The sequence below is a fragment of the Saccostrea cucullata genome, unplaced genomic scaffold (assembly GCF_032062105.1).
Source record: "Saccostrea cucullata isolate Sc308-1 unplaced genomic scaffold, CSIRO_AGI_Scuc_v1 ctg5580, whole genome shotgun sequence".
Taxonomy (NCBI): domain Eukaryota; kingdom Metazoa; phylum Mollusca; class Bivalvia; order Ostreida; family Ostreidae; genus Saccostrea; species Saccostrea cuccullata.
In genome coordinates, this window is record NW_026939685.1 from 28,333 (window position 1) to 93,629 (window position 65,297).

Consider the following 65,297-nt stretch of genomic DNA (forward strand, 5'->3'; position numbering starts at 1 on the left):
TTAAAAATCTTCTTCTCAAGAATAACAACGCCATAATTGATCATATTATGTAAGCATCCTCAGGTAGTGTAGATTCAAGTTTGTTCAAATCATGACCCCCGGGGGTAGGGCGGGGCCAAAATGGCAAACCAAAGTTTTACATAGAAATATATAGGAAAATTCTTTTAAAATCTTCTTCTCAAGAGTAACAAAGCCATAATTGATCATATTTTTATGGAAGCATCCTCAGGTAGTGTAGATTCAAGTTTGTTCAAATCATGACCCCAGGGGGTAGGGCAGGGCCACAATGGGCGACCAAAGTTTTACATAGAAATATATAGGAAAATTCTTTAAAAATCTTCTTCTCAAGAATAACAAAGCCATAATTGATCATATTTATATGGAAGCATCCTCAGGTAGTGTAGATTCAAGTTTGTTCAAATCTTGACCCCTGGGGTAGTTTTACATAGACATATATAGGAAAATTCTTTAAAAATCATCTTATCAAGAAAAGCAAAGCCATGATTGGTCATGGGACTACTTTTGGATATAAACTATTCAATAATAATCCAATTTCTATTTTTCCAAGCCACAGTGCTTAGGTGAGCGATGTGGCCCATGGGCCTCTTGTTTTTAATGGCAATTTATACACAATGAGGTACCTTCCAGTCATTAACCAATAACCATGCATTGGAAAAAAGACAACAATGTCAAGTTGTCGTTTATTTGATGATGCATCGCCACTCCCTTGATCATTTCAAGACCCAGTTTCAGAACATCATTCCCTTAAAGCCGCTTAATCCGAAACAGGCACATATTATCTTACACAATAAAAAGTACGTCATTACATAGATAATATATAAAAATAAATTATAAGATTGATTTAATAGTTTATTACAACAATCCTTACGTGGAAAACATAGATCAAAACCTTATTGACAAACAAAAGTTCCTGACAGGAAGTTAAGATCTGATGTGAAGTCACCTTTGAAAAAAAAAATTATCGGTTTTATCTAATTATGAAGATAATTCAAACCCGAGTATTTTTTTCCCTTTAGTAGAAGCCTAAGTCATTGAATATAATCCATAGTAATTTTTATATTAATATGCATATTTAAAGAATAAAGGAAAATCAGATATTTTTATTAAAGGAGATTTAGTAACGAAGGCTAAAATATTGTCCGTGTACAGGTATAAGTACTATGTTGTGAAAAAAAAATGCCCGGGTTCGTTCTTCATGAGATATACATGTAAGCGATAAATTTAATTTTTCGAAGGTAATTTCATGCGATATCAACATAGGGTTATTTTTTGTGTGACCTAACAAAAATTATTTTTTTAACTTTTGAATTTGATATCTTTTGAAAGAAAAAGACTTTGGGGATATAACTGGACAAAAAGTGAAACAATTTATGGACAATTATTTTTCAAGAAGAAAAGCGAATATATTTTTTAGCGATTAGAATCGGACCAAGCGGCTTTAAATATATCTTTATATAACCCTCCATTTCTATTTATATCTATTTTGCACATAAACTCCGAAACGCGGGAACCAGAGTTCTTAATTACTCATCTAACAAATAAACTATATACAAGACGATGTCCGTGAACTAAATATAGATTTCACTCGCGTAGTAACTACGTATCGCGCATTTGGGACAACTCCGAATTAAGGTTGGACTTTCAGTAAGGCGTGGCATTCTCGACGTTACATTATAAGCTTCTAAAATTTACACAGCTTCCCTTGATTGTTGAAATATACATAGGATAAAAATTCGACCGAATGTCAAATTAGTGTAGCAAATAGCTAATTAAAAGTTCTCGCACGACACAGAGGCGGGGCTTAAGGAGGATCTCTACACCTGTAAAGTATAACTGATTTTTGTTGCATGCATTTGTTTCTAATAATAGGCCCCATATCCGATAAAATAAGGTTTCAAAGTACTTCAATTTATTTTTTAGAAATATTTGAAATATTTTATTTATTTTGTTAAAATCCCTCCTATCTATATTTTTAAAAGCCCAGTGCTTTAAATTTCTCTTCAAAGTTTAGTGTTATAAAATATTGAAATAATAATCAACAAAGATAAAAATAAAATCAACATAACTTTTATTTAAATTTACAAAAATAGACAACAGAAAAACTAAAACAGCATTTTCTTGAGAATAGCTGGTTGGATCCTCTTCAATACCTGAAAAGATATATAATATCAAAGGATAAAAACAATGAAAAAAAGATATTGAAAAAAATTGAAAAACTGTCAAAAATTTATAAACATCACAAAAATTCATAAGAGTGGACTCAAATATCTTGGTGCTGTTTTTTTCATATAAACTTCAAATAAACTCTACTTGCACAAGTATTAAACAAATGTCACGCAAGGACATTGAAAGAAGTTCGTATTGTACATGTATTGTTTTTCAATGAGTTTAAGCGAAAATCATCGCGTTTCCAGTCAATGACAAAGACATGTATTTAGTGAATTCATGGTATTGAGAAAGGAAGATTTATTTACCGTTTTTATCCAACTTGCATGTGTTATCCAGTGCTATATATAACAAAACAAGTTAAGATGGTAAATGGCCAAAAGCGGTAAAAGAAATTCCTATATCCAAATGCACACTTCGTCTAAAACCTGCACGTTTCCCATACTTGTAAACAGCTGACAATCAATGGTGATCAAACGTTTGGGTCATGCGAAATTTCACCGGGTATAACCATTCATTCGGGTGTATACAATTTGAGAACAGAGTATCCTCTAGTCGATGGTAAGATAATACATATGTCTTATATGCTTATTGGAGAAATAAATTTCTGAGTGTATGGCGTTTTGACACGTAATGATGAATTAGCATTTGGACAAGTCATGTTTTATATCATTTTTTTCTCATCTAAAAATCTTATTCTAATAAATTTGTAAAAATATTATTTAATAATTAAATAAGTAGAAATTGAATAAATTGACAAACAGTTCATTTTTAAAGAAAGGATACGTATTGGGCAATACACTGTATTAATTGATGTGATATAATGTACATTCCATCCACAATATATCATGTTGTGTAATACTCAGTGATTTATCGGTGTTAAGTGAATTTGAATCTGATCATTTGGGATCAAAATGGCGTGCCATGTTGTGACGTTGTAGAGAGCCCCCTTAAGTCGTCTAATCGTTGTCAGCAACAATTTAAAGTTCCTGATGTTATTAATTTCTTAACCAATGAGAATCTATTCGCCATTTGACAGACGCTTAGAATGCACCGAGAATGCCACGCCTTACTGAAAGTCCAAGCTTCCATGAGAACTGTTCTAATTAAAAGTCTACTTTATAAACAGCCATGAAATAGCAAAACCGTGTGTATGCTGGGGTTTCCGGATCTAAGCGACTGGTAATTTTTAATGAAACTGAAAAGCAATCGTTTATTTATTTAATAAAACGTCATCACTGAGTTATTCAATCATAACTTAATTTAAGTGATATAAAGGAAATAAGTTGCGATTACCGATTAGAAAGGGAAATTGCAAATCATTGAAATTAGTCGCCGAACTTAATATTGACGGAAGTTTCTAGAACGTCCTGTAGCATCTAGCCTGAGGTTAAAAGAACTAGAGTGTTCTATAGAACGCATGTGTCGTCTACTTTTAGCTTTTTTAAAGATCTAACTAAATCTAACAGCTGTCAGCTATAAATATGCTACTAAATCTAGCATGGTAGTTCATAAATGCACAAAAACATCCACACATAGTATACACAAGACAAGACAAAGTTTTACTCTCGTAAACTGTACAATACAGTATAGAGAGGTATTACATAAAATATTTACAATAAGTTAAAGCATGCGTGAAAAAAAAATTGAAAAACGACACAAGACTGCGATAGAGTTTGTCAATCAGAGAAAATATGATTCCCAAACCTCAAATGAATATTTTAAAAGATGAAATAATTACAAATAATTATTTATCATTTCAATGTCCTAATATGTGTTTCAAAGTCTTTACACCAATTGTCTAGATAGTGAGGGTCGCAAGTATGATTGGTGGTGGTGCATCTTCGCTAGCCAAGGGTTTCTGGTACGCTACTCTCCTCATAAACCCTTGGCCAAAAGACGGGATTTTTTTTCCGTCACGTGATCTCGAATCTATCAGGTACGCACAGATTGCGTCATCGCCAGAAATAAAGACACGTGTTAAAAAAAATTAAATCCAAGTTTTTTCAAGAATAATTAAGAAGCAATAATTGAGTTATGTTTATTCATTATTTATAGAACAAATCTGAAGCTTCAATATAGATTCTTAATAATATATTTAGAAGATATTGGATGACACCATGGCTATTCATAGAACTGAATGTTATCTTACGGATCGTTGTTTACTTGCGTTTTTCATTTCCGAGATTAAAGAGTGAAGATGTATCCCGAACGCAAATATCGTCATTTACAAAAAACAATTGCTGATTGGTCGACCTGGGTGTACTGAAATCCAATCAGAACTCTGGAAAACAAGCTAATTCAGAGAATTCGTGTCCCCCGCTTAGGGAAAAAGTCGGCTCCCCCTGACTGAATTTGTAAAACTATTAAATGTATACATGTATACTGAAGGAAATAAAATACATGTATGTCAATATGCATATAAAGATTTGATTGCTTATTCTTTATTATGTGTATAGAAGATTTTTTTTATATGGAATATTTATCACACTGTAATGATGATTTTATAACCTCATAAATTTTTCATTTCACATGCTGAATACTATCATTTAGTAAAAAAAAAAGTATTTAAAAAAAAAAAAGAGAAAGGTTCGACCGAGATTCGATCCCGGGCCCTCTCACATTTGAAGCGATAGACATAACCACTCGACCACGGAGTCGCTTTACGCGAAGTGAAGTATATGCAGAACTGAAGTCACATACATGTATATATTCATGTTTTCATGTTCGGTATTCTCAAAATTTTACACAATCCATGGTGTTTGATTTATTTAGCCTTTATTAAACAGTTCTAATAGATGTAATAAGAACATAAAGTCCGCCGAGAACCTGTTTTATACGCAATAACTCTCCTCATGCCCCTGCGCTAAAAATAGCGACATGTAATACTATAAATACTAATAAAACAAACGGGGCGGGGCACTTTGAGAGGGGCGAGAGACGTCCTAGGGAGTTTTGGTATAAAATTACATTGCATAAGCTCAAAATCTTCTTGAAATATCGCCCGGAAATGATAGTGTTACACACAGACAGAATGTATAAATTTACGACCTTGAACTTTGACCTTTTTACCTCAAAATCAATAGGGGTCTTCTCTAAGCCACAGGGAGTTGTTATGTAAAATTTCATTGCGATAGCTCAAATGGTTCTAGAGATATCGTGTGGAAACGAAAGTGTTTTAACAGACAGAATTTGCTTATTTATGACCTTGACCTTTGACCTTTTGACCTCAAAATCAATAGGGGTCTTCTTTAGTCCATAGGGAGTTGCTATGCTAAATTTCATTGCAAAAGCTCAAAGGGTTCTCGAGATATCGTGTGGAAACGAAAGCGTTACAGACAGACAGAAAGACGGACGGACGGACGGACGGACGGACAAACCCAAATTAATATCCCCCACTTTTCAAGCGGGGGACAAAAATCTCGATTTCTATGAACACCGTAGGCCAAGGGTTTATGAGGAGAGTAGCGTATCAGAAACCCTTGGCTAGCGAAGATGGGTGGTGGTGGTGGTGAGCCACTTTCAGAGGGGCCATAGGATGTTGTGGTATAAATTTTCATCGCAAAAGTTAAAACAAGATATCGCTCGAAAACGAAAGAGTTACAGAAGGCCCACATTAATATCCCTTACTTCAGTGTTCTATCCAAGATCATACAAACCGAAAAGGGAAAAACAGTGTTAAAAGAAAAATAGATTTTAAATAATTTGATATCATAGGATAAAGTGTATTACATTATTAATTACAACTAACAAGTTCGTTTGCAGTTAATTTTTGGAACTCACATCTCTTTAAACAGAGTTCATGGCAGACTTTCAGAAAGGCAAATAAACTAAAAATTAAAAATAATTTCAGCCTTTAACTTTTGAAGCAATTAGAGAACTCATATCTAATTATCAAAATAGCTCTTCTTTGTTGTGGAATTGTGGTTTACATTTACAAAAAAGATGATTAAATGTTTTCAAAATGATGACTAGCAATTAATTATCCAATGTGCAATTAACACAGAATTTTAAATTAAAGTGCATTTATTAACCGATTAATTAAAATAAATGATTTACAAGTGTTTTGAAGACACATGTTTACAGGAAAACTATCAAAGATGGAGTTATCAAATTGATATAAATCGGTAAGGTCGCTATTTCACATTCTCTATCAATTTTTATTGATTTTTTTTTAAATATATATTTTTGAGAATTTACATGCACAAATAATTTGTAATAGAGGCTTTATAGGTCACCTGTATCACTCACTACTTTTTTGTCCGTCGTCGTTCGTGTTCTGTTGATATTTGAATAATTTTAACTTTTTCTCTTGGGCCATTTTACAAGTAGCAGCATATACATGTATATTAACGAGTGCAAAGGTACACTTGATCTCCAGGAAGAATACTTAATAATTTATCAGGAAGCCACGACCTGTCGGTGGAGGGCTGTCAATTCAGACCTATCCTCTGATGTCAGCTTCACTGAGCAGAGGGATTTTTCTTCCTGCACATACTTCAGTTTATATATATGGTGTCACTCGAAGGACCATCTCCATTTGATCACTAGGGTTCTATTAACTGTGACGCCAGAGCGACCCTGACATAAATGTAAAATGTATTTAAGCCTTCTATAAAATTGTAAAATTTGTGGACCTCAAGTCAGGTTTTCTGTTGTTGGAATGATCATGCTTTAATCTACTCCTCCCTGACCACATGTATGCGACATTTAGATATATCGACGACGTATTGTCAATTAACAATGGTTAGTTTCACTTTTATGTCGAGGCGGTGCATACCGGACTCTGACACATCGGTTTCATAATATGATATTTCTTTTAAAAAAACGTTAATGGTAATCTAACAACCATGCTTTAAGTATGAAAAGAGTGATGGCTTTAACTTTTTATTTGTCAACTCCTCTTACTCATGCAGCAATATACCTTCTTCACCTGCAGACAGGGTGATCCTTGATTGCTCTGCTCCAAATTTAGCTGATCTTGAATGCTGCTCGTTATCTGCATATACAAATATTTCATTAAGCAAATAAACTTGCATTTTGCACATGAAGGATAAGGAATGGTGCCTTAGAAATGTCAATTTTGTGGAATAAAGGTTAGAGGTTTTGTTTGGGGGCTCTTTTGATTATATTTAAGAACTGGAAGTTCATTCGTTGAAGGACTTTATCTCGTAATTGCAACGATGTGTGCAATGAAAAAAGGTAATACCTATTTTAAAGCTTATGACATCTTCCAGAGAAAAGTGCACAAAGGTCTGTCAATTTTTTCTTTTGTTTTTTTATAATAATAATAATAATAACTGCATGTTGTCATTGTCAATATTTGAAGGAAAAATAGTTGCGATTATTGTAATATTGACAGAAGACCCTCAAGGTTAGTCCTCAGTAATAAGTCGGCTAGAAGTCTATAGAAGAAAGAATATAGTACACATGTATGACAATACTTGGAGAAAGATTAAACCAGAAGTCTCTGTCGAGACTGAAGCTCTACTGGTTCGTACTTATAGCAAAGGAAGAGAAAACTACTTAAGCAGTTGGGAATTGAAACTTTTCAATAGTAATAAATAGAATAATGATCCTTGATTAAGTCTCTTTATGTTCTTCGTGTAGTCCACTTGCATGCCACGTTATATTATAATATAATCAGACTAAAACAGTATTTGGAGTAGCATTTTGAGAGTATGTAACAGAAATTTCTATTTTTAGTAACGCGGCAACATAGAAGTGAAAAACTGATACACAGAATTATGTACTTTAGTGTAGTCTACTTGTGTGCCAAATTATATTGAAATAAGACAAAAACTGTAGGAGGTTTTGCATTTTGAAAGAATTTCACAGAAATTTCTATTTTTAGTAACCACGGCAACACCGTTCATCGAAATCAAAAACCGATACACAGAATTATGTATCTTGGTGTAGTCTACTTGTGTGCCAAGTTATATTGAAATCAGACCAACACTGTAGGAGAAGTAGCATTTTGAAAAATTGTTTACAGACAGACGGACGGACGCATTACTATCGCATAAGCTCTTCTGGTCTCTGACCAGTAGAGCTAAAAATCAACCGTAGAACAACATCAACAAAATGAGAACATAAATGCAAAAAAAAAAAAAAACAAACAAAAAAAAACAAAAACAAAAACAAAAAAAAACACTTGGCAAGATATTTCAAGAGTAGTATCACTGCGCTGTTATGCCATCAAATATAGTCTAGAATATTTATTTCAAATATTTCTGAGAAAGAAGCATACAATAAATGCGAATTCGAAGTGAAAACAGGCATGAAACTGCTGTAGATTTCAGCACCTTTGCTGAACTGCCCCAAAGGAATGCGTGGTGACCTAACTGAGAATTTAAAGGTGTAGAAACTGCTTTAATGTTAGGAACAAGTTGTCGAGTTAAGATAATGAAAACAAAATCTCTAGTCCAGAAACTGTTACTAGAGTCAAATTGTTAGAGCTGATTTTGTGCCTTTACCATCCAGTTAGAAGTTCTTCACTGTAAAATGACCTATGAACATGGGGATTAAACTTATGATGATAACAACAAAGTAATAATTCGTCAAAATTCTGATGATAGCAACTCTGATAAATATTTATTCTAATCAATAAGAGGATTTCTTCACTTTGCAACAAAAGTTTTTATACCTAGAAAATGTTAACTTGACCTCCATTACCGCATACGGAGTTTTAAATATAGATTCGATACGCAAGAGCATGCTCTACGTATGAAAAATTTTAAAACAAGGTAATTTATTGACAAACAAGTTGATGAAACAAGACTATCAGCAGTTTAAAGTCATCATTTCGTAAGTTCTGTGGTCGATACAATGCCCTTGTCAGCAAATACAATTTGTCATTGAGTCAAATGCTCACTGACGTTTTTCATACTAATTGTCAGTCCATTATTTATACACTGAATTTCCTTTATTGGCGGGTGTGACCGGTCGTCGGGGGATGCTCACTCCTCCTTGGCACCTGATCCCACCTTTGATGTTTTGGAGGTTCGTGTTTGCTCTGCTCCTAGTTTGTATTGTTTTATGGACTTTTGATCTGGAGTACTCTTCGTTATCTCCATATGTTTATTTCAACTGGCTTCTGTGTACGAAAGCCCAGAAGGCTCATTCGAGATTCGAGATTCAAAATACGAGATTCGAGATTCAAAATACGAGATTCGAAATTCGAGATTCGAAATTCGAGTTTCGAGATTCAAGATCCAAACTAACCAATCAAAAGGCGATTTGAGATTCAATTATTCCCCTTTATTATTTTTTACTATTAAGAAATCGTTAAGTATTTTATTACCAAGAAGATCATTTGATTAAATTTCAACGCAAGAAAAAGTTTTATATATTATCAAAACGAAATTTAAAGACATATTGGATTTTGGTCTGCAAGATATGCTTAATTAATTTATAATAACTTCTTAAATGTCATAAGAGATTTATATAAAGAATATAAATATATTTCGTGTTAACTAATTTGGATACAGGGTTGTTGACATAATAGTAAACTTAGATTAACTGTACATGCATCCCCCCTTTTTCCAAACATAATTTTTTCACTATTGAAAATGTTCGGTTGCCAAGCCCCCCCCCCCCCCCTCCCTACGTTTTGGTACAGTGGTGCAGTATAGTCAAAGAAGTTTAAGTAGTAGTGTATTAAAAGAAATTAGGTACTAAACGAAGTTCGATCCCCCGCCCCCTTTCACGCCCCGAAATAGGATTTTCGGGTTTTGACAAATTTTTCTGTCAGTTTTTATTTTCAGGTCTGAAATAATATTTTTGTCTGGCTCCCCCCCCCTTCCCCCCACCCCACTTTCAAAATCGATGCTTCGTCTCTGTAATAATTAGTACTACGGGTTTCAAGGTGGATAGTGTTTGTGACACGGTGTTAGAAAGTGGCCAATGACCAAGTTTATGACAGCCCCTTAAATACGGATGGCTGAAACATGCATGCTTAATAAAGATAATGACCCATAGGGAATAATAAATTTAAAAAAATCATTGTTAATCCCCCTATTCCCACCCCAACCTCGAAGAATAGGGGTTATCATAGTAATTGGAAGTTATTTTTGAATGGACATAAGCATAAAGTTACTGTTCTATAGTATATTATATCGGAAAAATATTACGGGAATGGCCAAGTGGGGGGGGGGGGGGGGGCAAATGTGTGGTTATCAACATTCGTTGTCAATCTTGCGATGCATGGATACAATAAATATATATTCGATAATTATTTAAAAGGAAACCGCTCGGGTCTCGCAAGATACATAACCAATCAATACACAAGTTCATACATCTTCAAGATCATCGAGTTCTTGATCTTTATTTTCATGTAGATCTCTGTTAGGTCTAAAGAAACTAAACAATATCTATAAAAGTAACTTAAGCTACCTTTCACAATTGTCATTTGCTAAAATTTTCTGACTTCTTCCAAGATCTCTTGTTGTTAGTTTACATATTTGCCATCATTATTAATCAATTGTTGATATTCTTATTTACGTTATTTCAGGGCACAAAAATATTTTGTAGGTTTCCTAATAGAGGAAATACATAAAAATTTAGTTTTCAATTACTTATCTTGGTGTAAGGCTTTGATAACTTTAATTAATTAAAAATCATAGATACAATACCGACTGGAATTTAATTTATTTTATATCAAATAGTAGATGAGTCTAGCTAAGCTGCAGACCAGTGGTCCTTTTCACAGAAAATCCTACGACTAAGACTAAAATTACACCACTCTATAATTTTTTATTGAATAAAGATATTTTTTTAAAATAACTAATTAAAATGTAATCATGAAATATCAATATAATGTAACAGAAAAATAAGATTTTTGCAACTTAGATATTTGTGTAGAAAGGGGGAAAGTTTTAGTCTTAGTCGTAAGATTATTTGTGAAAAGGGCAGCTGTAGCGTTATTGTTTTATATTTTAGTCTCTGACCATAGTGTTATGGTCAAAGACTCAAATATACTAGTAAAACCATAACGCTCATTTCATTGGGGGGGGGGGGGGAGGGGGCACAGTCATGCATTTGCAGTTTTCAACTACCAAAAATTTCTTGACAACCAAAAACAAAGCAAAAAAAGTCATCAGATGTTTTTATTGAGGGGGCACAAGCATATGGTAGTTATGATTTCTATAGTATTTCACATATCGGCAAAATTATTGGGGGGGGCACAATATAAGGAAATGTACCCTCATTAATAATTTTCTCCCTCATCAATGTTCTTATTTAAAAAAAATGTCGACCTACTTATTCCGCAATTCAACGATAAGACCATGTAATATTCTATATACGTATCTATTGTTTTGTTTAATGAGGAAAAATAAGAATTTATATATATTTTCCAAAATGGAACCCAAAATTCCTTTTTATTTCGTTTTAATACATATATCATTTTTTCTTGCATTATCATTTAAGCAAATGACCCATTTGTTATGAATATATTCAACGATTTCTTGATAGTAAAACATAATAAAGGGGAGTAATCAAAGTTGAACCTGCCTTTTGATTGGTTAATTTGGATCTTGAATCTCGAAACTCGAATTTCGAATCTCGAATTTCGAATCTCGTATTTCGAATCTCGAATGAGCCTTCTGGGCTTTCGTATCTGTGCGATAGTGATGCAATTCCTCAGTTTTGCAAATCAAACTGCACGTGGATTTCTATGTGGAGGTTTTTGTTTAGCATGCGGGAGATATTAAATTAATATCAAAAGGAAGCTGAGTAAGTTTACCACGAACCCGCTTTTCATATGTTAAGAACACAATAGGACATTTTCTCTTGCTTTCGCTTGAAAAAGGAAATTAATTTCCACTCCTTTTACAGTGATTTAAGTACTGTCTTACTTTTGGATGAGAAATTAAACGGTTAGGATATTTCACGTGTTTTACCTGTTATGAAATTCCCACTTTCGCATTTTACATAAGCATTTTACTTTTGACAAGACTTATCCAAATTCATTTATAATTATGGATTTTCTTATTCAAGTTTCGCCAAGTCGGAACTTGCCGAGTGAAAAAAATAATACCTGATATCCACCATATTATATTCTGGTGCCCACCAAATATTTCTCTGGTCGTCTGTTTCTGTTTTGAATAAAAATTAATGATATAAACGTATCTTAGATGTTCGCGATATTATTTATGTTCACCAATATTGAATTTGAATAACCCCAGCTCGTATACTTAAATTTACTTTGAACTGTCTTATTTAAATGTGGAGTCCGTATAAATTCTAGTAAATAGGTTATTATGTTAAAGGGTTCGAATTTTACAGTCATGTACTGGGATATTTGATTAAAATTACAAACAAATGGATGAGTTTTTATTGATAATTATTTTGAAAGTTTAATGGGTGGGATATAAAAATATTTTATCTTCTGTGAGTCTCTAAAATTCGAAAAAATATGGTAGAACTCTTAAAGAGTCTGATTATGTAGATATACATGTATATGTTGTAAATATTAGTTGTCAATTTTGAATATTTTTAATATTCCAACCAACCAAAGTACATTTCAATTATCATATCGATATTGTATTCCGAAACTTAAAAAAAACCTTACAAACATACATACAAAGTGGGTTCCAGTACATGTTCTACATGTACCAAGCCTCTTTCTTTACTCCTTTCTAAAATATTAAAGTCATATATATGGCGTATTTTTTATAAGTTCAGACTGACTAAAATTAAAAAGATCTTTCTATTTGTTTTTGTTACTATATATAAAGATGGGACTTTCTTAAATCAATCGCGTTTCATAGATATCCTTGATTTTAAACAATAACCTAATTATTTATTTCAGACTCGGATAAAATATCAGACACATTTTAAAATCAATTTAACCTATAGGAACGTGGAGGTGACGATTGAAAAGTAAAAGCCATCATGTTTATCATGCTTGGTTGTAAGATACCATTAATGTCTTTTTCTAGTAAAAGATTCAAATATGAAACAGATGTGTCAGAGTCTGTTGTATATTTTATTTCAAGTTCACTGAGATATATCTTGTTGGCATCAGCATGGAAATAACTATTGTTAATTGACAATGCATCGTCGATATATCTAAATGTTGAGTTGAAGGTCACAATAAGTGTTCTCTTCTTTTCTTGTACAAGATTTTGGACAAATTCTGCATCATATGCATACAAAAATAGGTCTGCTAATAACGGGGCGCAGTTGGTACCCAAGGGAATTCCAATAGATTTATTGTTGGAAGGCAGCCAGCCTTCAAACTACCGTCCAATCTCCCTCACTTCAATTTGCTGTAAGATTGCCGAACATATTATACATAGCTCTATCATTACACACCTGGATGACCATAATGTATTATCAGATTCACAGCATGGTTTTCGAAAACGACGTTCCACTGAAACACAACTCATCCTGATCATAAATGACCTTGCTGCTGACCTCAACATGGGAGAGCAAACCGATGCCATCCTTCTGGATTTCTCCAAGGCGTTTGATAAAGTCCCACACAAGTGCCTCCTCCAGAAACTACACCATGCTGGAGTACGAAGTAAACTGTTGAACTGGATTCAAGACTTCCTGTCGGATCGCACACAGGAAGTGGTACTAGACGGCTCCTCCTCCAGTAAGTGTCCTGTCACATCAGGAGTGCCCCAGGGAACAGTCCTTGGCCCCTTACTCTTCCTGGTGTACATCAACGACATGCCAGCCTGTATCCAGTCTCAATCTCGCTTGTTCGCAGACGACTGTCTTGTCTACCGGAGGATTAAGTCCATCGACGACTGTAAAGCCTTACAGGAGGATTTACAGAAACTCCAAGAGTGGGAAAGGAGATGGCTCATGCAGTTCCATCCAGAGAAGTGTGAGGTCATTACCATCTCCAATAAGCGCAATCCAGTCCAATATTGCTACACCATCCAAGGCCACACCCTACAGCTTGTTAACAACGCTAAGTATCTGGGAGTAACCATCAATAGGAAAATGTCTTGGAACACCCACGTGGACAGTGTAACCAAGAAGGCGAATCAGACCTTAGCCTTTCTCAGACGAAACATCAATATGAGTAATAAGGAGACTAAGGAGCAGGCTTACAAGACCTATGTCCGCCCTACTCTAGAGTACGCATCTACAGTCTGGGATCCCCACACTGCTCGTAACATCAGTGCGGTTGAGATGGTACAACGACGTGCTGCTAGATTTGTGACTGGAATATACCATCGTACAAGCAGCGTATCAACGATGCTGAACGCTCTTTCATGGGACACCTTGAAACTCCGTCGAACAAGAGCAAAGGTCATCATGCTCTACAGGATTCATCACTGTCTTGTTGACATCCCACCAGCAGAGTACCTGATATCCACTGGCAGTCGCACCCGAGGCCATACAACAAAGTTCCTCATCCCACATGCCAGATTACAACCTTATCAGTACTCCTTCTTCCCAAGCAGCATCAGGCTTTGGAATACCCTCCCAGCTGCAGTGTCCCAGGTAAACTCGCTTGAAGCCTTCAAGCAGAGCCTGGCAACCATACAGTTCCTGTAAATACCTTGTTTTTAATTGTAAATACAGCGCCCTGTGTGTCACGATTGCGCCTTTTAAACAATAGTGCGAGTATACTAGAATACCGAGGGATGCACTTAAGCAGAAGAAGAAGAAGAAGGCATTATGTAATAAATAATCTGTAAAAGTATCATTTAATTTCATACAGTAGTGTAGAAGAACTTGCAAATAGGAGATGCATACCCTTCAATATTATAAAAACAATTGCAGTGTCCATTTTACGCGTTAGGAAACCCGAAATAATTGGCAGATCTTAAAATAAAACAGGAGATGCACAATGTCACCATGTAACAACGATTCAGTGAGAGTCACATTATATTTCAATCAGTGATAAAAGAGGTGTTGCGAATAAGAGATTGGTACCCCCAAGCATAACACACAGACGGACGTACAGACGGACATCCGGATCACTATATACCCAATGCCAGTGTATAAAATCATATATAAAAAAGATAATATTAAAATGAATAGGTAATACATATCAAAAAATATAATCACATATCCAGAAGTCAGACGGATAACTTTAAAGTTTACGCGTAATAATTATAATCTGTATCATTAAAGGCCAGCAATTGGGTATAAAAGCAACCAATCGTTGAAAATGGTGGAGGATATGAATTTTCTGGTCACATTCAGATTGCAGCACTTATTTTGCAAAAAACAAGATTCAACAATTTTATTATAAGTTCAAAATTGTTATGCTAGTTCCTCTCATCAGTGAGCATTTATTTATCAGATTTGTTTTATATATAAAAATTTATTAGATTATAATTCTGGCTTCAAAAAATTGAAGCAGGGCTGATTTTGTATTTCAAACTAGAGATTGGCAGTTTGTGGGCGTGATTTCTATTTGTTATTGTTTACACCGGATGTTGACTCACTCACTGTCTGTGTAGTGATGGCGCAAAAATGAACCAACTATTTCTGCTTGTATATATATGTTATTCTCTGTTAAAAGTAACAAAATATTTAGATTTACTCACATTTATTAGTAAATCCATTGTATTTCAACATGTTCCATTTAGAATAAATAGTTAGTAAGAAAAATAACTCCAATAATCAAAATACTGTTCACATGGTTCAGTCTGAGTGAGAGAGAAAACTCAGCTGGTTTAGGTAACCATCCCAGTGTTAGTCCTGAAATAACTTATCCCTCTGAGATCCAAAACAAAATAATCACTCCAAGGTGTTCATAACATTATGTCAAAACTGAAAACTCGGTACTATTAGAGATATAATGTCTCCTGAATATTACACATGTTGTTCGCCAGTTTCCTTGCACTCTGGCCTGCTCGATAAGCATTTCAAAGGTACAGAAAGGATCATCTGAATAAATATTTAATTAGTTATAAGCAAGGCATATAACTATTTAATTCATATAAAAACTATAGACTTTAATATTTAAAAAAATAATGATGAGTACAATAAATTATAAATGTTTTATAGTAAGTTATTGTTAATGTTAATATCAATACCCTGTGTGTGCCTCACAGGCAGTCTGAGGCAGAGCACATTGGTAGAAAAGTGCGGGAAAACATCATCAAATCATCACCTTGAACTTCAGAAAATATTTACTCCCACAGGTGGCCTACGTATGGAATGTTGTCAGGATTGGGGAACCAGCCTCTCACACATTTTATAACACAATCTGGCATAATGTCCCTGCGATGCCATACTAAATTTCTGAATCTTGGGTCTTGCTCTAATGCCCTTCTTTTTTTCTCAACATATCTAGGGTGATCCCAGATATCTCTATGATACATCATCGTCCAAAATCTTTTATACTTTTCTTTACGCAAATTTCTGTTTCTTTTATGCTTTGGGTGAGGGTCAGTTTCCCACCACATCTGCCTATTTACTTCATCAGTGATACATGGTCTACAGAAACAATATATGCACTCTGAACTATTCGGATCCTGTTGTATTCTGAATGGTTCATTTACAAACTCATCGATATCATTTGTTTCGTCTTCATTTTCTGGTGAATCAGTCTGAGTCTCAGCATTCACTAAAGAGTTACCATCAGAAATTACAGCTGAATCAAAATCCCAATCAAAGTGATTGAAAACACCTCTTATATTTTCTAACTGATCATCACTCAATTCCATTACAACCTTCCGCTTGCTTGCCATTTTTAGATTTTAGATCTGTCAAAGTTTTCGCGCGTAAATGTCAAGTTACTCTGATTTAATGCCCATTTAGCAACTTTAGCCAGTGCAGATGCCAAACTATAACACGGGAGGGGGACATAGGGGAAAAATAAAATTAACAGCTAATAATTTAATTAGTGTTTTTTTCAATTTTCTTTTGCCATGCATTTTACGCTTTATCCATGCAGAAGGATCAGAAAGTGGAGGAATTAAATGCATAAATATTTTATGTTAAATGTCATTTGAAAATTGCTTGAAGTTGATTGCAATTGGATTTTCTGAAATTCCCCAGTTCTCCCCAGAAACCAAGGGGAGACAGCATGGATAAGCCTTATATTCACCAAAGTTTCAAATATCAGGACTGCATCACTTGGTCTGAAGGGGGATACTAAGTTCTATGAAAGAATTTTTAATCATTAATTATTTATTCTTTTGGTTAGTTGCAAATAAGAGTAAATCTCTGAACTTTTTTTTTATTCGGATTCAGAAATGAACAAATGCTTTGAAAAAGTACAGTTCTGTTGCATAAAATATTGTCCTGCATGCCCTCCTTTTAAAAAATGGAAACTGCCCAGGATTCTTCAAATTAGATTTGACTATCCAGAACTACCTTGTACTTTCTTCCTTCTAAAATCTAACATGGATTCTGATCCCAAAAAACGTCCACCATCATTCAAGTGAACTATTCCAGGCGATGAACAAAGAAAGGCTTCAATATTATCATTACTTACTAGCGTCAGAGAAATATTAGTAAGACAGTTAAATCATCCAGTGAACAACGGAGATATAATTGAAAATGCTCTCAATGCATTCTTGGAAAAGCACAGGGACAAACAGGATGAGACAAACATTGAAAATATGGATTTCAACACCTATCTCCAAGTGCAGGAAAAAGATTCAAACCAAAGAATATTTCTGACGGCTGAAGATTCACTAAAACGTTTGGTTACAGTGGTGGAAAATCATGCAAAAGTTTGTAAGGGGAGATTTGTATTAAAGAAAGTAACCGAAAAAGGACATGTGGCTGCTGTCAGATTTAATTGTGGTACAGACAAAATTCACAGCTTGTTGTGGTAACATCACCTTATTTACCCAACAATGAGTACCTAGTCAACAGAAGAGTGATACAGGGGTTTGCATGCAGTGGTATGTTACCAGTCCACTACATGAGATTCTCCAAGGGAGCCAACATTGGAGTGATTAACCAAAAAAAAACAGAGAACAGTGCTTGAAAAAAATCTACCCGCATATTGAAGAAGAATACAAAGAGAGTATTGACTTAGCACTGTGGGGTGAAGTAGGGTGTGAAGAAGATGACGGCATCACTATTATGACGGATGCTCGCCATGGATGGAGAAAAAATGCTAAAGACTCGAGCATTGTTGCTATTGGGGAAAAAACACATCGCGTCATAAAATGTGAACATGTCACCAAACAAGACGACCATGTCTCTCAGAGACATGAAAAGATTGGTACGGAAAGAATTTATGACTTTCTTGATGAACAAGGTGTAGATGTAAAAGTGCATATTCACGATCGAAATTTGTCCATCAATAAATTGGTGAAAAATAAAGGAAACATTATCAATCAAAATGATTCCTGGCATGGCGTTAAACCCATAAAGGAGAAAATGAAAAAAGTGTCTAGCGGACCAGCGTATTCAAAGGGCAAAACCTGGTCAGAACATCTTCAGGACAAAGTCGAGCCAGTGGCAACACACTGTCATTGGGCATTGCGAAACTGTGATCAAGACCCAGAAAAGTTAAAGAATCTTTTATTGAACACAGTGGAACACTATAAAGGAAATCACAGTGATTGTCATTCATCTTCCAGATGTAAAATGGACAAAAATATGAACCTTCCAGGGTTGTTTTGGTTGACAAAGTTTCTGAAAAACTATTACGCAACATTATTGTGAGCTCAAATTTGTACAAACATCCCGAAGATTATGTTCTAGCAAAAGACACATATTATGTGGAAAGTTTCAATAACACAATGAACATTTTCCAAGACAAAAGGATAGCATTTGGAGACCACACATACAGAGCCAGATCCTATTTAGCTGTTTGTCACTGGAATGAGAATGTAGATAGAGAGTACACCTCTGTGTGGAACCCAAGAAGACCTGATGCTCAAAGAAGTACCAAGGGGAAAAAAGTGTACAAAGCCCCAACATATACATACAGAGATAACATCTGGAAGAGACAAATAGCTGCTCTGTTTTAAATGAGCATGATATTCAGTGTTCAAAACCAAAAAAATAACTGGGCAATGAATTCTATTGTCATACGACACATTCCTCAAATTTGTGTTCTGAATCTCTTAATATAGGATAAAGAAATATTCAGTATTGTCATCATTTTGTGATTTCTACACTGTTTTCGGTATGTTTTTAATATAAATACACCTAAAGAATTCTGATTTTGGCTATTCAGAAGATTACCCATAAGGATTACATAAGAAACTTCACACTCTTGCATCTTGTCCAAATGCCTGGTAAGGTACCTGATTTTTTGTGAGGAAATTTGTTTTAGTACCTATACGTCAGTGCCAAATTCTTCGGGAACAGTATAAATTTTTAAGTATTGTGTTGTTTAACCAAAAAGGTTTAAAAACATTTGAGTTTTAACACTAAATAAAATAGCCTGCTATGATTTACTATTTTCAATTAATTTTTTAACATCATCTATAAATATTGTGAATTTATCCTAATTATTTCGAGTTCTAATTTTGAGTACAAATCAAACAATGAAAGCTGGACTGAAAGTTGACTATTTTTTGTAAGCTTAGTTGAAATTCAGTGTGAGAATATAAGATTTATAAGACAACTTATCTAATATCTTATAACTTGTGTATTTCTTGTTTTATCTATTACATGTATATATAATTGATACAATTATAATTATAACCCTCAACAATACTAATACAATAAATATTTATAGAGTTCTACTTTTATTCAGTTTGTTTTTTAATTCATGTTTATACACACATATCTACAAAAATCGCGATAGTGCATGTGCCTCTACCTACAAATATCGTCTGCTACAGAGCACGTGTTGAAACAAACATCAATTCTGCTGCTGCTCTGATAACAGTGCTAAGCCCTGCCCCTCAAGCCTTATATGCTTAATTGCTGTCGGGGTGTAAATTTTTCTAGGTCACTCTCGGCCTTTAAGGTCTTCCGTCTTCACGGAAGACCTTATAGCGATTCTATTGTTTCTTATTATTATTATTATTTTTCTGACCATCTAATTTTGTGCACGCGATTTCTCGAAGACTACTGGGTGGATTTTCATGAAATTCTCAGAGACAATGTGTTGTGATCTGAAGTTATTTTATCCGAGAGATTTTTTGGAAATTCGCTTCCGGTGCCAAGTTACAGACCTTTTCCTGAGTTTAAAATGACATTTTGTCCGTGGTTAATCTTAAGAACTGTAAAAGATATTAATGTGAAACTTTCAGGGATTATAGATCGTAATATTCACTATCCAGGACGCGACCTTTCGTTCGTCGTCAGTACTTCCTGTTGTTTCCAGATGAAAATTTAAAAAGTCGAATTTTCTAACTTTTTTATTTTTCAATATTTTTGAATTATTTTAATATGTTTAATAGAAACCCTTCTAATTAGGCTTAATGTATAATTTGTTTATAAATTGATAAATTCAAACTCTAGATATTAACATTTGAAAATTCGAAGCGTATCCAAAATGGCGTCTGTCTCTGTCAACTCCGACATTTAGCGCGTAGGGGGGTTATGGAGTCAGCTGAGCGTTTGGTTGAACGAAACTAACATAAGGATAAATGAAATGTGAAAGAGTACTTTGATTGTCACGTCGTAGTTACGTTACAATTCTGTTTTAACTAAAGTTTTAATGTAAGATTTTCTCATATTGTTTTTATCTGGTTCTCAAAGTAGAAAAAGACGAGACTACATGTACAAATGAAATACTATATATACAACCTTTTGTTTTGCATCATGAAACAACAGATTTTGAATCACGATTAATATACATGTAAGCATAAGTTTATCAAGAAACAATATATTCAGTGAGTATGAAACGCGGCCACTGTTTTCCCATGCAAACTAATAGAAAAGAATAAAATAAGTACACCATTTTTTTCAAAAGATCGTTTAATGAAGTTAAGGTCAGACGAGACGTTCCTCAAAATCGGTTTTGTATATCTTCGTAATATATAAAAAATATTGAAAATTTTAATAACATTCTGATGTCTAAACCAGTTTCTAAACGTTTTTAAAAAGTCCAAACTCTTAAAAATTTGAAATTGGAAAATTATTTGTTCTTCCCCAATGGATTATAAAAGAAAAACTACCCCTGGTATCTTGCAGAAATACCTGGTAAGGTACCTCAATTTTTTGTGAGTAAACATGTTTTAAGTAGCAACACTTCAATGACAAACTCTAAGAAAAATTTATCTTTTATTAAGGAACGTCTCGTCTGTCCTTAATGTAAACATTTGTTTTCTAATAGATCTAATTCAAGTTACTGAACATAAAGGGTACCTTAATTCTTGACCGTCGTTGGATGAAGCACGTTTTGCAGTTTCAGTTTTTTAATGAATGTTTAACTCAATGGGAAATTGAAAAATGTTAAAGAATCATAGCCATATTCCACTGCTTTTGTATTACTTGCGTATAAACGATATGTTTTATGTCTCGTACATTGAACGTTTTAAACGACTTTTAAAACTCACAATTTAAGCTATAAGAACGTTCTTATTTTAATCTGACTGAAGCTATCACACCTTTTTAATAGAACTTTCCAAAGAAGGCGCAAAATTATGAATAGTGACCAGCCTTTCACAATTTCAAGACAGATATACTGTTGCAGAAATATATAAAAATAAATTTAGAAGAGTGGTCCAAATATAGTAAAGGTAAGCGCGTTGGAAAGACTTGCTGGTAACCCTGGTTCAATCACCCATCTGTACGAATTTTTCAAATTACTATTTCAGCTCGATTTTACAGGTTTTTTTCAGAATCGGACGGAAGACCTCTCGTTGCTCGCAACGAGATCGTTTCTAGTTATAAATATGATTGCGTAAATGGACCAGACGTCTCTGTCGAGACTGAAGCTCTACTGGTTTGAACTTATAGCAAAGGAAGAGAAAAGTATTTAAGCAGCTGGGATTTGAAACTTTACAACAGCAATAAATAGAATAATGATCGTTGATAAAGTCTCTTTATGTTCTAAGTGTAGTCTACTTGTGTGCCAAGTTATATTGAAATCAGACCAAAACTGTAGGAGGAGTAGATTTTTAAAACAATTTTACAGACATTTCTATTTTAATAACCACGGCAAAACTGTTCATCGAAATCAAAAACCGATACACAGAATTATGTATCTTAGTGTAGTCTACTTGTGTGCCAAGTTATATTGAAATCAGACTAAAACTGTAGGAGGAGTATCATTTTAAACGATTTTCAAAGAAATTTCTATTTTTACTAACAACGGCAACACTGTTCATCGAAATCAAAAACCGATACACAGAATTATGTATCTAAGTGTATTCTACTTGTGTGCCAAGTTATACTGAAATCAGACCAAAACTGTAGGAGGAGTAGCATTTTGAAAGAATTTCACAGAAATTTCTATTTTTAGTAACCACGGCAACACCGTTCATCGAAATCAAAAACCGATACACAGAATTATGTATCCTAGTGTATTCTACTTGTGTGCCAAGTTATACTGAATTCAGACCAAAACTGTAGGAGGAGTAGCATTTTGAAAGAATTTCACAGAAATTTCTATTTTTAGTAACCACGGCAACACCGTTCATCGAAATCAACAACCGATACACAGAATTATGTGCCTTAGTGTATTCTACTTGTGTGCCAAGTTATACTGAAATCAGACCAAAACTGTAGGAGGAGTAGCATTTTGAAAGAATTTCACAGAAATTTCTATTTTTAGTAACCACGGCAACACCGTTCATCGAAATCAACAACCGATACACAGAATCATGTATCTTAGTGTATTCTACTTGTGTGCCAAGTTATACTGAAATCAGACTAAAACTGTAGGAGTAGTAGCATTTTGAAAGAATTTCACAGAAATTTCTATTTTTAGTAACCACGGCAACACCGTTCATCGAAATCAAACACCGATATACAGAATTATGTATCTTAGTGTAGTCTACTTGTGTGCCAAGTTATATTGAAATCAGACCAAAACTGTAGGAGGAGTAGCATTTTGAAAGAATTTCACAGAAATTTCTATTTTTAGTAACCACGGCAACACCGTTCATCGAAATCAAAAACCGATACACAGAATTATGTATCTTAGTGTATTCTACGTGTGTGCCAAGTTATACTGAAATCAGACCAAAACTGTAGAAGGAGAAGCATTTTGAAAGAATTTCATAGAAATTTCTATTTTTAGTAACCACAGAATTGTGTATCTTAGTGTATTCTACTTGTGTGCCAAGTTATACTGAAATCAGACCAAAACTGTAGGAGGAGTAGCATTTTGAAAGAATTTCACAGAAATTTCTATTTTTAGTAACCACGGCAACACCGTTCATCGAAATCAAAAACCGATATACAGAATTATATATCTTAGTGTAATCTACTTGTGTGCCAAGTTATATTGAAATTAGACCAAAACTGTAGGAGGAGTAGCATTTTGAAAAATTGTTTACAGACAGACGGACAGACAGACAGACGGACGCCGGACGCATTACTATCGCATAAGCTCTTCTGGTGTCTGACCAGTAGAGCTAAAAATACGAAGAGAACAAGAGGCCCATGGGCCTTATAGGTCGCCTGAGCATCATGCAACAACTTTCCAATGATTGAATTTGGTTCATGTTTTAACCTAGATGCTATGGCATTCACAAATTTGAAAGAGGCAGCATTGCGCATCATAACCATACACTTGGCAATTACTTACAATTAGTTTGGATACTTAATTCCTATAGGCAGGATACGGGAAAAAAATGAATTTCAACTAATCAGTAATATTCAGCAATAATCAGTAGTGCCCCTACCACACATGGACCCCTGATCCTAGGTCCACACATTGCACAATTTTTAGCTCTACTGGTCAGAGACCAGAAGAGCTTATGCGATAGTAATGCGTCCGTCGTCCGTCCGTCTGTCTGTCTGTCCATCTGTCTGTCTGTCTGTAAACAATTTTTCAAAATGCTACTCCTCCTACAGTTTTGGTCCGATTTCAATATAACTTGGCACACAAGTAGACTACACTAAGATACATAATTTTGTGCATCGGTTTTTGATTTCAATGAATGGTGTTGCCGTGGTTACTAAAAATAGAAATTTCTGTGAAATTCTTTCAAAATGCTACTACTCCTACAGTTTTGGTCTGATTTCAATATAACTTGGCACAAAAGTAGACTACACTAAGATACATAATTCTGTTTATCGGTTTTTGATTTCGATGAACGTTGTTGCCGTGGTTACTAAAAATAGAAATTTCTTTGAAATTCTTTCAAAATGCTACTCCTCCTACAGTTTTGGTCCAATTTCAATATTACTTGGCACACAAGTAGACTACACTAAAATACATAATTCTGTGCATCGGTTTTTGATTTCGATGAACGGTGTTGCCGTGGTTACTAAAAATAGAAATTTCTTTGAAATTCTTTCAAAATGCTACTCCTCCTACAGATTTGGTCCGATTTCAGTATAACTTGGCACACAAGTAGACTACACTAAGATACATAATTCTGTGCATAGGTTTTTATTTTGATGAGTGGCAAGGATCATTTTTTTTAACTTATCGCTGTTTTAAAGTCTCAAGTCCCAACTGCTACTTTTCTCTTCCTTTGCTTTAGGTATAAACCAGTAGAGCTACAGTCTCGACAGAGACTTCTGGTTAATAGGCACCCTTGCTTATAAAAAATGTTTGATTAATACCAAGGAGCAGATTTCAAAAGAATTATTCATTTCAGTATATAAGTAGGGTCCCCCCTTCTATGGTTCCCCTTACCAGTGGCCTTGAAATTCACAATTCTGGAAGAAGGGTACTTGATCATCATAGATTTATAGGTTGTTCATCTGCTTATTACCTATGAGCAAAGAAAAACATTTTTAAGATTAAATGTATTTTCACTTTCTAATCAATAGAGCCCCACCCTAACACCAGAACCCTTGACCCTCGGGCCATAACATTCACAATTTTGGAGGAAGCATTCTTTCTCATCATAAGTATGTACTTAGTTTATTTAATACCCAGGAGCAGAAAAGATTTTCAAAGAAATACTGCATTTTCACTTTATAATTCATAGCGCCCTGCCCTAACACTGGAACGCCTGACCCTGGGGCCGTAAAATTCACAATTTTGAAAGAGGCATTCTTGCTCATCATAACTATTACTTAATTAGTTTATTTAATACCCAGGAGCAGAAAAGAAGATTTTAAAAGAAATAATGCATTTTCACCATGTAATCTATATAGACCCGTCCTAGCACTAGAACCCCTGACCAAGGGGCCTTGAATTTCACAATTTTGGTAGGGGAATCTGTGCTCTTTACAATCATACCAACAGTTAGACTGCTTGAAGTCTAGGAGTAAAAAAATTTTTAGCCGAGCTTATTGCTCAAAGAGCAATTGCCGGCTTATGTTATCCTGTTCAAGGCAGGAAGTCAACCCCATAGTCGCCATTTTAAAGTTACGTGCAAAAATATAGTTCTTACTCTCAACCGCTTTTGAGATAATACAAACGCTAAATAAAGCAACAAAAACATTAGTAGTAATGACTTTGAAAACTTCAGTCCTAAGTCAAAGAACATAGTTCATTAACGTAAGGATTTTTGATAATCAGTGTTATCGTAGTTCTCTACACATACGAGGTAAAGCAGGAGAGGGAACCAGACTGGCCTGTTTGTTTACATTCAGCTGCGGTACCAGATTAATTCTGATTCTGACAAAATCGGACCGTGGTATTAGGATTGAAAAACTAACTGTCAGTGTCTTATCATTTATATTAATAGTTTTAAAATAATTTTTTCATCAGAATATAAACGTGATTCATGTAAGAAATTCATTCTACTCTGTAAATGAGCCCGACTCTCTGTACTTTTGAGTACTTTGATTTAAAGTTTGCATTAATTTTAGTGGTTCTGGCCCCACCATTCAGGCCCCATGGGGGCAGGGAACATAAAATTCTTGTTCCCCTCACCCATAGATGCTGTATACCAATTTGGTTGAAATTAGTTCAGTGGTTTCAGAGTAGAAGCTGAAAATGTTCAAATGTTGACTCACGACGAAGGACGAAACCGGAAGTGACTCAGGTGGCCTCAAAATATCTTTGTCAAAATTGCAGCTACATCATTGATTTCTACGTCACCTGAGTAACTCAGGTGACATATTGCTATCCGTTTTCGTCCGTCGTCGTGCGTCGTCCGTCGTGTGTAAATATTTGAACATTTTCAGCTTCTTCTCTAAAACCATTGAAACAATTTCAACCAAATTTGGTATACAGCATCTATGGGTGAAGGAAATCATAAATTATGAATTTCATGATCCCTGCCCACCTGGGGCCTGGGGATGGGACCAAAACCATTAAAATTATTGCAATCTTTAAAAATCTTCTTTACTCCTGGACATCAAGCAGGCAAACTGTTGGCATGAATGTAATGAGCATTGAGTCCTCAACCAAAATTTTGAAATTCATGGCCCCAGGGTCAGGGGTTCTAGTGCTAAAGTGGGGCTATATAGATTATATAGTGAAAATGCATTATTTCTTTAAAATTTTTCTTCTCTCCTTCTAGTTTTTAGTAAACTAACTAAGTACATAGTTATGATTAGCAAGAGTGCCTGTTCCAAAATTGTGAAATTTTATGGCCCCGGGGTCAGGGGTTCTGGTGTTAGGGCAGGGCTCTATTGATTATATAGTGAAACTGCATTATTTCTTTGAAAATCTTCTCCGCTTCTGGGTATTACATAAACTAACTAAGTACATAGTTATTATGAGCAAGAGTGCTTCTTCCAATATTGTGAATTTTATGGCCCTAAGGCCAGGGGTTCTGGTGTTAGGGCGGGGCTCTATTGATTATATAGTGAAAATGCATTTATTCTTTAAAAATCGTCTTCTCTGCTTCTGGGTATTAAATAAATTAACTAAGTACATTGTTATAATGAGTAAGGATGCCTCTTCAAATATTGTGAATTTTATGACCCCAGAGTCAGGGGTTCTGGTGTTACAGCGGGGCTCTATTGATTATATAGTGAAACTGCATGTATTCTCTGAAAATCTTCTCTGCTTCTGGGTATTAAATAAACTAACTAAGCTCATAGTTATGATGAGCAAGAGTGTCTCTTCTAAAATTTTGAATTTTATGGCCCCAGTGTCAGTATTATGGTGTTAGGGCGGGGCTCTATTGATAACATGGTGAAAATGTATTTATTCTTTGAACATCTCTTCCGTTGCTCCTGGGTTTTATGCCAATGATCCAAGTATATATATATATTTATGATGAAGAAAGGTGCATCTAGCAAAATGGTTATTTTTTATGCCCCCCTCCCCCTGTGTCGGGGGGGGGGGGGGGGCTTACATAGTCTGAAAATAAATTAATGCTTTGAAATCTGCTCTTTGGTATTAATCAACCATTTTATGATAAAATGTGCAAAATTTTGAAATATGTGGCCCCAGGGTCAGTGGTTCCTTTAGGGTAAGGTGCAAAACTGGTTATAAAGTAGAAGTGCATTTTCTCTTTGTTACTCTGATCAACCTCTGGGTATTAAGTAAATAGAGTAAGCATGCTAAGTTTATCATTATGATAAGCAATGATGCCTCTTCCAACATTGTGAATTGTGCATTTCATGGCCTCTGGCTTAAAACACGAAACAAAGTTATTTGTTTGAAAGTTCTTACACAATACTCAGGTGACCTATAAGGCCCGTGGGCCTCTTGTTTTTTAACTGGATTGATTTTACTTTTGGATTGGTAATTAACTTATCCGATATTTCAGAACGATTTGTGTTTATACACTCTCCAAAGATGACAGTATCTATTATAAACCCTTTAAAAACTAGCGACCCAAGGACTTTCACGGTCAACTGAATATAATGCTGTAAGGAATACAAAGATTGAAAATAAAATAAAAACAAACTTAGGTGTTGAATAACGCTATGGTGCCCGTAAATCAGAGAGTAGGAAGACCTGGGATCAGTTAATAATAATTTATAGGTCTTAAATTAGTTCAGTGTTGAAAGTTATTTAGCGGTCCAAGGGAAGTAACTTGAAATGGTCAAATAAATGTTTAGGGAAGGATATGGAAATAACGAACAGTATTCAATCTCAACGTCCATTAAACAAATATACAAAATAAGAGCAGAGCAAACACGGACCTCCGAAACATCAGAGGTGGGATCAGGTGCCATGGAGGAGTGAGCATCCCCTGCCGACCGGTCACACCCGCCGTGTGCTCGTTGTCATAATCAGGAAAAAACGGAAAAAATCCGTGGTCAATTCAGTGTATAAATAATGGACTAACAATTGGTATGAAAAACGTCAGTCAGCATTTCATTCAATGATAAATTGTATTTGCTGACAAGGTCATTGTATCGACCATAGAATTTACGAAATGATGACTTTAAACGAGACTGTTGATATTCTTGTTTCATCAACTTGCTTGTCAATAATTTACCTCGTTTAAGAAATTGTTCATACGTAGAGCATGCTCTTGCGTATCGAATCAACTGAGATATAAATACTCCGTATGCAGGTGATGAAGGTATATTGCTGCATAAGTAAGGGAAGTTGACGATAGAAAAGTTAAAGTCATCACGTTTATCATATAGCTTGGTTGTTAGATTACCATAAGTGTCTTTTTCAAGTAAAATATCCAAGTATGAAGCAGAAGTGTCGGACTCTGTGGTATCTTTTATCTCAAGCTCAGCAGGATATATCGTGTCGACGTAGGAATGGAAATTATCATTATTAATTGACAATACGTCGTCGATATATCTAAATGTCGAGTTGAAGGCCACAGCAAGTGTTTTCTTCTTTTCACGTAAAAGATTCTGCATAAATTCTGCTTCATATGAATATAAAAATAAGTCTGCTAATAACGGAGCGCAATTTGTACCCATGGGAATTCCAATAGATTGTTGGAATACCTGGTCTCCAAAAACCACATAGATATTGTCAATCAGAAACTCAAGCATCTTCTTGATGTCAACTTCAGAGTACTTATGTGTGCAATCAGAATCTGTTTTAACAAAATAATTTTTCAAATGACCAATGACGAGGTAAGTAAACTTACGAGTTCCATTTTTGTTGAAGAAGCAGCTGTCAATGATATCAAAAAGTCTGGATTTTAATTTGTCATGGGGAATTGTTGTGTATAAAGTTGAAAAGTCGTAAGTTTTTATGCTGTTGATTTTTGTAAAGTCTTGTGATTTCAAATTGTCCAAAAGTTCTTTAGAATTTTTCAGTATCCACATCTGATTTACACCACTTCTTGAATATATAGTTGTACAGTACTCTTGAAGTTTTTCCTTCACTACTGTCAATATTTTAGTGAGAAGTAAAGAAAGAGGCTTGGTTGAACATTTACTGGAACCTGCAATGTATCTTTGTTTGTAAGGATTCTTATAAAGTTTTGGAATCCAATATATATAAGGTAGTTCAAATTCATTTTGGCTCTGTGGAATGTTAAAAGTATTCAAAACTGACAGGTGATTTTGAAGAATTTCTTCAGTAGAAAGAGAAGTATATGTATATATTTTCCATGATGACCGATCAGAATGTGTAAAAAGTAAATTTATTGACTCGTGGGATCTGAAATCAAAAAAATTATTATTATACAAAGAGAAGTAAAAATGAATTCTTTAATTTAAACTGAGACTTTCTACCATGCATATAGTCATGATGACAAGGGGTGCCGCTTCCCAAATTGTGAATTTCATGGCTTGTCGTTCAGGGGTTTTGGTTTGAAGGCCAGGTTCAGTTGATTATAGAATTTGAAAATCTCCTCTGTATTAAATTCAGTGCTCTGCCTCTGTGTCATGAGTTTTATCAGGACCGGGCTCTATTGATTGTATAGTGAAAATGCATTAATTCTTTGAATATCTTCTCTGCTCCTGGGTATAAATTCAGTGTACCATGTGCATAGTTATGATGAGCAAGAGTCTTTTTTCAAGCATTGTGAATTTCATGGCCCCTGGGTCTGGTCACGTGTTAGGGTGGGGCTCTGTTGATTATATGATTGTGAAAATACAGTGATTCATTGAAAGTCATTTCATCTATTTCTTGGTATTATGCGAATGATCTAAGTACAAAGTTATGATACGGAAGGGTGCCTCTTCCAGAATTGTGAATTTCAGTGCCCCTGGGTCAGGGGTACCATGGGGGGTATAAATATTATTTTTTGAAATGGGTTTATTGCTTTGAAATGTTTTCTTTGGTGTTAATCAAAGATTTATGACGAGGAAGGGAACCTTTTCCAAATTAAAATTGTTAAATGCGTGTCCCTAAAATCAGGGTTTCCTGTGAGATGGGGCACTGCTGATAATATAGAAATGCATTTTTCTTTGTTTCTCTACTCTATCTCTGGGTATTAGGTAACAAAATTAATCATGTTAAGTGTAAAGTTTTGATAGCCAGTGCTGTCTCCTTCAAAATTGTGAATTTCTTGGCCTTTGGTTTAAGACATGACCGAATTCAATTAATTGGTGCATGATCTCAGGTGACCTATACGGTCAGTGGGCCTCTTGTTTGGGTTTTTCAACCTTTTTGTTTGTCTCAAAACTTAAAAATAAATATGTCAATTTTTAATGGTGACATAGACAACATTTTTCAGTTGCAATACACAAATAAATCTTTAGAAGTTTGTACTCTTAGAGAGTAAATGATTTACATCAGTTAAGCCTACATGTTTATACATTGTATTTACGTTCATCTTAAACCAGACAGATCTCGAGGCATTATATTGGTGTAAACAGATAACGATAAGTACTCCTTTTTATGGCAAGACTGATTTTTTTCTTCATTTTTTTTTAAATTAAGTCATGACTGTAATGATATGAAAGTAGTATAAGGTTTCAGGATGGACGGAATAACCGGAGATCAGAGAAGGGAAAATACAGGAACAGGGAGACAGATCAGCGCAAGGAAATAAACAGTCTTGGTGCTATGCCTTACAGGATTTAAATTGTCTTTGCCTATCCTCATTTTGTGTGGAAAACGTCACAGTGTTTTAACATTCATACTTTTTACGTTGTTAAGCACCTACTCTCAAGAAAATGTGTAACAGACACAAGAAATGATTTAATTTTTACAGAACTTTATATTCGTCTGCGACGTTCAAATCTCTTAAACACACATGAAATCGTGTCACTGCACGGTAGAATACATAGAGGGAACCGACGACTTTCAAAAGGAAGATTTCATTGCTTAAATGCATAATGAAATATAATATTAATGAAAAGTTGCTATAAATAACCATTAAGATTTGAACTGTAAACTTCTTTATAACTTCAGACCTATTATCCTCAGTCAATTGTGTGGTGTGTATCTATTTTCATGCCCCACTTCGAAGACGGGGGTCGCCCGCGTGGCGCAGTGGTTAGAGCGTTTGTTCTAGAGTCGCGAAGTAAAGAGTCAATCCTTACGTCGCGGGTTCGAATCCCACTGGGACGTGGAGACCGGTCCTTCGGATGAGACCGTATAAACCGAGGTCCCGTGTCGCAGTAGGTGCTGGCACGAAAAAGATCCCTCCCTGCTCAATGGTCCTGAGTAAGTAAGTAAGTAAGTAAATTTTATTTATAGTCGGACTACATACACATAACAGAGAACATGAGCTATAAAGCTCTTTTACCGACTAGAAACATAAAAACATATTTATAATAAAATGTACATATTTACACATAAGAGCACAAATATCACATTAAAGTTCACAAAGACAGAAGTTCATTTAAACACACAAGTGTAACCAAAGACATTGATAAACTGACATAAAAAGAAAAGAAAGAAATAAAAGACAAAACATTTGAGCAACACACAAAGAAAATAAAAGAGTCAACATAAGAGAACAACAAGTACTTAAAACAAAAGTCATGCACACAAACAAGGAGGAAAGATTAAGAAAGCACAATACTGTAAAAAAAAAAATAAATAAATAATAACTTAAGACGATCAACTATAAAACTGAAAATTAGGTATGAGGCATAGAAGTCTGAAGTCTGCAAGAGCTGCATTTACAATTTAGTTCTCCGCACCAAGTCGAAATGTAATTTGAAAATTGATTATATGAGGAGAATTGCCTGGCTTCATTGGGTAGAGAGTTCCAGAGCTTTGCTGCCTCATACCTAAATGATTTCATCCCATACCTTGTTGTTCTTGGTCTTGGGACCTCTGCAGTATTTGTATATCTAAAATTGTATGAATTATTTGAGTTGCGTCAAGCGAAAAGGGACCTTCGTGACAAAATTTTCGAAAATCGTTTTTTCACCGATCCTGAAAGAGCTAGTTTTTCTAAATATTTTGATACCAAAGTTTTTATTGTATACCTTCTCAATTCTAATTAAAACTCAAAATGAAACCAAAGCAATTTTAAAAAGATAACGCTATAAAACGTTGAATAACGTCACATAACGTTATTGGTATTTGGAACGTTATTGTTACTAAAAAACACTTTTGTATTAGTTATAAATTATTTTTTCTACATGTATTTCAGTTTTTCAATGTCTCCCCCCCCCCCAAAAAAAATAGCAGCTATTTGATCGTATACATTGTAAAATAGCGATAAGGCTGTTGGGAAAAAAAACCCGACAATTTTTTCTCTATGTATATGTTAGCCAATATTGAAATAATAAAGTAAGTTGTAGATTTTCAAAGAATATATTCAATGACATCATTTCATCTTTTTTCTACAACATGAATATAAGCATGCTTTAATCTCTGAAAAATTGGTATTTGAAACTATCCTTCATAAGGGGATAGACCGCTGACAATGTTTACAAAACCAAACAAGTTCCTACTCTGAAGTTATCTCGCAAGGCATTCGTAACAACACGCATATTTTCCAAGGGAGAAATAACTTATGTTCACAGAAATGACCGAGTATTTGCGATTGCTTGCAAGGGTCTAAAATGAAAAATTATGTTTATGTAGTAAAGTCGTAAGGATAAATCTCGGTCAAAGTATTGTTTTTTCCTTTTCGCCATAATCAGCAAACTTACCTCCACAAAAACAAACCCTGACCCAGTACCTACATGTACATGTAACTATTTTTTGGGAAACGACATAGTTGTACTTCCCTGAACAATTGTTTTTTAGGGGGGGGGGTGCGGCTTTCAGACATTGTTATTATTTTTACTTATCAATTAAAAAAACACTTCTTTCAAAATCGATGTCCTTTTATTTCATTTCAATTGAAAATTATATTAAAATGTGGAAAATTCCCCGATTCAAATTAGATTAAACGTTAACGTTTTTGTTTAACACTCCCCCATCCCCCCCCCTCTAACGATGTTACTTGCCTATATGACAGTGATTTAAGATGCTGAATTCAAATATACCGGTACACATTGTGTCAATAGTTATGACTTAACTATATGGGGAAACGGGGGGGGGGGGGGGGGGGGGGTTGGCCTTCTTCAAAAATCAAAAATGAGCCCGGCACATTGTACTTGCCATGGAACAAAGACACGTTACTTCGCTTGCAATTGTTTAAATTTTGTTAAAGATAAATATCGTATGTTGTGCAATTTTGTAAAGAGAAAATCTTGTATTTTATTCTCATGTTAAAAATATTAAGGAATTGAATTTGTTTAGCACAAAAATATACCGATAAAAAATATCTAAGTATACTAAAATAGTTAATACATGTAAATAATTAACACGTGTATAAGCTTTTCTTCTGTGCCACACATTCACGTGTTAACTACGTTGATTCATGCAATATTTTATTGACCAAGTCAATGGTACCGGATGACATTCTAACTGTACAATCTAAACATTTGATACACAGTTACATACATGTACATGTAAATAATCAGTTTAATTCATATTCAGCTGTATCAAAGATATAACAAGGCAATATCCACTGTATGTTTATTTGGTGTAAGACGCATTGGTCTCATCCCCTGAAAATCCAAATCATATATTATACGTATACACGCTGCCATCGGAGGAAATTTCTTCAAATTTATTCTCAACATTATTTTGTAATAGATAGATCATTATGCATTTGTACAATCGGCAATCCTCGGCTGACTCCGCTTCACTGCATTCAAACACGTGCGAGCCACCCGAGAAGCTCCGAGTGATATCCAAAAAAAAAAAGAAAAAGAAAAGAAAGAAAGAAAAAAAAAGTTATAGTCACGAATTAATGATGATTATAGGATATTATTTACAAAACTCAGTATTTTATTTTTTTCAAACCCAACTTGTTATTCTTATAGTCAGGTTGTAACAGGATCAAACTTTCTCTCATACATAATTGAAAAAAATATATATATACAGAATGTATATACTTTTAAAATCATATGCAGTAAACAGACACATAGAAAGAATCTTCATTTGTTATAAAAGTACGTTATTTTACAGTCAGGGATTAAAAAAAAGGAGTCATCAGACAATATTATTAAGAGGTCACAACATGCACGAGCGTAAATAATTATTGATTTCACAATCGCAGTGTAAATTGAGATAGGTCTACGGCAACATCAACAAAGGGGTTGCAGTTGCACAACTTCCAAATATGAAATTCTTATAATCTTCTGCAAATACATCTACAGTGTATGAGACAGAAAACGGAACTATTGAGATACTGTTTGAAAAACAGAATAATTTATCACCACTTGACTGATGATGTGAATTACAACACAATTAATGATCTGGAACTTAATTAATTGATCAAATATAGGAGCGATCTTTTTAGAGAAGGGGGGGGGGGGCATTGCCATTTTTTTAAAAGTGCCTATGGTCAAAATAAAAAAGAAATTAATAGTAAATTAATACGTAAAAACGAAAACGATTAAGCAAAATCGAAATGAACAATAAAAAAAATTAATTGAAAGGAAAAAAATAAAGGAAATCAAGAGAGAGAATAACGAAAAAAAAACCGGAATTAATCCTTGAAAAGATTCCTTTCCGTAGTAATTTAAAACGAACATAAGCACATCCCAAAATAAAAAAAGTGCGCGCACGCGAGGGTGTGTGTGTGTGTGTAGGGGGGGGGGGGTAATCAAACCATTGAATTATATAATATTATGCAAGATTACAAGCTCAACTCAAAATGTCCGGAACTACTGTGCTCCCTTAAATAAAACTAGTAAACTTCAAATCAGAAAATAAAACTAATGTACATTAGTCTGATTTTAAATCATCGCCCTTAATTTTCGACTTGAAGTTAAGAACATCAGTTTAACCCAACGTTAACATGTTTAGCTTTTATTAATTTATTTCAATAAATTTAGGCAATTAATACAAGACCTCCAAATAGTTTTGAAAATGACCACTGTTGATTATTTTCACATTTTATTACGTCAGTTTTTAAACCTCAGTGTTGCGCCAAAGATGACGTTGTTGATGAGGAACCACACTAGTCCGTATGGTTTTCGCCGCTTCATCCTTTATGTCATTGCAACAGTTTCCTAACAGTGCATTCATGTTTTTTTCCTACTATATGTATTGACAAAATGCTATTGTAACTATATATGCTAGTATCAGTAACTTGATTCGATTACTTAATCTCTGATAACAAACTTTGGGCATTGAGTCGCGAATTCTCGGGCCTTTCAGACTAACGGAGAAACAACCTGGAACGTGTAATATGTAACCCCCTCCCCACACCAAAAAAAAAAAACAAAACAAAACAAAAAACAAAAAGAAAAAAAAAACAACAACATTGAAATGAATGCAGGAGACCACTTATCTGTAGAGTCTGGAGCTCAACCGGAAAGGTCAAAGCCGCAAAATCTTGTCTTCACAGATTACTGAGGTAAAAACGTACATGGATTTGTTCATAGACATTTTTCACTTCTCATGAATAAGGCCATTCATGAACTATCAAAAATTAAATTAGTTAAAAAACTATTTTGGAAAAATTACAATCTAGAAATTGACGACATTAAACAATTTTTTTTCGGACAGTTATAGGCGTGTCTTTTTTTTAACATTAGTATTACGCAAATAAATTTTTGTTTTACTTTATCGTATGATTTTTTTTCGACAAACGCACCGGCGCGACGTCATGTCTTTGAAGCGCTATTGTGACGTAATTGCGTTTATGTCACGAAGGTCCCTTTTCGCTTGACGCAACTCAATTTTTAAAAACAACCAGATCTTGCAAAAAGACAGGACTTAAACCTTGTAAAATTTTAAAGGTTTCTATAGCAATGGCACGCATTCTTCTGGTTTTCAAAGATGGTAGTTTAGATTTATGTAAAAGACTCTCATAAGAACTTTTATAATCTTCGTAAATAAATCTTAATGCTCTTTCCTGAATTTTCTCTATTTTGCGAGTATTTTGCTCAGTACAAAAATGCCATGTTAAGGGGCAATAACTAAAATTTGACATGATGAAAGAGTGATATATTGTAAGTTTTCCTAACTTTGTTAAGTGCTTTCCTAACCGTTTAAGAACATTTAATTGCCTTGCAGCCTTTTTGCACATATTTGTAATATGTGTATCAAAAGACAACTTAAAGTCTGTGGTTATACCTAGCAACTTAACTTCATCCTCACAAGGAATTTTGATTCCATCTAAATCAAATACAATGTTTTTACTTTGTCTTTTATTTCCAATAGAAATTGCCTGAAATTTTTCAGGGTTGGCCTGCATTTTATTTGAAGAGAACCATGTAATGAGAGATCTACTATCATGTTCTAAAGCTGCTACCACCTGTTCTAGAGATTTATCAGACTTTGATAGGGTGTTATCATCTGCATAATTGTAGAGGTTACATTTATCTACAAAGAAAAACAGGTCATTTATAAATATGTTAAATAACAGGGGACCAAGAATAGATCCTTGTGGGACACCTTTAATGATGTTTAACATGTCACTAACATGATGCCCTAATTTAACACATTGTTTTCTATGTGAGAGGTAGCTATAAAGCATTTCTTGTGCTGATTCAGATAGTCCATAGGCTTTTAGCTTCAAAAGAAGTAGTTCATGGGGAAGGCAATCAAAGGCCTTGGAAAGATCCATTAAAATAGCTGCAGTGTATTCATTTTTATCCATGGCATATTTCCAGTCTTCAATAACTCTCAACAGAGTAGACTGACATCCGAAACCTGACCGAAAAGCTGATAAAAAAGGATTAAAAATGTCATTAAAAAAGTTTGTTAACTGTGTTTCTATTGCTCTTTCGAAAAGTTTTGATATTGTTGGGAGGACACTCACTGGTCTATAGTTACCCTTCTCTAAGGTACTATTTTTCTTGTGTATTGGAGTAACCTGAGCAATTTTCAGCTGATCAGGAAAAGTTGATGTTACCAGGGATAGATTAATTATTTTGGTCAAAGGTTTACTGATAGCTGGATTAGCAATATGCAAAAGTTTTGAAGAAATTCCGTCAATACCTGTGGCCTTTTTTACATTGATTTTTTTAATATTTTTATTGACAAAATCTTCCTTAATGGGCGAGAAAGAAAATGTACTTGGTTGTGTTGTACTTTGAGTATTTTCTCTGATTGCCTTGATACTTGGGTGGTCCTCATCAACCTTTTCATCTGCATTTCCAATGTCTGAGTGCCGAGTATAGGATAAAACTTGCAGCTCTCCACCGGCAAGTGGTGGCGTCTCCATTTGATTAAAAAATTCTCGCGAGGGACGTTAAATAGTATACAATCAAGAAATCGAAGAAGGGAGGACATAAATTGCTTTTCTGCTCTCTGTCGGTCGGTCCACCATGTTTCCGTTCAGTTTCTTCACAACCGTTGCACACACTGAAATAAAATTTGGTATACAGATTTATAAAGAAAAATTTAAGTCAAGGTCTGTTTTGGGTACGATTGAGCCATTTTTGACAAAGATGTGCCCCTTGGACAGAAGAATTCCAATATTTTGCGGTTTCCGTTCATTTCCTCTGCAGCGGTTGCGCATACTGAAATGAAAATTGGTATACAGATTTATCATAAGCACATCTAGATCAAGATCTATTTTGGGTACAATCAAGCCATTTTTGACAGAGTTAGGCCCCTGTGACATGGAAAAATTCCAATTATTTGCAGTTTCCATTCATTGTTTCTTCACAGAGGTTCCACATACTGAAATGAAATTTGGTATAAAGATTTATCATATGAATATCTAGTTCAAATTCTGTTTTGGCTGGGATCGAGCAATTTGGGAATGATGTTTAACAACACGAATATAAATGCAAGAAAAATGAAAAATAAAAATTCATTTCGAATTTCCTCTGCATCATCATACCACTTTGTTGCAGACCTTTTTTGGAGACTGGTCCTTCAGATGACACCTAAAAACCGAGGGTCCATGTCGTAGTAAGTGCTAACAAGAAAAATATCCCTCATAGCTCAATGACCCTGAGTGCCGAGTACAGGATTTTACAGCTCTCCAATGGCAAATGGTGGTGTCTTATTTAAATAAAAAATTCTTGAAAGGGAAGTTAAATAACATCACAAACATTTAAAATATATCTTTTTAATATTTATATTGTGCTATAAAATGGTTATTTGTCAGATAAGATCATTAAATTTTTTTAACTTATTTCATAAGTAGTATTTCATACAAAATAACGTTACATTTCTGTCCACTGTCTTCCTTAAAGGAGACAACAAACCCAGCCAGCGTGAGAAACATCGTGATTTTTCTCCCTGCAGATGACATATTGTAGAAAAATCAGCTTGATTGGATAAGACTCATGATAATAATGAATATTATATAATCAAAAGATAGTTGTCTCTTGTTAATAATGAATCGTATTTTTTCTTTATAGGAAATGTGCACCTTGCGATTGCTTTGACCTCATTTCTTACCTTGCATCTGACGCTACTCTAAGATGTCTGCAGAAGAAAGGAAAATTGAGCATTAGAATATGAGATGCAAGTCTTCAATTCATATTTGTAAGTACATTAATGCATATGTATTCAAAATGTTTTATCTTTACTATTTTTATTTTTTTTTTCACTATTATTTTCATACAAATTGTTTCACGTCACATTTGAGAATTTTTAAAACATTTGACTGACTTTGGTGAAGTGCTACAACTGACGACACCCTTAGATTTTATAGTCGTTGTGTAAGGGTTCCTTATCGTGCCACCATTGGAAGTTACAGCAGATTCTTTTCTGATACCAGTTATTTTGGTCAAATATAGGCGTTTAGCGAATGAAAAGTTATTTTGTACATTAAAGACATCCGTAATGTAGTTTTGATCTTTTAATGTCATTTTCTCTTTATAATTCAAGAGTTGCAATAATTGAAGAATTTTAAAACACCTGTTAAATTAAAATTCATTGGAAATACCAGCTAATAGTTTTTGTTCATCTTTATTATAAAAACATTCAACAATCGCATTATTTGATGTTTTGTTCAGAACACCAGCTGTTAATTGATTTATTTTGGACATCTGGACGTCAAAACTATAATCTAAAATTAAGGAAATCTTTGGAGAAAAATATCATTTGGAAAGTATTTTTTAGAGTACATGTATACATTTCGTGTTAGATGTGTGAGAAAGTAAAGTTCCGCCCTTGACTTTCGATACTTACCTCAGAGGTAAGTATCGAAAGTCAAGGACAGAACTTTTTCTTCCACTGAAAGTGGGGAATATTATTTTCAGTATTTCTGAGCTAGAATATTGTTCGTTATCACCATATGTTTCTTGTCAAATCTTTATGGCCTAAGGAAGACCCCTATTGATTTTGAGGTCAAAAGGTCAACGTTATAAATTTAAAAAAAAACCTGTCAGTTTTAACACTCGTTTCCGCGCGATATATTGAGAAGCCTTTGAGCTGTTGCTATGAAATTTTTTAAACTTCCTATGACTTGAGGAAGACCCTTCTTCATTTTGAAGTCAAAAGATAAAAGGACAGGGTCGTACATTTAAATATTTTGTCTGTGTGTAATTTTTGTTTCCGGACGATATCTCAAGAAACTTAATTGGCAGTGCAATTTTCTATTCCCTTTGGTCCCACTAGGCCTGCTTAAAGTGCCCCCTTGAGCGCTCCTGGATCCGTTCATGTGTTTTTTCCTTGAGCAGGGGACACCTTTTTTGTACTCTCTATAGCCAACAAGAGGCCCACGGACCTTATAGGTCACCTGAGTATTGTGCAACAACTTTCAAAAAATTAAATTTGGTTCGTGTTTTAAACCAGAGGCCATGAAATTCGCAATACATAATTTTGAAAGAGGCACCATTGCTTATCATAATTATAGACTTAGCATGCTTACTCTATTTACTTAATACCCAGAGGTAGATCAGAGTAACATTAAGAGAAAATGCACTTCCACTTTATAACCAGTTGTGCACCTCATCCCAAAGGAACGACTGATCCTGGGGCCACATATTTCAAAATTTTGCAAATTTTATCATAAAATGGTTGATTAATACTAAAGAGCAGATTTCAAAGCATTAATTTATTTTCAGACTTTGTACCCCCCCCCCCTCACAACCGACCCAGGGAGGGGGGCATAAAAAATAACCATTTTGATAGATGCACCTTTATTCATCATAAATATAATTATATACTTCGATCATAGGCATAAAACCCAGGAGCAAAGGAAAGATTTTCAAAGAATTAATGTATTTTCACTGTATAATCAATAGAGCCCCGCCCTAACACCAGAACCCCTGACACTGTGGCCATAAAATTCACAATTTTGGTAAGAACCACTCTTGCTTATCATAACTATGCACTAAGTTTATTTAATACTCAGGAGCAGAGAAGATTTTAAAAGAATTAATGCATTTTCTCTATATAATCAATAAAGCCCCGCCCTAACACCAGAACCCCTGACCCTGGGGCCATAAAATTCACAATTTTGGAAGAGGCACTCTTGATCAACATAACTATTTACTTACATAGTTTATTTAATACCCAGAAGCAGAGAAGATTTTCAAAGAATTAATGCATTTTCATTATATGATCAATGGAGCCCCGCCCTAACAACAGAACCCCTGACCCTGGGGCATTAAAATTCACAATTTTGGAAGAGGCAATCTTGCTCATCATAACTATGTACTTAGTTAGTTTATTTAATACCCAGAAGTAGAGAAGAAGATTTTCAAAGACAAAGAATAAATGCATTTTCACTATATAACCAATAGAACCCCGCCCCAACACCAGAGCCCCTGACCCTGGGGTCATAAAATTCACAATTTTGGAAGAGGCACTCTTGCTTATCATAACTATGTGCTTGGTTGGTTTATTTAATACCCAGGAGCAGAGAAGAAGATTTTCAAAGAAATCATGCATTTTCACTATATAATCTATATAGCCCCGCCCTAGCACTAGAACCCCTGACCCTGGGGCCATGAATTTCACAATTTTGGTAGAGGACTCAATGTTCATTACATTCATGCCAACAGTTTGCCTGCTTCATGTCCAGGAGTAAAGAAGATTTTTAAAGATTGCAATAATTTTAGTGGTTTTGGCCCCACCCCTCAGGCCCCAGGGGGCGGGGACCATAAAATTCACAATTTTTGTTCCCCTTCACCCATAGATGCTTTATACCAAATTTGGTTGAAATTGGTTCAGTGGTTTCAGAGAAGAAGCTGAAAATGTTCAAATGTTAACACACGACGCCCGACACACGACGACGGACGAAAACGGATAGCAATAGGTCACCTGAGTTACTCAGGTGACCTAAAAAAGGTCTATACTGATTTTAAGGTTAAAAGGAAAATGTCATAAATGATGTCTTTTTTAAAGTCATATAATTGTGGCGTATATTTGATCAGACTAACTAAAAATGAGGAAGATCTTTCTACTTGGTTTGTTACTTTACATAAAAATAGGACTTTCCTTTAAATTACACAATTTAAATAAATTGCGCTTGAAAGATAGATTTAAAACAAGAACATGATATCTTACTCGGTATTTAAATATTAGACACAGTATGAAGTCAATTTTCCTATGAAATAGAAACGTGGGGAAATATAATAATTAAGCTGAAAATCAGCGATTTTTTTTTAATTTGAACGTAAAGAACCAATATCATGTTCATCTACGCTTAATCTCGTATTTTTATTTTTTAGCTCAGATACGTCATAGATACATGTAGCTTTAACATTTTCGTCTCTGCAAAGAATCTCGAGAGGTATTTGAGCTTTTGCAAGTAAATTTTAAATTGTTGGAGGACATTCTGATTTTACACACAAGTATTTTTCAGCTGATCTCAAAAAGATGCTTGAGTTTCTGATTGACAGTATCTATGTGGTTTTTGGAGACCAGGTCTCCCAACAATCTATTTGAGTTCCCATCTTATTGGGAGACTTATTTTTGTATTCTTATGAAGTAGAATTTGCCCAAAATCTTAAATGTGAAAACACTTCTAGTGGCCTTCAACTCGCTATTTAGATAAATCGACGTTGTTTTATCAATTAACAAAGTTAATTTCCATTCTTAAGTCGATACGATACATTCAGGTGAGTTTGAGATAAAAGATACCACAGAGTCTGACACGTATTTCATATTTGGATATTTTACTTGAAAAAGATGTTAATGGTAATCTAACAACCAAGCTCTATGATAAACGTGATGACTGTAAGTAACTTTTCAATGGTCAACTTCCCTTACTTATGCAGCAGTGTGCCTTCATAACCTGTGTACGGTTTATATCACTCAGTTGATTCGATACGCAAGAGCATGCTCTACGTATGTACAATTTCTAAAACGAGGCAAATTACTGACAAGTTGATGAAACGGGAACATCAGCCGTTTCGTTTTAGTCATCATTTCGTAGGTTCTATGGTCGATTCAATGACCTTGTCAGCAAAAACAACTTATCATTGAGTCAAATGCTGACTGACGTTTTTCGTACTAATTGTTAGTCCATTATTTACATACTGAATTAATGGATTTTTCCGTTGTTTCCCGATCATTGCAGGGGGCACACGGGAGACGTGACTGGTCGCAGGGGTATGCTCACTCCTCCATGGCACCTTATCCCATGGCCACCTCTGATGATTTGGAGGTCTGCGTTTGCCTTGCTCCTATTTTGTATTGCTTGATGGACTTTTGAGTTTGAATAGTTTTCGTTATCCCCATATGTTTTATTTTTAGCACAACCCCATAAAGCCCAAGGAAGATCCCTAAAGATTTTTAGGTCAAAAGGTCAAGGTCATGCATTCTTTCCTGTGTGTAACTCTTTTGTTTCCGGATAATTTTATCTCATGAATCTTTTTGCAATTAAATTTTTTACCATAACTCCCCTTGGCCCCTCTAAAAGTGTCCCGCCCCTTTTTAGGTCACCTATGTTAACTCAGGTGACCTATTACAATCTGTTTAGTCCTTCGTAGTGCGTTGTACGCCGTACGTTTACAAATTAACATTTTCAGCTTCTTTTACACAGCCGCTTAACCAATTTTGGCATAAAACATCCATGGATCCTTGCCCTTCGGGGACCCGAGGGGTTGGGCCAAAACTACTAAAATATATGCAATCTTTAGAAAATCTTCTCTACTCCTGGACATCGAGCAGTCAAATTGTTGGCATGATTGTAATAAGCATTGAGTCCTCTACCAAAATTATAATAATTTATGGCCCTTGAGTCAGGGGTTCTAGTGCTAGGGCAGGCAATGTAGATTATATAGTGAAAAGGCAATTATTTATTTCTTTGATAATCTTCTTCACTGCTCCTGTGCCAACATCGCAAGCCACGGTTTGGAGTCTGCATGTAGCTCTCTCCTGCTTGATGATATAAATTGTCGTAATCTTGAACATTTACACCTCTAGATATGTTAATTTTTGTTTCCATCGGAAATGAAATAAACATTGACATCATCAGTACTCAAAAATATTTCATAAACTATACTGAAACTGTATTGAAGGATCGCGACAAAGTTCATTTTCCGACTATGCTTTACTCGCATCGGTCAGTATTTCAAAATTTCTTCTGAAATTGTGTATGTCATGGCCCCAGGGTCAGAGGTTCTCGTGTTAGGGCGGGGATCTATTGTTAATTTAATGCCAATGCATTAATTCTTTGAAAATCCTCTTCTCTGCTCCTTGTTATTAAATTATTTAGCTAAATCGTTATGACAAGGAAGTATGCTTCTACAAAAATTGTGAATTTCATGGCCCCATTGGTCAGGGGTTCTTGTGTTAGGGCGGCCTCTTTCAAAATTTTGAATGTCAAGCCTCTGGTTTAAAACATGAACCAAATTCAATTGTTGGAGAGTTGTTGCGCGATGCTCCGGTTACCTATAGGGTCCATTGGCCTCTTGTTTTAAAATACATAATGAAATCAAAGATTAAGAGTTACACTCCGTTTGTATTAAACGTAGCATGTAGAGAATAATGCATAGATGATGTCGACGGACTTAATATTCTACATGTGTCATCTATTGAAACTGTTTAGTAAAGACTATATTAGTCACCATGTGTAAAATTATAAACAATATCTACCGGGAATATGAAAGAAAAGGTGAGAAAGCTCACATACCCAACGCTCCCCAAAAACTCAAAGTGCTGAAAATCCTGGAGAAAAATTAGAGGAATCGGAATGTCCCGGTAATATGCACATCTACATATTGTGTCCTAAATATCTGCGAAGTTTGATGAAATTCTGTGCAGCGGTTTTTAAGTTGTTTTGCTGACAAACTGTTCATCTCTATATTCAAGATATCCCCAAAAATCTAAGTTGAAAAGAGCGGAAATTCCCAGTAATATAAAGGAATCGGAATTTCCTGGTAAAATGCACATCTACACACTGTGTCCTAAATATCTGCAAAGTTTGACGAAATTCTGTGCAGCGGTTTAAGAGAAGTTGCGCTAACAACTGTTCATCTCTATATTCAAGGTATGGCCAAAAATCAAAGTTAAGAAGTGCGGAAATTCCCGGAAAAAATAAAGGAATCGGAATTTCCTAAAAAACAGGACTGACGGACGGGTCAAAAACATTATACCTCACGCAACTTGCGTGGGGTATAATAAGCATGTATATGTGACCTTCTGTTTTTTATCTTCATTACTTTATTCCCAAGTTCCCCGTTGGTCTATGAGTATTAATTTGCAAATTATGTGAGAGGTCTCGGCTCCCGGTAGATTCCGTAGTAGTTTTTTTTTTGGGGGGGGGGGGGTGTTACGAAATGATAGAATCAACACATGAAATGGAGTTGTGACGTGTAAAAACTTAAAAAAAATTTAATTCATTATTACCAAATGATAAACATTTGATTAATAAAAAGAATTCTATACACATTTTAAGGAATAAGCAACCAAATCTATATACATGTATTACAGTGGCATTTTTATTTTTTCTTCAGTATATACGAGGGTTGTCCCAAAATTTCGTAGACTGAGCTCATATCTTTTAAAGAAATATATGTATCTTCCTAAAATTTTCAGGGTGGATAAAACGTATTCTTAGCAGATAAATTACGAAGTTTTATCATGTTTACTTAAAAACTTTTCGAGTAATAACATTTAAAGTGATACTGTTCTCTAACACACGGAGCAATCTGCAACGTCAAAAAATACAAATGTCAATGGTTCAATTTTTTGGAGAAAATATTTCAAATACCAGGATCAAATTCTTAAATTAAACGAAACGGTTATAGTTATAAATGTGAAATATCTTAATTACTATATGATCAAACATTAAAATAGGTAAACAAAGTATATTCATGTATAGGTATGAAATAATACTAATTTGAAAACGCTATATTTCTACGGGCTTTACGTCTGTTTTCTGTAATGGCGTGGCACAGTGGACCTTTAGCCCATTTCTTAGCCCTGTCTTTTATTTTAGTTACTGTTATTCACATATACATAGAGAAACCGTTTCAGTCATTTAAAATACTAAAGACGATAGAAACGTTCCTAATCTACCAAACATTTATGACTGGTACATTTCTGTAAGAGTGAATTCGGGATCAAAACACTTGATCATAGTCCAGTGCGCCGCCTGTGCCAACGCAGCCGCCATTTTTCAAAATGTCGGATTTCAACCCCATCTATAAAAAACTTTATAAAATTCATATTTATCAAAGCATGAACACCAAACTTTTAGGAAATATAGTTAACAAGACAGTTTTAAGATTTTCATTTCCATTAAAAAAAATACAGGGAAGTAATTACTTTTCCGAAGTATTTAAAATTATAATATATTAAGTTTAAATTTCAACTTTTGGGTATTGCGCCGCCTTCCTACACCAATGAAATGTGGCTTTCAAATTGGAATAATTTGTGAAGTTACTCCATATTTGTCCATAAATTTATTAGATAGTGTTGGTTTAATCGATATACGAAGTTTCATTAATGTATGACATAGGGTTCCTACAAAACAACGCTTGTCTACGGAATTTTGGGACAACCCTCGTACATTCAATATTTCTGCAATGTCGGAAAAAAGAGTCCGACACACATATCCATTCCGATCTGCGCATTCTTTTGTTTTTAGCTCACCTGAGCCGAAGGCTCAAGTGAGCTTTTCTGATCAAAATTTGTCCGTTGTCTGTCGTTGTCGTTGTTTTCACATTTTCATCTTCTTCTCAAGAACCACTGGGCCAATTTCAACCAAACCTGGCACAAAGTATCCTTGGGTGAAGGGGATTCAAGTTTGTTCAAATGAAGGGCCACGCCCTTTTCCAAGGGGAGATAATCATGAATTTGTTAAAAATTAATGACATTTTTAAAAAATCTTCTTCTCCAGAACCGCTGGGCCAGGAAAGATGAAACTCATGTGGAATCATCCTCAGGTAGTGTAGATTCAAGTTTGTTCAAATCATGACCCCCGGGGCAAGGGTGGGGCCAAAATGGCCGACCCAAGTTTTACATAGGAATATATAGGAAAAATCTTTAAAAATCTTCTTCTCCAGTACCACTGGGCCAGGAAAGATGAAACTCATGTGGAATCATCCTCAGGTAGTGTGGATTCAAATTTGTTCAAATCATGACCCCCTGGGCAAGGGTGGGGCCAAAATGGCCAACCCAAGTTTTACATGGAATATATAGGAAAAATCTTTTAAAATCTTCTTCTCCAGAACCACTGGACCAGGAAAGATGAAACTCATGTGGAATCATCCTAAGGTAGTGTAGATTTAAGTTTGTACAAATCATGACCCCCGGGGCAAAGATGCGACCAAAATGGCCGACCCAAGTTTTACATAGGAATATATAGGAAAAATCTTTAAAAATCTTCTTCTCCAGAACCACTGGGCCAGGAAAGATTAAACTCATGTGGAATCATCCTCAGGTAGTGTAGACTCAAGTTTGTTCAAATCATGACCCCAGGGGCAAGGGTGGGGCCAAAATGGCCGACCCAAGTTTTACATAGGAATATATAGGAAAAATCTTTAAAAAACTTCTTCTCAAGAACCACTAAGACAGGAAAGATGAAACTCATGTGGAATCATCCTCAGGTAGTGTAGATTCAAATTTGTTCAAATCATGACCCCAGGGGCAAGGGTGGGGCCAAAATGGCCAACCCAAGTTTTACATAGGAATATATAGGAAAAATCTTTAAAAATCTTCTTCTCCAGAACCACTGGGCCAGGAAAGATGAAACTCATGTGGAATCATCCTCAGGTAGAGCAGATTCAAGTTTGTTCAAATCATGACCCCCGGGGCTAGGGTGGGGCCAAAATGGCGGACCCAAATTTTACATAGGAATATATAGGAAAAATCTTTAAAAATCTTCTTCTCCAGAACCGCTGGGCCAGGAAAGATGAAACTCAGGTGGAATCATCCTCAGGTAGTGTAGATTCTAGTTTGTTCAAATCATGACCCCCCGGGCAAGGTTGGGGCCAAAATGGCCTATCCTAGTTTTACATAGGAATATATAGGAAAAATCTTTAAAAATCTTCTTCTCCAGAACCACTGGGCCAGGAAAGATGAATCTCATGTGGAATCATCCTCAGGTAGTGTAGATTTAAATTTGTTCAAATCATGACCCCCGGGGCTAGGGTGGGGCCAAAATGGCCGACCCAAGTTTTACATAGGAATATATAGGGAAACCTTTTAAAATCTTTAGTTCAAGTACTTCAAAGCTATGATTAGTGATATTTATATGGAATCATCCCCAGGTAGTGTAGATTCTAGTTTGTTCAAATGATGAACGCATGGAAGGGGGGGGTAAATTCAAGCCTGATGTGCTCAGGTGAGCGCTGTGGCCCCTGGGCCTCTTGTTTCTTTTACTTTAACCGGGGGACACAAATTCTCTAAATAAACTTGTTCGTTACGTAAATGCCAAACTAATAATAGGTACTTCAGGTTTGAAATAATTAGACGTTTTCCTTAAACTGGTCGGATGTACATCTATATTAGAAGTTTCAAAGGTATCGTCTATCTCATAACAGATGTGTTCCTCATATAGTTTGAAAAATCAGGATTGGTTAGCATTTGATAGGTAATATTTCATTTTAACGTCTTATTATAGATCACCTGAGATCAGGTCACATGAGTGACGTCACATAGGCGTCGGAACCGGGGGGGGGGGGGTGCTTAGCCCCCCCCCCCCCACTTTTTTGCAAATATATACATAATATAGGCATTGAAAATTGGGATTACTTTTTTTTTGTAGGTTAAGCCTATCCCCCCCACTTTCAATTTGCTTCCGTCGCCTATGCGTCAATTGACTCTGCCTGGTGTCGCGAAACTTGCATTGTTAGTCCTGTGTAACGATTAAAATTTTCAATCTTTTAAAATGATCTTTAATCCAACTGTTGCATTTTTCTGCCAGTGATCTTGCACTTACTCAAATGACCTTAAAATAAGTTTAAATTCCTGTCAGACCTAAAGTTTATAAACAACATATTCGATGACGTAATGAGAAAAGGATGTTTATTGCATTTCTGATAGAACTGAGAAATAAAATCACATAGGAGACGTGGGTGTTGCACGATCTTGCAAATATTTTGCTCATCGTTATCAAGCACATATGTTTCATTAGTCAAGAAAGACTTAAAGGAGAACATCCAAACTGAGTGCTGTAAAATGGGTCGAATTAAACTGGACCGAAAACCAGTGCAGCTCTGCAAGGTCTTGCTGCGGTATTATGCCCCCTCTGTAAGAAAGTCCAAGGTAGTCCTTATGATTCCAAACAGAGAAGAGATGGCATAATCGAGCCTTGATATAACTAGTGTGTGCATTGCTTAAGGTCTTGCATGCATCCGTCGTTCTAAGATGGCGAATTCCTCCAATTATTACTAATAAAGAAGTAATAAGTCTTCCCAATAGATGACGGATGGCTCACAAATGTCAGATAGGAATCGAAGTTTTTGACAGACAGTGCAACAGAATTTTTGTTTCTCCAACTTTAAGATTGTGAAGTGGAATGTTTGCTGCGTTGTGTTTGGAAGAATATATGATACTTTTGTCCTGGTTAAGTTTCAATAGGTTTGTAGCCATCCATGAACTTATATCTGCTATTCAAGCTTCTAACCTTGAAAATTATTCCACCCTTCCATTGATCTCATAGCGAGTCGTCTGCATAACAATCATAGTACATTCCATGTTGACGAGAAATGGCCCCAACTTTGGAAAACAAAAGAGTAAGAGGTTAGTTCCAGCAACGACCCTTCTAGGAGGTCTTTCAGGTACTCAGTAAATTTGATTTTACTTATCAACCAAAATTTATTTATGATCTTATTATCTTTGTTATCTGTCCTTTATACAGATGAAACTGGAGGTTTTTTCCCACGACTGCTCGTTTGTCCGTCTCTCCATCAGACAACCTACGTACATGTATACAAGACTGTCCCACTTAGCTTTCGGTACACTTTTTAATTGATCTGATTTAGAGATGAGTTATATTTCGTTCCGCTTCAGAAATGTTAAGCGGAATTTTTTAATTTCTAGCCAGACTAGACGGCTTCTAGTGCCGAGTATAGGTAAAAAAAATCTTAAGCTCTTCAGGCTGCTTCTTTACTCTTTATCGTCTACTGGGTGGAGCTTGCTCTTACACATCTGCCTCAGAATTCTGATTCACTTTATTTAACTCTGGCTGAATTCATCAACATCTGAATTCTGAAAGGATAAAGAGTTACTACAATTAGTAAGCTCATTTCGACTTTGACTTTCACCTAAGCAACTATCACCTTCATGAACTGCTGATGATCCTCCTTTTATAAATGATGGAAGTTCAGATTTGTCTCCCTTTGCCCTTGTCGTTTTTCCTAACAGTCCAATCTTTAGCGTCACTTTCAGACTCTGTTTCAGATGAAGCCATTTGCTGGCACACTGCTGTTTAGACCGTACTTCCTCCCACTCTTGCAATCCAGAATAAGGGAAAGGCATATTCCTATACAGAATCCTTGTTCTGCCTGGTTTACACTCAGATTTAACCTTAAACACAGTAACATCTGGATTTGGCAATCCCTTCACAGTATAGTCTCCTCCCATTTGTCAGCTAACTTTTATCCTTTAAACCAACATAGTCATTCCTTACTAAACCTCTATCTTCAGGCTTTAACTTAGTCTCTCTTACCTTAGCATCATATCTATCTTTGCTTTTTTTAAATCCTGACTTCCTTTCTTCTTCAGATTCTATCGCGTAATCTGACTTCATCCTCTATTGCAGTTTTTCCACATATCCCCTTAAATAAGTATCACCTTTATTCCCTGGGTCAAGTTCGAGGAAAGAATCTATAGGTAGTCTTGGAATCCAACCAAACCCAGGGTACCCAGCATCTTTAAGAGTGTTTGATGAAACCTCTCTGCAGATCCATTGGCCACAGGATGGCATGGTGTCGTGTGTTTTTGTTTTTTTTTTTTTTAATTCTTAGCATCTTAATTACAGAGCTCCTGGATGACTTGACTCAAATTTTCTGCCTTGGTCACTTTGCAGCTTTTCAACAAATGCATAATGAAGGAAAAAATTCTCGTACAAGGCTTTAGCTGTCATATTAGCCTTCTGGTTGCGGCAGGGTATGGCCTAGGCAAATCGCGTATAGTGGACAGTTATAACAAATGCGTGTGTATCCTTTACTTTTCTCTAGACTTCAATACACAACAATTCCATTGGGTGTGTGGTCTCAATGGGAACTAACTCAATAAAAGGCTTTGCTGGAGTTTTTTGTCTTGTGCACCTGGGTAACTTTCTATTTTCTCAATTATCTCCCTTTCCAACCCTGATATATATATATATATATAACACAATAGAAATCTTAAAAAACGTTGAAACTGAAACATTTAATTACTTACACTGGTTACATCCATGAGGGTGAAAAATTGCCTTCTTTGAGGAAAGGTTTTAGTTAACCAGAAGTACCGGTATTAATTTGGTTTTTTTAAAAGTCCACCTTTTTCAAAAAATTAACAACAGGCCTTGTATAGGATAAGTCTTGAAATAAGGGGGGGGGGGGGTGTCAAAGAGAAATAAATTTAAGGAAAGGGTTACCATAGGCCTTGCCTGTTGTCCAATCCTTATTGTAAAATATAAAAGTAATGAGAAATAACAGCTGGAAAAAATCTTTGACTGACCTCCATAAAGAGAGAATTCTATGTTAGGGTTGGTGCGGGGCTTGAGATGAAGGATTAAGGTCAATTATTGGATTTCAATGAATTTTGGTCAAATATGGTTATTCAAAGAATATTTTTAGTCTATTTGGGGGATGTCTCCTGCACCCTCTCTCCACAACCACTTCCTACCACAAGGTGTATACAATGTATTCCTAATATAATGCCTGAGTGGAAGTCTGTAGCAAGTGATTGATTATATATTGTTTAACGTCCCTCTCGAGAATTTTTCACACATATGGAGACTCTGGTAGCAAGTGAAATAACTTTCCAAAATTATTTGCATCAATTTGGAATTTCCTCATCTGTTTTTGGACCAAATTGAGAAAAGAAATCCTCATATTCACCTGGAAGGTCGCCCGCGTGGCGCAGTGGTTCTAGATTCGTGAAGTAAGGAGTTGATCCTTACGTCGCGGGTTCGAATCCCACTGTGAGACGAAGAGACCTGTCCTTCGGATGAGACCGTATAAACCGTGTCGCAGTAGGTGTTGGCGCGAAAAAGATTCCTCCCTGCTCAATGACTCTAAGAGCCGAGTTAGGACAAAATTTGCAGCTCTCCACCCGCAGGTGGTGGCTTATCCATATGAGTGAAAAATTCTTGAGAGGGACGTTAAACAATATACAATCAATCAATCACCTAGAAGATCATATATAGGTAAATATAACGTGGTATTTTGTTGACATTGTTGGACCTTAGCCAATTAGAAAGTGAGGAATCATTCAGTTGTATAATAATCATATTCATTCCATATCTGTTTACTGCAGTTTTAAGTTCAAAGGTACTGCATGAAACAAATGGAGATAACGAACAGTATTCATAAAACAATACAAAATAGGAACAAAGCAAACACGGACCTCCAAAACATCAGAGGTGGGATCAGGTGCCATGGAGGAGTGAGCATCCCCTGCCGACCGGTCACACCGTTTTGTACATTTATGTAGCAGTTAGACAACAAAACACCAATTCAATTTTAAATTGATTAAACAAAAACTTTCTGCAATATTATCCCACGTAGTTTCTAGCATTCGAGAGTACAATTAAAAAAGAAAATTACACCCTAAATCAAATTCATGCAATTTATTGTTTATTGTTTTATTTTTTTGGTGGACTTAATCGGTTGTCCTTAGTTGCATAAAAGATATAATTGCATGGTGAAAGTCGTGAAAAACGGTCTCGACAGAATCTGAACAGATATATAATAATTTAATAAAACTGACCTTATCATTTTTTTTATTTCGATGAACATTTAAGAAATGATTACAAAAATTATTAAATTCTCAAATATCTTTTAAATTGCTATTCCTAAAAATTTAGAAATTCACTTCCTGTTCACTTTTTAAGAGACTTCAATCGGAATAAGTTGTCAGTGCGCGATAAGATTTACTATTTTTTTACTTAAATTAAAATTAATCATTAGAAAGCACATCCTCCTTATTTCTTACAAAGTTAACGCACTTCATTGATTAATAATCTTAGGTAAATTGTCTTTTGTGGTGCTTAATACCTATATTTTAATACCAAGACTGCAGAAAACATTACATATTTCATCACATCCTGGTGGCAGAAGGAAGCTTAAGGGGGATGTACAAGCCATATTGGATCTAGTCTGGTGTAAACTAAGAAATACCAAGAATGCGCTTAATACTCTACTAAACTAGCTCAAAGTTACTCAAAGTGCTAATGCACCAATTATCTACTGTTAGAGACCAAAATTAGTAAACAATTAAGTTTATTTTGTCTTAATTAGAAGAAAATTAATCATGTTAGAACTGCGCAGCTACAGCATTCATGAGTTGAAAAATGCATTGAAAATGGAGTTCGTTTGATTCATTGATAATATGGCTACAACCATTTGTTTCGTTTTTTTCTTGTCATTATCCATAATTCTTGAAAATTTGATTTTTCATATGGGTGTTTTCCTGAGGCCATGTGTTTATTTCGTCCGCCATTCCTCTGTCACACAGAGTTCGAATAACAATGATTTTAGAATAAATGCGACCATAATAACACCAAGACAAGAAATTACTAAGTAATAATCATTAGGTTATATTACTTACTACTTTTATTTGTTGCATCGCATCGTCTGATTAATGAAAAAACGCGATTTTAACCTCACTCCAGCAAATCGGGAAAAACTTTTCTGTTTACAACTCGAAATTCCTCGCTAAAATTATTCCACTAAGCACATGGTTGGCATGTGCATATATCTGCTGTGTATAAATCCGTTTATTACCATGATTATATTTAATTTTTCATGGAACAAGTCTTGATAATTTGTTGGTTTCTTTAAAACTCAAGAAAAAAAGATAAAAATGTCCTAAACATATGTGTTTACGGTGGGTCTTTTTTCTGTGGCGAAAGAAGTTATTTTCAAATGGGGCACTGCAAGGAGGATGCTTAGCATTTAATTTGAAAATGTTAAACAATACGCAGTGCATGAAAAATAAATTGTAATTACATGTCTTACATTCGAAAAGTTGGTACATATGTCTATTTTGTTTATAAGTTAGATAGAAAAAATAGGCATTTATAGGATTTCCTTCAGGCACCTCACATAAATAGCTAGAATGTTTGCAATGACCCACACATTGTATGGAGTCATGTTTGGACACAAAAACGCATCATGTCTCATTATGTTGACAACGTTGTAAGCTCTCGCTCATTGAACATACCGTGGCGAAGCTTGATAAAATATAATGAGTTGTTTCTATGAAATTAAGAAGCGAGCACAATGTTTGCAATGAAAGGTCCATTGCATATGCTATGTCTATCATCGCAAAAAAAGTGAGTGCTAACCCCCCCCCCCCCCCCTGAAAATCCTTTGTTTGTTTTTCAAAATAGTGTCAAAGATAAAAAAAAAATGGCATTACTAAGTATGTGATGGAACAAGTACTAGCCTTATAATACCACTTGTTATAAAAATATTTGGTTGCCCTCTCTCCCGATCTACTGCCTAGAAATGGCCCGACTCATTTTTTTAACATTTCATTACACGATATTTTTTTCTTTTTCTTTCGTAAACAATTCTGTTTAAATTTTAAGGATTTTTTTTTCTCACCTATAAATACGGACCCAATAATTTTTCCCTGAGTCGGGAGGACCACCAAACATCATTTTAAAGATGTTTATAGGTTGATTTTTTCTCTTTACTTTGTACAGTTGTAATTTTGAAAATATGGGCAAATAGAAAAAAAAATTATGTTCAAACTAAATAAATTACTTCAAGCCACACTATAACACCTTTCCTCTTTTTAAAGTGTTCATATTATTTGAAATATTTTGCAACTGTAATTCTCTTCTACATTTAAAGATTGTTATGCCCCTCCATATTAAGAAGAGGTCTGGAAAACAAGATTCTGTGCTAAAAATAGACCACGTGCTGCTATCCATGAACTACTTTCATGGTTCTTTACACTCTTTTTGAAGACAATGGTACCTTGTTTTGAACTTGAAATTATCATTTAAAAGTGCAAAATTTAGATATTTTCTCAACAAATGGTTGTAGAGAGAACATTAATGCACAGTTTGCATATTTTTTTGGATTTTTTAAGGCTCTGCTGAATTCTGTAGCTGCGCAGTTCTAAGGAGCATATCAAAAGCATTTTTCTGCAAAAGTATAGATTATATATGCACAACATGCATTCGGTTATGCATATTTATTGTATCTTTATCAAAAAAACTTAAAATTTGATCAAAATATAATGTAGTTTAGCCATTTGAAGAAATGTTTACATTTTGTGTTCACTGCACTAAAGGTGGCCGTACATCCCCCTTAAAGAGACATTCGGGTCAAGTCATGTACGTCCTGGTTAATAGCTCTTCCATGGCAACCATCCCATTTCCAATCATTAAAGAAATAATTTAAACAAATGTGTCCTATATTGAATTTAATTGCCTGATTTTTTTTGCCACCTATGCGAATTTTAAATGATCAAAAAAAAAAACTATGATTGAGAGTGATCTCTCGTGTAGAATTCTCTACACAGTGAAATCAATAAAGCGTATGTTATAGAGATATATTTACATTTCCAATGTCTTTGTCCGAGATAAAATTACAAATTGTAAATGTAATTGATTTCCTCATGAATGTTTTGGCGCGGTTCCAAAAAAAACCACGTGCAGGGCGGGACAACACCTAGAGAGAAGCAGGCTTGGAGCCCATGGATTGGCGGAATCAAAGCATGTAAATATAAGGAATAACTGTCAGATTTTTCGAATTCATGAAGATGATCAATGGATTGGCTTGTGTGATAATTTTATGCATAAACGCCTTCGGCGTTTATGCAAATTATCACACAAGCCAATCCATTGATCACTTCATGAATTCGAAAAATAAGACAGTTATTCCTTAAATAACAAAATCACGAGTGCTTCCTTCCTCGGGTAGAATTATCCCTTCAGTAAGAAAGAGAATCAGCTTTGTTGGACATTGTACTAAAGGAACAGACAATTCCTATGTTGTTTTATGTCCCTCTCAAGAATTATTTACTAATAAGAAGACGCAACCACTTGCCGGTGGAGAGCTGCGAATTTTGTTCCATACACTGTACTTGAGCAATCTGGGGTCCTTTTCGTGCCAGTAACTCATGGGCCTCGATTTATACGGTTCCATCCGGAGGATCGATCTCCACGTTTCACAGCGGGATCGGAACCCGCGACGGAAGGATCAATTCCTTTCTTTGCGAATCTGAGGAAGACGCTGTAACTACTGTCCTACACGGGCAACTGGACAGACAGTCATTATATTTACTCTGAGAGTGAAAATGGTTGCGTTTCTGAGGAGGGGGGTACTGAGTGTAATTCGGAGTTAGATACCCTGTGTTATTATTATACTATGGGTTAAAATATCATTACCGAAACAAGTCCCTGTGGGTACTCACTAATATCGATGGAAAGAAAATATCACTGCATGTTTCGATAAAGATCTTTTAAGATTTAACATGCACGAAATGAAAACAAACCTCGACAGTCTGTTAACATGTTTTCATCAATGAGACTGTATATTTTATAAACAAACCATAAATAACGATGTCGGGGAATACTAAGAGGCATTGCACTATTGATAAGTTGTGATTTCAACATTTAATTCGGTTCGCAAATATCGAAAATCAACCCGAGAATGCCACCTCCAGTTGGAGGCGGCGAATTACCAGTTTTCATCATAGCGCCGGTTCGGACGTTTTCATGGCACGTAATTTATCAAAATCGAAAAAAAAAAACGGAAAACGTGACATATTTCGGACTACCGGTTGGGATTTTAGATGTAGGATAAAACCAGAGACTTCCGAGTATTCCATTCCGAGATTGCAGGTTTTATACTTTATTTATAACTCTAACCGGAGAATTGGCTTGTATGGAAGTTGTCCTATCCAGGATACAATAGAAGATAGAACCATATAAGGAAGAAAGTATAGATGGTTTTCCTATGACATATTTTGCCTCGGAGTTACCCCACTTAGCCGCAATCTTGCAGGGTAAAGCAGTGAATTTTCCTCTTTGAGCAACCAGTTTTAAACATGCATCCCAGAAATATGGGGGGGGGGGGGGGGATTATTGACAATTTTAAGATTATGAACAAGCTCATTCAGAGAATTCGTGTCCCCCGCTTAGAGACATAGTAAAGCATGTGTAGTTCGGGGGGGGGGGGGGGGGGGGTTCGGATGCCCCTGACTGAATTTGTAGATTTATTAAATGTATACATGTATAATCAAGCAAATAAAATATGCCAACATGGATAATTATAAAGATTTGATTGCTTATTTTTTTTATGTGTATGAAAGATTCTTTTTGTATGGAATATTTATTCACACTGTAATGATGATTTTATGAGTTTGTACAATTTAAGCCAGACCTCATAAATTTTTCATTTCACATGCTGAATACTATCATTGAGTAAAAAAAAAGTATTTCAAAAAAGAAGAAATTGGATTGTCCGGGATTCGAACCCGGGACCTCTCAAAATGTGAAGCGAGAGACATACCACTACACCACGGAACAGCTTTGCATTGCCGAAAATTATAAGCAAATACATGTATATATTCACGTTCGATGTGGTCAAAATTTTACACAATGCATGGTGTCTAATTTAACCTTTATTCAACAGTTCTAATAGATATAATAAGAATACAAAATCCGCTGAGAATCTGTTTTATACGTAATAACTCTCATCATGCCTCTGTGCTAAAAATAGCGACATGTAATACAATAATACTAATAAAACGGGGCGGGACACTTTGAGAGGGGTGAGAGAGGTCCTTGGGAGTTTTGGTAAAAAATTACTTTGCAAAAGCTCAAAACCTGCTTGAAATATCGCCCGGAAATGATAGTACGTGTTACACACACAGACAGAATGTTTAAATCTACGACCTTTAACTTTGACCTTTTGACCTCAACCCCAGTAAGAGTCCTCTTTTGGCCACAGGGAGTTGTTATGTAAGATTTTATTTCGAAAGCTCAAAGGGTTCTTGAGATATCGCGCGGAAACGAAAGTGTTACAACAGACAAAATCTGCGAATTTATGACCTTGACCTTTGGCCTTTTGACCTCAAAATCAATAAGGTTCTTCTTTAGCCCATAGGGAGTTCTATGCAAAATTTCATTGCGAAAGCTTAAAGGGTTCTCGAGATATCGTGTGGAAACGAAAACGTTTCAGATAGACAGAAAGACAGACGGACGGACGGACAGACCCAAATTAATATCCCCACTTTTCAAGCGGGAGGCAATTAAGAGGTGCTTTAACAAACGTATCTTCATAAGAAAAGTAGTGTTAACGTTACCTCAGTACCCAGTAAAACATATTGAACTTGGTTGAATAATGAAGGGATCTGGGAATGTTGCCGCACAACATGGCGGTCATGGGGAATAACTCTTGCTTAAATCACCTCAACGGAAAACTATCTATTCCAATTGCTCTTTTAAATCATATTATTTCTCTTTAAATCATAAATTGAATAGAAACTTGCCATATTGAAAACAAAATAGCCCTAGGCTTATGCAAATTAGCATAAAATGCACGGTCTCTCCATATCATGAAGGACAGCATTGATTGGAAAAAGTATACAAAAAATTATCAATCACAATTGAAACAGGGAATTGACTGTTATGTAATGTACTGAATTATAAGTATTTTTCTGCAGTGGACAGAATATCAAAACGATATTTTGTCTAAGAGTGGTGTGAAAAATACTCACAGTTGTGTCTAAAGGAACATCCTGATAGACTTGACTTCCTACGTTTAAAGTTACGTTTACAATGTTTTCCATCATACGATCTATGCAATGCTACGTTTTGTATTTCGTGACGTCTCAACCAAAATGACGCCACAGCTATGTCACACAGTTTGCCGAAAAGACAGACAAAGGGGACATTATTACAGGAATTGTTATAAATAATAAATTAATACTTTGTAGTTGAATGTGACCAAAAAAAAAAATCGCAATAGACCAGGATTGTTCTATATTTTCATTCTAGAACAAACTACAAGTGAAAATTTCCAAAAAACACGGGTATCTAACGAGGAAAATAATTCCATACCATATTACATAACATTGAAGTCTCCTATTTATTCAATTAATCTATTGAAAATCCCAGTCCTATGATCCCAGTATGGTTGTCAATTTTAATTATCGACTAAGAAAGTATTGCAAGGATTGTATATAAAGTCAGTGATTATACGTCTAGTACGTATTCTTTCATTCATTGAGGTAAGTCAAAAGCTTCTGAATCTGAAATTATACTTCATCTGCCTTGGTTTGCTTTTGCTTTTTGGTATTTAAAAAACCTTAAGATTTAGTGTTGTTTTACTTTGAAATAACTTTCATATTAAAGAAAGCTTATTTTTTCTTGTACAGGTATTTAGACATTTCAACACGGCGATAATATGTCCCAGGACACCAACTCCACCGACTTCAAAGAGTTTTATGTACAGGCTCGGTTTATCACGGGGCTCATCCTATACCCCATATTCTGTGTCTTGGGTCTTATCGGGAATGGCCTAGGAATAGCAGTTATGCTTCAAAAACAGATGAGGTCTTCTACAAACGTGTATCTACTAGCCTTAGCGATATCTGACGGTATTAAAATCATTTGCGACGCACTATATTTCATTGTGGTACTTTCTTTAGAATTAGATCCAAAATTTGGAAACAAATTGTACATATTTTTGTACCCATATGCGCATTATGTCTTTAACGCGTCTCTTTGCATATCGGCCTGGTTAACCGTGGCTGTGGCGGTAGAGAGATACGTGTATGTGTGTCACGTCCACAGGGTTCGAACCTACTGCACATTGTCTCGGGCCAGAACGATATCTTTCAGTGTGTTCATTGTGATGAGTTTAGCCTGCATTCCATACGCTTTGCGATACAAAACGGTTGAAAGCCAAAACAATTCCACCTCGTGGACCAGTTACGATTTAAGCCTGACAGACTTGTGGGTGGATCCAAAATTTTCTTCTATATTTACATGGACCCAGTATTTCATTCGAATCATCATTCCACTTACCTTGCTTATTGTCCTTAATATTTTTATTATGTACGGAATTCGTAAATGTCGTATTGGAAGGAAAAATCACAGAATTACAGTCATGCTTATCGTTGTCATCATAGTTTTCATCATATGCATCATTCCAGACGCCATCATGTCAACATTTCTTGGATTTGGATATTATGAGGAGGATTTCTTAGCGCGAGCAATCCGGGAAATCACCGACTTGTTTCTGCTTATAAACACAGCCATTAATTTTGTTATATATTGTGCGTTCAACACAATTTTCTGGAGAAATTTCCAGTCTTTGTTCTGCTCTTGTTGCATCTCGAAAGGAACATTGTTGGAAAATTCTCATATGAGACAGCTGTCATTATGTGGTAGAGATCTTTCCAGGAGGTCACTGAAGAGTGTCCATGCTGTCAAAGAAGAACGTCTCCTACCAGAGCCGGCTGAACTTTGAGAAACTTTATATGACATTAATATTTTTTATTGGAGAGTACGATTAATGTTAATTGTATCGAGAGTATATCAAAACTTTAAATCAGAAATCATTAAAATTCAACCGGTGATGTTAAAAAGTAGATGTCTCTCTATCACTTTGATTAAACCATATGCATTTCTGCATAATATATTGTGTATCACATTAAGTGCAGTTATTTTGAAATATAAATTTATGTAAAACATGTGTAATCTTGTGTTTTCTTAACTTTAAAATTTAAGAAATCCTATTAGCATAAGCCATTTTTCGTCCTTTATTGTTTATTCTTATAGGGTCCCGCTCGGCGGGCGCCCTATAGTGATCAGTCTGTCCGTCCGTCTGTCTGTCCGAGTTCTCTTGTCCGGAGCATATCTTCTCTCTCCTTGGCCCAATCTGGCTCACACTTCACCCACAGGGTGCTTTTGCGTAACCAGTATGCAGTGACCATGAACCATACTTCTATGTCAAGCTCATAAAAGAATTAAATGAAAAATCCTTGCCCGGATCATATCTTTCCCATTTGCCCAATCTGGCTCATACTTCACCCACAGAGTGCCTTTTAGATAAAGGGTGTCCAGTGACCTTGAGCAAAGTTTCAAGGTCAAGTGTCTAGGTCAAAATAGCTTTTCTGTTTAAATTCTTGTCAGGAGAATTTTTTCACTTTTCTTGGCCTAATCTGGCCCATACTTCACAAACAGAGTGCCTTTGGGTGAAGGATATGCAGTGACCTTGGACCAGGTTTCTATGTGAAAGGTTAAGGTCATAGCAAAATTAAATGAAAAATCCTTGTTCGGAGCATATCTTCTCTCCCCTTGGTCCAATTAGGCTCATACTTCACTCACAGAGTGCCTTTGGGTGAAGGGTGTGCAGTGATCTTGAACCATGTTTCTAGGTCAAAGGTTAAGACCATAGCAGAATTATGTGAAAATCCTTGTTCGGAGCATATTTTCTCTCCTATTAGTCCAATGTTGCTCACAGAGTGCCTTTGGTCAGTGAATGTGCAGTGACCTTGAACAAAGTTTCTAGGTCAAGGGTCAAGGTAAAAAATAGCCTCTCTTTTTAAAGTCTTTGTTACATAATTTCTTTCCCTTAAGTCCACTCAGCCTCAAACAAATTGATTAGATATTGAATATTTGTGATTTTCCTTCCATATTATGATAGAGGATATGCAACAATTTTCATAGAGGATAATTTTCTAAAAGTTTTTTAAATTGTATTATTTTTCAGGGTGTATTACTTTTTGTCCCCTTTAATCTCAAACACCTTCAAAATAAACCCTTTTCAGCTACGTTACATTTTCATGTTCATTGCTAAAAGCGGGCCCCTTTGAGATTGTCTCCATCTCAATGATGTCTAGTCTTATTAATATTATCGCAAATGTACTAGTTTTGTCATTATAAGTGCTACTTACAGTTGGATCAAAAAAATCCGAAATCTTCGTATATAATGATTATTTCTAAGCTTATATATGTACAAAGAACCGGGGAAAAGATCTCGACAAAAATTCTCCTGATGCCCACTATACACAACAGGCAATGTCCATTTAAAGGGGTTGACTGTGATGAACTAATACATTTTTGTACATACTCTTTCGGAAAACCTCGCATTTTTTTTAATATTTAAGAAAATTTCAAAGTTATCCAAAAAAAAGTCATAAATAGTATAATGCAGATCAGTTAAACTGCATTTTTTCTTTTAAATTTATTCATTGGTTTTATTTATACATTCTACGTGCTGTGTTACCGATATTTCCATCGTGCACTTTGTATCTGGTTGTCCATCAAGTTCGTGGATATAATGACTTTTTTTATCAGAATGATCCCAGTCCTAGACATACATTTTGCTAAACCAAAATACTTATTAAAATCTAATTAAGAATGGTTTGATTTTGATTGTTTGAACTTAATATTCTTAAATAAAAATCGCAGTCTTAAAAGAACTGAGATAGTGCATATAAGGCCCAGACTTAAAATGCCGTGCACTTGAAAAGAAATTGTACTGTTTAATGTTTTGGAGCAGGTTAACATTTTTGGTGCAGTTTCTGGTGTAGGTCTCATTTCCGAGTAACTATAAGCCCTATGTTGACCAAACTTGCATGGATGGTACATCTTAGGATGCACACTACCAGGCTTGCTTCGGATGCTGAATCTGACCTACATTTTCCGCATGAGTGAACAGGTTTATGTTTTCGGTGCAGCTCTCATATCCGAGTAACTATGAGCACTATAATGACCAAACTTGCATGGATGATACATCTAAGGATTCAAACTATGAGACTTGCTTCGGATGCTGAATCTGACCTACATTTTCCGGTTGAATGAACAGGTTAAATTTTTTCGGTGCAGGTTTCATTTAAAGATACTATGAGCCATATAATGACCAAACTTGCATGGATGATACATCTTAGGATGCACACTACCAGACTTGCTTTGGATGATGAATCTGACCTAGATTTTCTAGACGAGTGAACAGGTTATTGGTGCAGGATTCATTTCCAAGTAACTTTACGCCCTATAATGACCAAACTTGCACGGATGGTCATTTAAGGGTGCATTCTAATAGGCTGGCTTCGGATGCTGAATCTGACGTACATTTTCTGGGTTAGTGGAAAGGTTAGTTTTTTATACAGGTTCCATTAAACCATTTCCAAGTAACGTTGAGCTCTATGTTGAGCAAACTTGCATGGATGATACATCTTAGGATGCACATTAATGCACTTGCTTCTGATGCTGAATTCGACATTAATTTTCCAGATAAGTTTATTTTACAGTTGCCTTAATCCATCTGTAAAGCAACTGTTTTACCTCGTTTATTAACTCAGTTAAGTCTATGGTCATTAGAATGGCCCTATTTGCAAATATATCCTATCACTGGACCAAATGTTGGCAGACTTAACTCTATTGTTAACATTTATTTTTGAACTAAATTTGACTTAGAATGTTTAGACTACTTGATCAAAACATGTACAAAGTACTCATGGCAGGTGTGACGGTCAACAGCCTGCGGGGCATCTACAAAGTACTCACGGCAGGTGTGACCGGTCAATAGCCTGCGGGGCATCTACAAAGTACTCACGGCAGGTGTGACGGTCAACAGCCTGCGGGGCATCTACAAAGTACTCACGGCAGGTGTGACCGGTCAATAGCCCGCGGGGCATCTACAAAGTACTCACGGCAGGTGTGACGGTCAACAGCCTGCGGGGCATCTACAAAGTACTCACGGCAGGTGTGACGGTCAACAGCCTGCGGGGCATGCCTTCTTCTCACAGGCACCTGATCCCACTCTGAAATTTCCAGGGGTCCGTGTTGTTCACAGATGTGTTTCAAGATTTTATGAGATCGATTACTATGCCTTAGTCCTTCTGTAAACCATTTGTTTGTTTGTCTTCTCCCAACCAACTGGATACAGATGGCCCAATTCATTTTTCTCCTTTTTCTGAAATTTCTCATCCCTTCAAAAGGTATACTAGTTTTGAAATTTTCATGGAGAAATTTTATTTCCCCGCCTAACCATTTTTTTTTACATTGACTCAGGAAAGGGCAAACAAACATTATTTTAAGATATCCTTTGCGTTACCCCTTTTTATGCGCCCGGATCGATAGATCCAGGGCGTATATTGTTTTTGTCCTGTCTGTTTGTTGTCAACTTTAACCTTCGCCATAACTTTTGAACCATAAGAGATAGAGACTTCATATTTAGTATGCATACTCTACTAATAAAGTTCTTTCAAATGACATCAAAGTCAATAACCATGTGACCTTGAATATGACCTAAATGCTAAAAATAGTTTTTTCCCACTGTTTGCCATAACTTTTGAACTATAGGAAATAGGGACTTCATATTTGGTATGCATACTCCTCTAATTGACTTCTTTCAAACGACACCAAGGTCAATGACTTGTGACCTTGAATGTGACCTAAATGCTAAAAATAGTTTTTTTAAAAAAAAGTACACTTGCAGCTATTAAGCTGATTTTTGTCATGTAAGTGTATCTTGATGATCTATAGATAAGTTTGCATTTCGTAACAGTTCAATGATTTTTGACAAATTTACCACGGCACTTGCACCTTTTTAGAATTTTCAGCATTTTTTCTTAACACTTGCAGATATTGAGCTGATTTTTGGTATGTGACTTGACCATAATGTGTTTAAGTTCAAGTTTGAATTTTGGTCAGCATCAAGGACTTTTGTTGGAATTGTAGCATTTTTAATTTTTAGTGGGAACCAGATAGTTAGAATAATCTGTGTCTCGGGACAAGCCCTCACCATAGTTAAAATACCACCCATATACTCGCAATGTAGCAAAAAATTGCAGAATCTCTTCGAAACGAAAGTAGTATAAGCCTCCTAGATGGCGAGGTCAACTGAGTGCACTTTTTATGCAAATGAGGTTCAAAAAGGGGTCAACTGAGTGGAGTGCTAACCCTAACCCTAACCCCCTAACCCCTAACCCTAACCCTAACCCTAGCCCTAACCCTAGCCCTAACCCTAACCCTAACCCTAACCCTAACCCTAACCCTAATCCTAACCCTAACTCTAACCCTATCCCCCTTAGCCCTAACTAACCCTAACCCTAACTAATCCTAACCCCTAACTAACCCTAACCCTAACCCTAACCCCAACCTAACCCTAATCCCCTAACCCTAACCCCCTAACTAACCCGAACCTATTCCCCTTAAATACTGGAGTTGTTTACATTGGTACGTAAGGTACTACGTTTTTTGTTTATGCTGACTATACAGGTAAATACTTGGCAGCGAGCCAAGTTTGTTTAGAGCCGTGTGCAAAAAAAAAAAATATGCTGACTACACAGGTAAATACTTGGCAGCGATTCAAGTTTTGTTTAGGGCCGTGTGCAAAAAAAAAAA

The 65,297-nt window shown here is 35.4% G+C and overlaps 1 protein-coding gene across 1 annotated transcript; it reads left to right on the plus strand.

The window, feature by feature from the left end:
* Positions 1-38,779: 38,779 nt before the first annotated feature.
* Positions 38,780-60,511, plus strand: LOC134253688 (sex peptide receptor-like). The gene is made up of 2 exons (XM_062736271.1): positions 38,780-38,902; positions 59,315-60,511. Exon 2 carries the CDS (start codon positions 59,344-59,346, stop codon positions 60,409-60,411), a length of 1,068 nt encoding a protein of 355 aa, XP_062592255.1. The 5' UTR covers positions 38,780-38,902; positions 59,315-59,343; the 3' UTR covers positions 60,412-60,511.
* Positions 60,512-65,297: the final 4,786 nt, after the last annotated feature.

What these genes read in the sequence shown, in the direction of transcription:
- LOC134253688 (XM_062736271.1), top strand. Translation starts at nt 59,344, where the DNA reads ATGTCCCAGGACACCAACTCCACCGACTTCAAAGAGTTTTATGTACAG.